Here is a 61,659-nt window from a genome sequence, read left to right as displayed (position 1 = left end):
CGAAATATATAAACCAACCAAAAGACATTTAACCTAAAGATTATGTGTACATGTATGCAATTTTATCAAATTATTCCTAACTGTTTCTTTATGATACATGTAATGTTATGTAACAAAAGATCCCAAGGTGTATACAATTTGTTTCGTTGGCAGCTAATATGTTCCTATGTGTTTTACCCAATCGCTTATTTCATGGGGCAAGACGTTTCTGACTGTCGTAAAGTGGCCGAGCTTGTTGGCATCAACACTTTCACCAACAAGTTTCTAGCCTACAAAGAATTGTCCATTCTCATCGCCAATAAAAAGAATTTCACGGACTACACCGCTCAGTGGAACTCGTCATCGGACTGGTACTATCAGGGAGACGATATAGTGCTGCAATATGTCAATCAAACGCTGAAGAAAGGAATCATTTCGGTAAAATAATCAGAGTTGCCTCCCTTTAGTAAATTTATTAATTTTGTAAACGCTCGTAATTGTTTTTCTTGACAATTTATAGCACTCTTATTGAGGTCTCTTAATTAAAGTGTGTGCTTGTGAATTTCTCTCATTTTTGATTTTTAATTTTTTTTTTATATTTCGTTTTGTTTAAAACTTTCCTAGCATACAGGATTTAAATATCATAATTATGCAATGGCAACTAAACTTTTAATATTTATGACTATTAATATATTCAAATTAAAATTAAGTCGTTCGGGATTGTTAATTGTATATCTGAAAGAAAGTCAATTAATTGTGATGATTTGTCAGGCATGACTGTAAAATCGTTATTTTATCGATAAATAGTGTATTTTACACTGTAGGACAAATCTGAGGTGATAGCCACCTACGCATTATGCGGTTTTTCAAACATCGGATCTATGGTGATATTTCTGGGTGGGATGTCGGCACTGGTCCCCTCACGGCGGGGGGATTTGGCGCAGATTGTCGTGAGAGCCATGGTGGCTGGAAACGTTGCGTGTTTCCTAACAGGGTGTATAGCAGGTCAGTACATTGTATATATGGGTCTGTAAAATGCTCCTTCCTTTATTTTTAGGTTTTTAAAGAACAAAACAGAAGTAATCAACTTTGTCATTTATTGTGAATTTGTTTTAAATAGTGTATTTAAAATACTGAAAAACTGAAAAAAAGTCGTTGTTGCATGATCTGAAAATAGAATTGTGTCATCTGTACATAGAATCTGGTTACCAAATTCAGAATATTGATAAGTTGACTCTTTTACAGGTCTACTTTATAAAGACTACAACACATAGAAAAATGTGGAAGAAAAAGAGTAAAGATAACATAATGCAGCGAGGGGATTATTCTGTAGTAAAAGTTAGAAAATATAAAACCATTTTTCACGTAACACTGAAGCAAAAAGAATGATCATTCAACAGTAGATCTACATGAATGTACATGAAGTTATCAATTTGTGTGTGTTCGAGAAAGTGCTAGCTACAGGTATATCTTTAAAGGTCATATGAAACGATTTTTAACACTATGATTTTCTTTCATGAATATAAAGCTTGGTATAAACAAATGTTAAAATACATGACGTAAGATTTTTTTGCCTTTGCATTACATAGAAATAACCGTGAAAACTGAGCACCTGAAAAAATTCTTGCCCGCTTATCGTTCTTGATTTTGTGGATTTATGACGTCACAAAGACCCACCGATGTAAACAATGCATTAAAACTAGTGTAATTTTACAGTAGTTTATCGATTAAATTTTAGTAATTTTTGCATATATGAACGTGTCTTTCTTTTCAAAAGATCATTTGATTTCGTAGTAGCCTACAGTTGACTTAGTTTTAATTGGTCGTTAATGAATAAATCTAATATCAGCTTCTCACAAAAGTAAAATCATGATGAAGATCCCGTACTGAAGTGAAAATTTAACGAAAGAAATGCTCCAACATTTACAGCTGATTAATGAATTATCCTTATCCTTTTGAAATAGAAACATCATTTTTTTCTTCGGTACGTATAATGATTGAGCTACATTTAAAGGGAATTAAAGCATTTAAATTGATTTGATTTATTTTGTCACATAAAAAAGTATATAAGGCAGGCCAATGAAAATGTTTGAGGCATTGTGTACATAGTTTGTATTTAAGAGCTGCTATAAAATACCGCAAAATTATTCTTAAATTTTATTTCGAAATAATATAAATTTCTGACTTATTGATATATACATGTAGCAATATCTTTAGAAAATACTTTGTGTACACGTGTATTAACGTTTTATTAAATTAGATCGCGGAAATATGGCATTTAAGGATTTAGAATTGTATCGGTAAAATAAATCGGTTGTTTGATAAAAATAGTTGTGAACGAATGCGAAGATAATCAACAGATTTTATTTAGAACAAGCATCAATAATGATAAAAAAAAACCGAAAGAAAACATTGCGGAAGAAAGTGAGATAAAAGGGATCTGTGAGTAAACACCGCACATACATGTTTTAAAATCAAAACACGGCACATTCAAGTACACGTTTCAAAAACAAAACATTTGAAGAAATTTTTCTTAGACTAAAAATAATTAAATGGTAACATATTTGTGAATTTGAAAGTGAAACAAACAATATAATCGTGAAGCGAATGAGGCACAATGAGGCCTACAAGTTGTTTAGAAAAAAAATCTTAATGAATTGCATGAACGTGCAAATGGGAAAAAACGATCAGACTTATTTTTGAGTTTGTCAATTTCATTAAAAAGATCGAAATAAAACATATAAAAATGCTTATATTTAAATTTAGCTGCAGGACTGTAGCTCCCGGTCTGAAAAAATTCGGATGGACGACCTGGGAGCTACAGTGCCTCCCATAGTAAAAAACTGCAATTTACGGCGCACAAAAAATTGCGCTAGTTTTGGACTTATTAACCTTATTTTCATACAAATTCTGTAAAAATAATAAGTACCATTAAATTCTTCAGCAAATTTACTACTGATATCGTCACTACACTTGCCTCATATCTTCTCTTAAACATGATAACCGACCTCGGAAAAAGAAGGATGCTAATTTACGTCGAGATCGAGAGTCGCCATTTTTAAATGTAAACAAACTTGCACCTCTTTAATTTACAGGGCTGGTGATGGTGTTTAAAAGACTATCAGAAGTAAGTGAAGTGACGATATCTGTAGTAAAATGTCCGAGGAATTTTTTGGGATCAAAGATTTGTACAGAATTTGTATGAAAATAAGGTTAATAAGTCCAAAACTAGCGCAATTTTTTGTGCGCCGTAAATTGCAGTTTTTTACTATGGGAGGCACTGTAGCTCCCAGGTCGTCCATCCGAATTTTTTCAGACCGGGAGCTACAGTCCTGCAGCTAATTAAAATTATATTATACTTGCATGTGGATCTATAAAGAGAATCATTTATTCTCCCTGCAGTCTTGAAACTGAATATCATTATGTACACGCTGTTACATGTAAATAAAAACGCACACGATTTCATTTCTTGAGAGAAAAAATACTGACGTGGTTGATTATTGTATAATTATACAAGTTTTTATATAAGATAGTATTTTTTTTCGTTTAAAATGCTGCAAAATGACATGGATATTTGTATTCACAACATAGCTTTATAAGGCGATTGGGTCTTACTGACGTCATAAGCAAGGGAGGTAAGCCGCGTAAGTCAATGTTCCTTTTCCCGATTAAGTAATTTTGATCGACTGTGGCGCTCACATTTTGCATAAAATATCCAAAAAACAATGTCAGTCTTATTAAATAGGCACTTATGAACTCATTCCCGTATATAACTCAATATGGTCAGGATATCGTTTCATATGACCTTTAAGAATTATTTGACAATGTGTTTGTTTGTCTTTTTTGATTAATTGGTATTAAAACTAAAAAATTCGAGTCTATTATTTTAATAAAGTAGTATAGATTTAAAGAATTCCAAAACATGTGTTTGACACTCTCTAACAAAATAATTCGCATTAACCACATTCGATATTTACCGGGACGGTGTCGGCGGTCGAATATGAAAATTAATATATTTGCATCACAAAGGAAGGATGCAAATCTTTTTAATATGTAAAGTTATTAAATAGACAGCTTATATTTTTCGATATGTAAAATTTGTATAATACATTTATTTAATTGCCACGCCCACCAAAGATAAATTGACCTATTTCTCGATGATTTTAATAAAGTTGTCACGTGTTTTGGTCATTCTATACATTTTATAGCTTTATTGGTTTAAGGTATATGTGATTTAAGGAGGCCGATGGGGGAGGGGGTTGTGTGGAAAAAATACAGTAGAAAAAACATTTTAACCATATGTAGTTTACAACGTTTTTAGGAAATCGACCGTATGGCTCTTTTTAGGTGCCATTTCGAAATACAGGTACTTTTACAATAGGAATGCATAGGAAATTATCATTTTTAATTCGAAGCAGATTTAAAAAAAAATACTCTCAAATTGTAATATGTGATAAGTAATATTATTTTCTACCTTATATATTAAAAGTACTAAATTCTACCGTCTGGTTTTTAGTGGGGGCCATCTCAAAATATTTTATTTCAAATAAAAACTTTCCGTAAATTTTTTTATGTGTATTTTGTTTATTGTATTCAATTTTTTAAATGGTCTCGAAAAAAAATTCATTAAAAGTATAAATACATTGTATTTTACTAGATTGCGCAAAAACATGCGCAATGAAAACTAAAGTCGGACTTCCTAAGGTGTCATTAAGGCAATGTTAGTACATGTACCAAGCGCCGATGAAGATTCTTAATTCTACTCAGGCACGAAGTATCAGAGGGCTGGGGTGGTGGATTGGGCTGGCCCCCCAATTTTTGTGACAGCAAACATTTTTCTTAAATTTACATATGAAAAATTGAAATATCATGAGTCCCCCCCCCCTACCACGTTTAGGGAGTATGTTAAAAAATGAAATGGAAATAGGGAAATACGAGTAAAATCGAAGTAAAAAATTGATATATTTACACTTTCAACTGTCTTTGTCTGTGATAACATTACAAATCAATTTTGAACCCTAAAAACGAATAACATCAAAAAATATGAGTGACACAAAATGGGCGTGTCTTATAGCAACACCGAAAAACGGTATTGGCTGCACGGCGCGCGTAATAATACATTGCATGTGCTAAATAAAAAAAGTAGTGGTTTTGAAATGTTTTCTTTTCGCACACAAAATAAATGAAAATTAAAATGAGCATGTAAAGGTTACCATTTAAAATAAAATTTATAGAAAAATATCTTAATATGCAATTTAAACATTTTATATAAACGAGCCGTCTGCTGATGAATAGATTTCTTATAATGATCGCCTGCTGATCACTTCATTTTTTATTTCGATCGAATGCAGCCACCTTGAACGACGATATATCAGATGCGGTAAAATATGGCGATTTTGAAGAATTTAGTGGGGATAATTATGAAGCCCTCCTGTCAGAATTAAAATTAGAAGGTTTTGATTCTGATTTTGACAATTTTCTATCCGAAATGGTCGTTTCGGACATCGATATAACTTTAACCCAACAGGCATTTGCCGATTTGAAAAAATCCGATCATCCCGGGTTGCCAGCCCCAGAAACGCCAACAAGTACTCGTTTTGCCAAGCTTTCCGACGACGAAATTAAAGGATTTCAGGAACTCACACAATCAAATGCTACAAAACATAGCACCAAATGGGGTATAAAGATTCTTACAGGTACGCTTCTTTTTTCTAAAAAAGTAAATATTAGTAAGCAGCAATTAAACGCAAACAAAAACAGCCCATATTATGCAGTTACAGTTTTTTCTCAAATAACTGTCAAAACATGGATATCATTGTGCGTTTTCTATTACAGATTGGCATATTGAAACGTTTGGGGTCCCTCTAGATCTGGCTGAGATTTGCGAGGAGGATCTGGCGAAAAAACTCAGTCGCTTTTACTGTGAAGCAAAACCCCGAAACCCGAAAAAGGAGCATACCTCCGAATATCATAAAAATACAATGAAAGCAATCAGAGCCGCCATAAACAGGCATTTATCCGACATCGGTCGAAATATAGACATTGTAAACGATAAGGCGTTCAAAACTGCAAATAAAAGTTTGACCGGTCTCATGAAGCATAGAATGGTCACTGGAACTTCTCACCCTACCACTCATAAGGAGATCATTCACAAATCAGATTTACAGAAAATTTCTGCTTACCTGGAGAGTGCATATTCTTCTCCAGTCAATTTGCGACTTGCAATGTGGTACATCATCGCAATACATTTTGTGTCTCGGGGTCTTGAATTCCATCATCAGCTTCGGGTAGATTCCTTCGATTTCAAAGTTGACGAAGAAGGCTCCATATATGCTTGTTTGAAGCATGAATACAAAACAAAAAAACTATCAAGGTGGCATTCACAAACTTGAAGCACTGAACGACAAAAGAATGTATGAAACTGGAAACGAAACTTGTCCTGTGAAGATGTTGAAGTTCTTCTTGTCTAAAACGGACCCAAATGCGTCTCATCTTTTCAATAAATGCGTTAAAGATGCCATTTCTTACCCAAAAGATTGCAACACATGGTACACAGCCGATCCAATGAAAAAGCGATCATATGTTAATTTCCTTCCGGATATTTGCAAGGCCGCCGGGTGCAAACGTTACACAGCTCACTGTCTAAGAGCGACAGCAATTCAGGCCATGAACGACGCTGGATTTGAAGCAAGACACATCATGTACTTCTCCGGGCATCGCAACGAAGCTTCCATACGTAGCTATAATCGTGAACTGTCTTCTACCCCACAAAAAAGTGCGAGTGCAACTTTATCTACAATAACCACAGCAAGTGTCAAAATAAATGATCCATCTGAAGATTCATGTGTAATTTCCGGCCAACAATCACAGAATCTTCAAATCGTTTACTATAATTCTGTAAATTCCAACTTACCTGTCAAAAATGAACTTAATTGTTCCACCATGTCCGACTCGAGCATTAAATCTGGAGTTTTGAATAACTCCCGCTTTGAGAACTGTTCCATTACCATCAAGTACAATCTCGACTGAGGTGTAGATCGACCGCCTTACCGCGCAGGAGGAAAGTACCTTCCGCTATCGCGAAATAAACACTCTAGTTATTTACTATTTTGCAATTACACACATTTTTTTAAAAATCAAATGATATTTGATTTGGTATTTTGTTGTATCGACTTAATAAATTTGCAAATTTGACTCTTCAATACATGTCTGTGAGTTTTCATGTACAACACACGTGTGATGCAAGTGTCAAATGACGTATTCCTGGGGCGCCAGTGGGGTTTGCATAATTATACGAATTAAAACAACGGTAAAAATGTTATAATTATTAGATCTTTAATCGTGCACATTAGAAATAATATAAATATAAGTAATAAGGAATCATTCTTTGAATATTATGAGGTGATAATTTCGGTCGGAGCGTGGTCAAATCTATCATAAAGCCCTTCGGGCTTTATTTGATTTGACCACGCCCCGACCGAAATTATCACCTCATAATAATTTCGGTCGGAGCGTGGTCAAATCTATCATAAAGCCCTTCGGGCTTTATTTGATTTGACCACGCCCCGACCGAAATTATCACCTCATAATACTCAAAGAATGATTCCTTATTCCTTATATACTACGCTTCCCCCCACCCCACCCCTACAAATTACGATTTGGGGAAGGAACCTTTTTTTAAGAGATCCAGGATTTTTTGGAGGAGTCTGCCCCCCCCCTTTCAAAAACAAAGCCACGTGCCTGCTAGTACAGTTATTGCTGAAATCAAAGAGATGCCGCAAACCTTATTCTCCAATATTCCACGAACGTCATCAATAAAATACCAGATCTTGAACATAGTTATACCAATCTCAGGCACGTAGCATCGTTTTTGAAAGTGGGGGGGGGGGGGGGGGAGCCAGACTCATCCAAAAAATCTTGACAAGCAAAAAAAAAAAAAAAAAAAGGAAATAAGACTTTCCCAAAATCTTAAAAATCCTAATCCGTGGGGGGGAGGGGGGGGGGAAGGGGGGGGGGGCTGGCATAGTAAGTGGCATAACTTCAATTTCAATCCTAATTTCCTGAATCCCGAGTTGATCATGAGTTATAAATTATAAACTTTGTATCAAAAATAAACAGAGATGACACGGATTAGTGTCATTTACAGCGCCGCGTTTGATTTTCAACAACTACACTTGGTATTCCAAGACACCCCCAACAAATTTTGTCTCCAGCCCCTCAATTATCAGTGAGAATGATGTAAGGGGTCAAGTTTAGTAGAGTACTATGTTTGGTTGTGGCTCCCTTTTTTCGGCTCAATATTTCATGTGACTGTCAATTAGACATTAATTGTATTGTAGGTAAATAAAAAAAACCAAAACGAGCCTTTCAGAAAATTGGTTATGTTCATTTCAGATTTTAATTGTTATTTGTTATAATTTCTATAGATTTATATACATGTATAACATTGTCTGAGAAGTAAAATGACTGTGTAAAGTGTTAGTCAATCCGTTTTGTTGCAATAATTGATTAGAGAGTTCACAAGACTATTCAAAAGTTATTTCACCTCATTTAATTAATTAAATCAGTGTTGTCATTATTCTTATACTTCATACACACGCGTCTTTGAAGTCGCAAAAGTGCACGTAACAACGGGCGTAAATAACCACAATATGTAAGTTCACACTGTCAGTCTGTGGTTCATTCTTTCTACATGAACATTGTTACTTTTGAATTTCTATAACACTATTTACCCGCTTTTCCAAAAAATTAAAAAAGAGGGTGGGGGATACTGTTTGACAGAATATCACATTCACTACACAATGTACAATGTACGGTATATGGTACATTTACATGTAGTTACCGGTATTACACATGATATGAATTCTGAGTCCAGTGGTACAATGTATCTTTAAAACACACTTTTAATTGGTTCAAAACAATCTAGGACATTGGCAAATTCCATCTAAAATAATACCAGTATACACTATTTACAACCACATTTTACTGATTAAAACATGAATGAACATATTAATTACATGTAAGTATGATGAAATTCATATTGTATCTTATTGAATTATTAAGTGAAAAGTTAAGGAAATGGCAGTCACGTTTGTTGGCATCAATCACAAATTACAGTATTTATTTTGAGTATTTGATTTTCTTTACGTTGCCTTTGTAGAATTCGCACAAAAACAGATTGCCATTATTGTCCGCACATAAACCATAAGGATCCTTCAGATCACAGTTATCGATGTAACGGAGAAACTGTCCATTTTGATCCAGGATGTGGATACAATGGTTGTCACTGTCTGCTGTCAGGATACGACTCTGACTGTCTGTTATGATACCAAAAGGTTTAAATGATATGTTCTTGGTAACTGAGGGATGACCGGTGTACCTCCATTTGAGTTTCCCATCCTGATTAACCACCACTACAGCACGATCCTCCCAGTCAGCTACACATATGTCATGGTTTCTGTTCTCAGTGATGTATTTAGTATTAAAATTCCCTGAGTACAGAGGTTTACCTTTATCATCAAATTGAATTGTTTGTTTCTCTGTGGATCCAGAGTAACGGACAACTCTGAATTGAGTTCCATCATCACTGTACATGGTAACCAGGAGATCACCAGTAGAGGTGACACACAGCTGACTAGGCAGCCTTCCCCGTAATCTGATCAACTCTTCTGTCTGTCCATTCCTTTCTTTATTCACTGTCCTTGTTGCCCCACAAGTAAACAGTAGATGCCCATCACTGTCTACAGCTATATCATTGGGGTATTTACCTGATTTGTTCTTGATTGTCTGAAGGAGTAAACCTTTAGTGTTGAAGCATTTAATATCATTGGTCTCTCCACTTGTCCATATGCTACCATCATTTAGACAGGTCACATTGCGTAGTTTTTCATGCCCAGTCTGTATTGTGGCAACAAGCTCGGGTTCATCCAGTAGTTCTCTGACTGAAGTGGTAGGTTGGTTCAATGACAAGTTTCTTCCTTCAGTAGCAGTAGATAACGGGGTGATCTGTCCAAACAAACTATACAGCTTCTCGTGGTCTATCGGTTTTGGAATGAATTTTGGCAGTGGTACCTCAATCTTGGGTGGAAGCTTGCTGAACTCTCTGATCTTAGAGTTGTATTTAATGGCAGGAGATACTTCGGTGGATTTCTCAATTTCTTTAATGGCCAGTAGTGTTTGCTTTATGAGAGACTGTATCTGTTTGATTTCATCCAAATGTTTCTGTAAAATGTCTCTGTGTTTCACTTTTATCTTGTTTATTTCAGTTTTCATTTTGTTGATGATGATGTCAACTTCTCTGTGCCATTGCTCTCCTTGTTTGGACATTGTTGTTGTAAGTTTTTCATATCCTCCATCCAGGTTGGCAAGCTGATTTTCCAGGTCGCGTGCAATTTCTTCATATGTAGGAGAAATAGTGTTTACTAACTCTTCTGTATCCTTTTCAATATTTTCTGTCTGTGCCTTGTAAACAGTTGATATATCTACGAAAATATGTCCCCTGTGTTGTTCAGATGCAGTACAATAAGAACAAACCAAAATGTTGTTGCAATCTTTGCACTGAAATTCACAATTTTTGTGTGGATGTATTTCACATTTTGGATAAATGAGAGTTGATCTACGTTTTTGAAAAGGGACTATTTTATGTTTGTCATATCCATCAGAGATGTGATCTACTACACAGGGCTTACAGAGGTTGACATGACAAAAGTCACAGTAGCTGTGGACTATGGCGGTCTCACAAAGGTCACATCGGTGCACATCCTGGGCAGTAGTACGGGGATCCATAGTTGATCTACAAATAAAAATATATGAAGGTTGTGACTAAGTTTGTATGTAGATGGTGTACATAAAGATGTGTACTTTGATGAAAAAAGTATATAGCCGGATAGTGATGTTTTTTTGTTTTTAAATTAAAAAAGTCCCGTCCTTGTATTTGTTGCAAAGAAAATCTTTGTGAGCGTATGCCAACACACTTTACTAGTAAATATTTAATAAAACACAATCAACCCGTATTTATTATTTGCGTCCAAAAAATATTTATTTCAAAATTAAAAATATATACAATACAGTTGCATCAGAAGTGAAAGTAGTTTTAGAGTAGAAGTAAGGTATAAGGCCTTTTCCAAATATTGCTAAACATATATTTGATAGCAATTTTATAAACAACTCTCGACGCATGGCGAGTTGATGGAGAAATTCAAAAGAGGAATACATACCTTGCTCAAATCTATCTACCCACTCCATAAAACATGGCTGTACGGAATGAGTCACCTGGCAACGTTAATTCACTCGAGTTACCTCCCGTACCTCATATATTGAGTATTCTAATTTTCGTAATTTCACTGTTAAAAGAAAACTCTGTTAATAACCTTCCACTACTAATAATAATGAGTTGAGATCTTAAACTTACTTATACTAATAAACTTATTTGATTCTGCCATTTTGTAAATCTATTTTCAATGGTTTAGATCCATTGCCAGTCTGTAAAAATATACGACGGTTTATAATATAATTATTTATATTCATATGTACCTCAACAGCTTCGGTCATGATCATCGATGTATGGAGAATCGAGATGCTATGTGGATAACATGGACACGTTTTGCTTAATAAGGAATAGGTACTATTTGAAAAACACAATTGTTGATTAAAACCTAAGAAATTCAATCTTTGATTTTTTTTATTCTACCGACTTTAAAGTATATTCTCTTAATTATGTACAACACAATAAAAAGCTATCTATTAAGTGAGTTTTGCATTTTCATATTTCAAAGTGCGCTCCTCTCATACCCACACCAAGGGAAAAATCAATTGATGAAATATATCTTATTGTGTATATGGGATATAACAAGTTAGTTAAATCCTACTCCGAGCCAAGAAGGCGTAAGTGGACGGTGGTTATCTCCGGTTTACGCAGTGCTTCAGGGGATGAGAGACAAGGAGACACCAGTATATCGCAGGTTAACCCACACCGTACGCCTGTACCCAGTGGCAGCTGGGTGGACTGAGACAGTGTAGATAAAGTGATTTGTCTGCAGATATTACGTACAAAAGCAAGTGACCAACGTGCGACTCGAACTAACGACTAACGCCGGTCACGTATTGTATGTATTTCTGCAGTTGTTACTTTCATACCCACATGAATCACCAAAGAAAGCATTTTATTGTTTAAATAATACGCGAAAAAAAGGAGTTTTCGGACGACTGCTATATATTTGAAAAAATGTGGTTCGGGATTAAAATTTATTCTTAAAAGTAGCAAAAAGCAACTAATAAATTGAAAAGTCGTTTCCGTCAATTTTATTTAAATTTTATGAAATATAGTACCATGAATATACAACTGCGTAACCTTAACATATAAATAATTAATATCATAAAACAATATCTGGCGCTGTATACATGTAGATTGTATGTCAGGGTAGGGCAGCAGAGTTGATCACGTTTCACAATACCATGTATATTAGAAAACATCAATGCTCAAAATCAAACTGGTAAATACAAGTATGTATAGATTTTATGACTGTGAACGTCTTTGATGATGATGTTTTCGAAATACCGTAACCGGTTACTACACTGTTTGACGTCGGATAAATGTACCAACTTAACTGAGCCGAATCAAAAAGTGAAGTTCTTTCACTTGTCTACAAAATATTGGATACATGCATATGGAAAAAACTCTCAGAACAGGGTGACCGGTCGATTTTCTAGATATTTCTTTATGTTTGGTGTGCTCGCCACCTTCTGCCTGTGCGTCTGAAGTTGTGGAAAGTTCTTGATGAGATCTGGATAATCTCGCGTATGAATCTCCATGACGTCATATACGGCGAGATCACCCAATGTTAACTAAAAATATGAAAATAGATTCTGGACTTTATTATATTACAAGTTTAGATTGTTTAAATTCAAAAAATCTACAAGATAAACATTGACATTTTAAGAAATTGATTGATTTTGATTAATTATTGTTTTCTCGAAAACCTTTCGCACAAAATTACAACTTCTTTTTTAATAATTGCAGCGTTTATAGAATATGGATTTGTAACTTTGTCATTATATAAGCATTTTTTTTAAATTTTTTTCTTTTTTTACTTAAACGCATTTAATAGCCGGGTAAAGTAAATTATCTAGATACATCTTTTCTGCACGTTTAATTGCATCCAAAAAATTTGCTAGAGTTATCTCTCTTTGTCAAGTTTTGGCTTACTTTGATAAAAATAGAATAACTTAAAGTCTTGACAACACCCCCCCCCCCCCTCCCACACGGTCAAAACTCGATAATATTTGATAAATTATCAATATTCTTTGATTGGATGCACAATCGTAAATATATTCAAAATGCATAACACAATAAGCCAGTATTAATGTGATTTGCATACATGTACAGTAATATTAACGTTCGAGGTTTTCAAGAATTGTTGGGTTTTTTCATGTCCATGGATATCTGTATTGTATCACACAATGAAGAAAATTAGCTACGTACAAATACCGCGGGTTTATGACACCAAAGCCATGCCCTAATACTGGGGCAAGCTTAAACAAATGTATTGTGAAAAATGAGACTAAGATCAAATTTGCATACATTTGTCAATGTGCATGTTATGAAAATAAATTTATGAAGCATATGTTTAAAAATCATACTCCGTCTCCAACCATATATCCTGAAGAATTGGAACCCACTGTGTCCTGGAAAATTTTCCAAAACTTTGGGACGATTTCTTCAACCAACTTCTTCTGTAGCTCAGCCTTTAAAAAGATAAACAGAGATCACACCTTCAGAATAAGCACCATTTTTTAGATAATCATTGGAAAACCTTTTGATGGTATGATATTGTGTACATGAAAACTTTAAATATCAAGAATTTTGGTATGGCTTAAGGCTTGAAATTCGCAAAATTAAACAACTAAATCTTCAAAGAAATTAATTTCAAACACACATCGTTTACATAATCAACATTTTGTGGGTGTGTGTGTGTGTGGAGGGGGGAGGGGGTTAAAATTACTTTTTTGGTCTCATCCGGTTCTCGGAAGACCTTCACCCATTCCGCTCGCAAGTCTTCTGTCGTCTGGACGATGACATCGCACTGCGCTTGCTCCAAATTAGTTTTCCCACTAAGACCTAAACGAGGATGTTATCCATATTGAATTACCGGTATGTTAATACACTAAAATGAAATAATATAGTTGTCGACATCGGGGAAAATGGGGGGAGGTGGGAGGGCGAAGCCCTCCTCAGTTAACGTGGTTAAAATTTCACTTAACTACGTCTTTAAATCCAGGAAAAATTAACCTGAGCAGTATCAATTCTAAAACGTGTTTAAATTTTACACTGCACCGCCGTGAACCTGTCACCCCTTTTTATGACCTTATACCCCCCCCCCCCCCCCCCCACAAAAAATTAGAATTTTGAGAACTGACGAAAATGGATTTTTTATTCGGAAAATTAAACTGAGCTGTACCATTCTAAAACTAGTTACAAAATTAATACAATGTACTGCGATTAACCTTACAACCCCCCAACCCCACCCCACCCCACCCCCACTCCCCCGCCCCCACCCTGCTGCACATTGAGTTTGTTTTCCACACTTACGAACAAGCATATTTACATGAATGTATGAACAGACGTAAAAAAAAAAAGAAAAAAAAGAACTCCACATCTACAAAACGCCTCTACCGTGTATATAACAAAACTTTGAAATACGTTCACTTCATAATTTTCAAAATTCTTTCTCACCAAATTCTCGAGCCAGAAACCTTGCTATCGCTAGACTTTGGGGTAAAGTGGCTGTGTCGTCTATCGTTAGAATGGGTAGCTGCCCCTGAGGCGTTTCTAAAAAATAAATGAAACAACACCATGCATTAGGTACATTTTATATATGCACATATACATGAATGTTTGGCTTTCATACATTCCTATAAATTGTGCTCTAATAAATAATACGATCTTCACGGAAATTTTAACGGGCCGCACGTTTGTTCCGTTTATCATTAATTGGTAAAAATGAATGTCAGTCGGTAAAAGTCATATTTTTTCTCTCGAATTTAAAATTTAAAAAAATAAAAAATGTTGTTCCTGTATATACATGTAAGTTGATGAATATAAATACTTATGATTCATAATTTTAGAATAAAAAGTGGTTTAGTGGGTTATTTTTTTTTTACAAAAAAAGGGGGGGGGGCAGTGCACCTGCACCAAGAGAATAGAATCTGAAAGGGTAATCGACACATTTATATCCTTCTTACATGTAGGTGGGTTCTTCAGACTTTAGAAGATTAAAAAAAAAATTGGCATGTCCATGTGTTTAAGTAGGAGTGAATCACAAAAATGTTATTTCAAATATTTCTTTTCCTTTTTTTGTCATCAATTAATTTTACATGTATATACATTTACGTCATCAGTGGTATGTGTAGCTGTGGGAGAAATGATAATTGTGCTTTAAATTTACTACTTCGTTTAGCATGCACACTACAGTCATTAATTTACGGTGCATGGTTTCGTACATATAGGTGCCTTGCTCGATCTTCTTTTTTAAGAAAAGAAAAATTTTTACCCAAAGACTATCAGTCATTCGAAATATCGATATTATCATTGATGATTCCCCCCCCCTTTCATTCTCTTTCATCTTGCACCAGGTGCTACTTGTAGCGTGCAATCAATCGAACCATGAAATTAAAACGTTTTGAAAAATTAATTTTCGTTTCTCATTCATCAATGGATTCGATGCATGGTTAAATCCAATTAGTCAACAATTCTGTTTGTAGAGGAATTCTTATCACATGAAGAAATTCGCGCTTTATCGTAATCAATCATATACGTTTTAATGTTAAATACAAAAATGATAATTAACATAATTCAATGTTAAAATTTCTACGTAATTACAAATAATGAATGTACATATATATTCTATGGATATAACAATGAGTATTCTACTTGTGTACAAATTTCAAGCTTTATATAAATTATATTCACAAATAGTATTCTCGTGATATGAACGATATTTTTTTCTCAGACTAAATGACAAAACGAACAATAATCATCATCTGAATAATTTAATATGCGGGCGTTTGAACTGCACAATATCTGTACGAATCCCTCCCCTCCACCCGCTTAAGAAATATGAAGAAATGTAACTGAAAAATGGTTGTATGCACAGAAATATGAGGTTAGGTATTTTACAACGTCGGGTGTCTTTAATTATGTGAGAACTTACTTGGTTTAAGCGCTGGCCAATCTTCGCGTTTAATTCTGTCGTCTGCGTACTGTACGCCAGCGGCGGCAAACAGCAGACGTGAAATCTCCGCTCTTCCTCGAATGTCAAAATACGTCAGTTTGTAATTCTTCATGTTGATTCCAAAACACAAAATAAGACACACAGCCGCATAAAAATGAATGATATTGAATATATGAGTTACCTGTCGATATTTATATGTTACAGGTGTAATTAGCCTTCAAATAACTTGATAATGGGACATAGGTTACGTGTTAGCGACATTCCTTGCAGAGATATTCGTTACCTGATGGCATGACCCTTACAGGTTTTTATTTACAAATTATGGAGGCTCTCCGCGGGTCCCTAAAAGATAACCACCCACCCAAGAGGATGATAAAATAAATTCGTGACTTCATTTTCGTAAATGACGTGCAAGATAATGCGCTTCCGGTTGTGATTTTTCTCTTAGTGAGTTTGTCTCTTAATACATCCGGCACAAAGTACAGTTGTTGAATTAAAGAAAATTCTCCCTTGAACATCTTATTAAATCCGATGTTAGAAAGTTTATCGGACGCAGATAGCACTATTGACACTGCAAGCTTTATCAAAGCCATTAAGAAAATCTTGTCCGCAACAACGGCAAACAAATCGACACACTTGAAACCTTTCACGGGATTCTTCAATTTGTCCGAGGCCATCTCTATATTATTATATTGTTGCCAGCCATTAATTGCACAGCGAATTAAAAATTCCATATGTAAATTTACATTTGATCTTACTTTTTCTTACATTGTAACGGGATTATCTACACGTTATTGTCAAAATCAACAGGAAAATATGCTAAAAATGGTCACGATTTTGGTCAAATTTGATTTTTCTATTTTTATCGTTCACAGTGCTTATTTAAGTAACTAAAGGCATTCCTAATAATCAACCAAAATTTGAGAGCTATGGGCAATATACAGAACTCAGAATTTTTATTATGTAAACAAAGCTTGTGCCACGTTTTTGTGAACATTGAATGAATAATAAAACACATGTACCGTTAAAAGTTCTTTTCCAAGCTGGTCTTTTTTTCTGCTGCATATTTAGTTTTTTTTATTTACATTAATGAATATTGTTATGCGGGATAAATATTTACCCCGTTTAATTTAGAATACGCCCCTTTCGCCATCCTTGTCAGTGGGCGAAATTTAGACTGACCGAATACTCATGTCTCAAATTATCTCTCTCTAATAAACAAAACTTTGTCTGGGCGAATTCAAGACGGGGCGAAACCGTTTGCAAGTGAAGAAGGCCGAAAATAACACGGGGCGAAAACCGTAGTTCCTTGCATTTGGCACATTCATTTTAAGTCTAAACCTGGAAAATTCAAAATGTAAACAAAAACTTGACGTCTGAGCTTTGTTTACATATATGTACATGTAACAAAGAATTGTGAGCTCTGCATGACGACTGACGCTCAAATTTTGAGTGAGCATTAGAAATGCCTTACTGAGGCATTTTAAACATCAAAAACGGAAAAATAAATTTTGACCAAAATCGTGACCATGCCTCTTTAAATGTTCGGCTTTATTTTTCCAAATCAAAATCCTTATAAGACGGTCAATATTTTTTTCATCAGAATTACATGTACATGTACATGTAGAAACATTATGCATATAAAACATCTTTTTTCGGTTCGTTTGGACTTGTTTTCTTAAGATTTGTAGACTTTCAAATACTTTCGTCTTTGTGGGCGTGAAACTGTCTTCTTAATTCTTTCTTTTTAGAGTATCATATTGTACTCTAACTTAATGCTTAGTGACCTAATAATTCAATCACACACCTAACCTCTTCTTTGCATGCGTGTTTAGGCGCCATTTATTTCTCTTGTTCTCTCAACATGTTGTATCAAATGTTTGTGTTGCAATACTATAATTATACGATACTAAATGTTTACAATGTACATAGCATTTTAGTTTTACGCCCGATTATCATATATTTTCATTTTGCTTTTCTAAAAAAGGTTTAAAGGGGTAGCAATGTGCGGCCAAGTTTGAAAATGTTTTCATAATAAAAATGGAAGTTGTTTCTATATAGCGACATGTATGTCTTCAGGTAATCCATAAATGCAGGTTTATCCTCCCCCTCCGCCCCCCGCCCCCACCACCCGTAATTTCCCAGACCCGTGTTGTATCTGTTATGGCTTTCAATTTGAGTTTTAGAATTTAAGTTTTACATGAACATGTAACTCCATGCACAAATATATCGGTGGTGGTCGGGAAAATTGAAATTTATTATTATTAGTAGTAAAATCAAATTAAAATGGGTATCATAAACTCCCTTCCCCTTGGAAAAAACATTATTTTGTCCCCCCCCCCCCCCCCCCCCGGGCTCGAGGAAAGCACCTAATTTAACTATCAAGCAAGTGTAGTAAATAAAGTTATTTCCCTTAGACCAATCTTTCTCTTTTTTCCAGCTTTCCTTGGATGAATCTTCCCAATCCATATTAATTTCATTACTGAGGGGGTAGTATTGCAAAAAAACCAGATGTGTAAAGATATATGTTTTATTAAATGATACTGCTGTCCTCGTTTTTAAAACGGCGTTGTGTTTTGTGCTTTTTTTTTTTTTCATCAAATGTTGTCCTATGCTTTCTGTTGAATCAGTAGTTTTTTTTTTTGTTTGTTTTTTTTTTTCACACAATTGGTAAAAATACTGAATTAAAATTGCCCAGCTATGTATTCAACAACAGTCCAATAAAAATTCATTGTTGCAAATTTGTCATACAGTTCCATTTTCGATCAAATGAATTTGATAATATTGTTACACTATGTACACTATGATATTTAGGGGAAATGAAACAAAACATACACAAAATTTTGATAAAAATGAAAATATTACAAAGTTGCTTAAGACACTGGGTAAATGTCATATGCGTAGAATCTTTATGACATCGATACAATGGAAGCCTGCATGTTACAATATATATATAGCCTACAGGGTAGTCTGAAAGTTGGACTTAAGGTATAGTCTGGCCAAGAAGGTTAACGTTGAAAGACTAGTCAATCGTGACCAGGTACTACACGCTTGGTAAGTGCATGGGATGTAATTCTTTATAAAAACACACCGCTCAAAATGTATGTACAAATGTATGAGTACTAGTATATGCTGCCTGCGAGCTGAGAAACAAAACTAGGAAGATCGGTCAAAAGTAATCAAACGGAAGAAGAAGAAGAATTAATAAACAATGTGTCGCGAAAGAATACAAAGCACTAGAAAAAATATGAGATTATCTTTTTTTTTAAAGTGTCAGATAATTCAATTTTTAAAAAAATTGATTTGCAAAAAAAAAAAAGTTCAAATTCAAATTTTCTGTCCTTTACACATTTAAACACTCAACATTGAGAATGCAGTAATTATGACATAAAAGTGTTTCAATTATTTTTAAATTCCGTTATCAAATATATAATTCAAGCTTGTTTTAAAGTATTGGTTGAATATGTAAGACTGTATACATGGTGATTGTCAGAAGCAACCTCTTTTTAAGTGGGCGTTTCATTTAAAATATTAACAGTTGTCAGTTTCTTTCTCACAGTTGTCTGTGATAACATTGCGAATCAAAGTTGTAACATTTTAAATGACGTATTGTCGGGTGCAAGCGTGGTTTGCATAATTATACGAAAATCAAGAACGTAAAAAAAAATTCAAAAAATCGAACAATTGGTTAATATTATAAGGATAAAAGTTATAAGAAATCATTCTTTGAATACTATGAGTATGTGGTGATGAAATTCAAATCTATCATTAAGGAATTCGGGCTTTATTGGATCTGAGCACCCCGACTGGTATTGATCACCTCATACATATTATACTCCGAGAATGATAGCTAATTTCTTAATAGAATGCAATGCATTAAATACTTTCAGATACAACGAACATGTACACATGTAATATCAAAACATAATTACTAGCATCTGCATTCCCTGTTGAGGAACACAACCAAAATTGTTTTCATTTGAATTTCAAAATGATCTATTTTTGTATGCCGTTGAACCAACGGACCGAAACTTTTTCTAATTTAGTTTAAGAAGTATTTTATTCAGAAATATACACAGAAGTATAAATGAAAAGTATCGAACAGCAGGCAAAAAATAGCCTATATTAGTTTTTTTCAATTACATTTTCTATTAACTAAAAAAAACACTTTATTGGATTTGATCACGCCCTGACAGAAATTATCACCTCCAAATACTCAAAGAATTATTTCTTATTTCTTAAACAACACCTATTTAATATGTAGTATACGAGTGAATGTGTGCATTAGTAATTTAAATGCATGACCCCCCCCCCCCCCCCACCTCTCCCCCGTTTTTATCAGTCCTTATGTGTTAAAGTGTTATTTAACATTACAATATGACTCAGGTATGATTTATTTTATTCCGTTCACCCCGACAAAAACCCCTCGTTAGTTAACACGGATTTCTAAAATGTTTCCTATCGGTCGTGTGATTTAAACGCATTAATCATTAAATATTGACTTATCCTTGAGGAAAAAAAATAAAGAACTATTCATGCATGAAAATCCAGTTTGACTCAAATTTTCTTTATCAAAATAGTTAAATGCCACTGTTTTATTTTGGAATTTGAAATCCTAATCTTGTTGATCTTTTTCTATTTTCAATTCAATGGCATGACCGCTTAATAGTTTTTGAGAATATAACAACAATTTGTCAATGGCAGATCTAATGTCTGATTTAACATTTTTATTACAGTATTACTTTAAAATTCTCTTTTTATTTTGTTATTAAGTGAAGCTCTAAAGAGAAAATTTCTCTGTCAATCCAAAATATTTCCGTATAGCTATAATACATGTAAAAGATACTATTTATCATGATGAATGTATCTTATAGTGGGTAATCACTGAACGATGTGTTCTTCTTTAATTAGATTACAAACCTTATGAACTTAAATTACACAAACACTGCCTGCATGCGCGGATCAAGTGAGAGGTGCCAGACCCCCTGCAAAATTCTCTCTTTGAATTACATTATGAAATTACCAAAATATGCCTCCCCCCCCCCCCCGGGCCAATTCAAATAAACGTCGGACCCCACTCCCCTGGAAAATAATCTGGATCGAGGAGGGGATGGGATCAGGGAGCCCAGACCCCCCCCCCCCCCCCAGCAAATTTCTTAAAATTAAATTATGAAATTCCCCAAAATATGCCTCGGACCCCCCCCCCCTCCGGCAAAGTCATAATCGTCTGACCCCCTCCCGTGGAAATTGTTTTCCAGATCCGCGCATGGGCTGTTATGCATTTATCATGTGCATAATAATGTAATTGCTTAATTAATTAAATAAAAAACTTGTTTTCATCATCGGAAAAAACTTAATACCCTTCCTCTTCAATTCTGACTATAATCAATTTTAAACCCCACATGAATTTAGCTGCAGAATTGTAGCTCCACGGGAAAGTCGACCGGTGCGTTGACGGACCATCAACCCGAATTTCCTGTAGAGCTACAGTTAGTGACCTGCATTAAGCTAGCATTTCAATTTACTGATATATTTGCCTTATTTTATCTTCTAATGCACCACCGATCAAACTTTCAACCGATATTTGTTAATTATTTCTTTTTCCTGAGGGGCAAGAAAATCCATGTTGTTTAAATATCTTTTCTATTGGCAATTAAATGAAGATTAACCTTTAGGGATCAGCTTGTAACCTTTTTATTTCTAAATACATTGATGCAATGAAAAGCCTCGTATCTTGATAGAAACCAATATGAGGAAATATATATTTGATCTCTGTCTTTTCAGTCTTTTCGTTAAATCATTTTGAGATTTGAGATTTAAGATTTAAGTCGATGACATATGGCACACGTTACCCAAAAGTCGGTCGACTTCAAATATCGATACAGGGTCAACTTCCCTTGCATGGAAAGTTTATTTTGTAGTTTCGAAATTTCAGCATTATGTACGTACATAATCTGTTGTTTACTAGTCGCTTTATCTTTGTAATCCCTATAAGTAAGTAAAATATATATGTAAAACTTAAAAAGTATACACTTCTGTTATTATGAATATGCATGTGTATGTACCTTGATCTTTAATGGAGAAAACTTATATAGGCTATCGTTTGCCTGCTGTTCAATGCATATTCATTTAATGTATACTTCTGTGTATATTTCTGAATAAAATACTTAAATATTAATCTAAACTACATAAATGAATATTGTATTTATTCTTCTCGAATTGATTTCAATAATACAAAATTCAATCTGATTGTAATTTATATCCACTTTACAAATAGAACTAACTAGTTTTATATTAAAAAAGGAATAATGTATGTATATCCATTTATATCGCGACTTCCAACAGGAAGAATTCATATCGTTTTCTCGTTGCATTAATTAAAAATATTGAAAACAAACAAGTGTATAATATCAAAATTTCAGTTTAGTTTGGGAATCCTTAGGTTTTTTTCTATTAGTGTTTAGTTCTGGGATTTTATACATGTATAATTGAATATTCCATCATGCAATCTTGTGTAAAATATATGTTTATTTTGTTGAACATGTTAACAAGATACTAAGTTTTGATCATCAAATATGTCTTCAAATGCTTGTTTGAATTCATATTTAAAGTTCGAGTTAAATCTTGAAAAAGGTATTTATATCATAAATGTCTATGTAAATAATAACAGGATTTTTTTTTTCTAGTTTCATTGCGTAGCTGAAAGGAAACTTATCTTGCTGGGATGTTCACCAACATCTATCTAATCAGCAATCGAGTTAAAACGTTCGTGACTTTTTTAATTAATATGAAAATATTTTTTTTAGCTGTAACATAAATGGGCTGTGCTCTGTATTATAGATTTTCTTTTTGCGATTATAAACAAAACATGATTTCACATTGGAGCATGGGAAATTATTTACTTAATTTTATAAATATTGAATGATGTTTCAAAAATACAACTATTTAATCTTTTTTTTTTTTGTCCGAAAAATCATTGAAAATTTAATATTCCAAAGGCAAAACACTGTTTGCGTTCTTCACATAATGATTAAAATATACTTAAAATAAATATTATGAAAAGTGAATTTAATGAATTATCTCTCTCTCTCTCTCTCTCTCTCTCTCTCTCTCTCTCTCTCTCTCTCTCTCTCTCTCTCTCTCTCTCTCTCTCTCTCTCTCTCTGTACATGTATGTTCGATTTTTCTTCAATGCTCGCTTTTCATGTTCCTGTTTTCTTGCGGGGGGTATAAAAAGTATCCAAACAAATCCACTTAGGGTACAATGAGGTTGTTTTGCAGTAGTTCGCACTCTCTGTAAAGACTATCCCAAGTCTTCTCGTCACGGATTTCGTACTAAGAGAGCTTTCGGCGTATTTATTCAAACCAAATTACACCGAACCCGGTACATCTTTGCACCCATGTAAATAAATATCCGATCTATTGATTTCTAAAGGGCTCTATCCCTAGCATGAGCAACAACAAATTACGAAGTTGTAAAAAAAAAATCAAATCTCAAAACTGATTCAGTCTATACGGCGGGCAATTAACTGGATCAAGTGTCAATGTTTCTTTTTGCCTTTAACGGTTTCCATTCAGGTGTCTGATTTCAAATAAAAGAGATATGACCGGACAACCTTTCATGTTGATGTATGGCAATTTAAACCTTCTGATAACCGCTCTGAAAACCAAAAAAGCGTAATATAAATATGTATATGTACAATCTCGTATGTTAAGTGTCATCTCTGCAGGGACTTGACTTTGATTTATTATTACCCGATTGTCAGCATACGACAGAGTATTGAGGAAAAATTTTTTATAAAAATATGATGTTCAGAAAATTGGACTTCATTTTGCGCTAACTTTGGTGATATGTGTAAGGATTTTGGATCATAGTGAAACTGGGTAAGAGTTTCAATTTTTTTCTCACCAAAATGCAACTTAAAATATTCGAGATTCAATCTCACAAAAAACCAATGCATCAAATACACTGCAAATGCATGCTTTGGGTTTGTTTCTTCTGAGAGCAATACTGGGTAAAATATGATAATTAATTATTACATATTAATGACGTTTTTTTTCATTAATTTTTTTTTCTTTTGTCAGCCACATTTACACAATAAAACATTAATTGAAACGCTCTGTATTTCACGTTAATGCCGTCGTAAAAAAAAATGGAAAATCGGAGCTAAATACTAGTAAGTGTTTATAAATAGAAATGATATCAGTTTCTATGCATAAAATACATGTACCTGTAAAATTACCAAGTGTTGCATGCGAAAAAAAGTATTTTAGAAAAAAAAACCCATTTAATTAAGACAAAAATTTCAAAAGTAATGCAAACAAGGAATCTTTTCTATACATGTACTAGTACATGAGCTGAGTATCCATTCACAAAGTGTAATGGTCAACCAATTTGGTATTATAATATAGTAATTAAGAGAGCTGAATGGTCGTGGCCATTTTTAGACTGTATTGATCTCCTTCTGAAGAAGAGCTCTGTATAACAATATATGGAAAATACCCAAATTTAAACCATTATGGTAAAATATATAAATCCTATTTTACTAAATAGCTATACAAATCATTTATGATTTTAATTATATCTAATAGTTAATCAGTTGACCATCAAGCCTCCTTAAACTCTATATCTCTGCGCTGTATACAACTGAAATACGAAATTCCGACAATAATTCAAATGTCAGCGGAGTGTAATAACTAGAATCAATACATATAGCTTTGTTTTATAGTTGTTCAACAACATATATTGATTATGACGAAAACATTATTAAAATATTTACGTAAATAAAAGTCAGATTTTCAACACAACGGTGTAATTTTTTGTATTGACAAATGTGTCAAAGACTGTTAAAGACTGTCAAGAGTCTTCATGAGGATATCCCTTTAATAAATACATCCAAATTAACAGCAATTTATCACAGTAGTTTTCGTCATTGAAGTAGATTAAAAATGGAAAAATGGAGTATTACTACATGTTACTTATTCTAAGGTGGCACAGAGAAGTCAATTCTACGTGCTCCTACCAACAAATTTATTTTATTCTATGAAAGAATGAAAATGTCAAGTTTATCATGATCCTTCAAATCTCGTACTTACTGTGTAAATGTACAATGTACAACGACCTTATAAAACTCATGGTCAGGCATTTAATATTTGAATTTCACTGATAAAAATAGGGATAACTGCTTTAGTTTTTAATAATACGAGTGGCATTTTTTTTTCTTATCAGAAAGGTCCAGTTTTCTAAAAAAAAAAAAAAAAAAAAAAAAAAAAAAAAAAAAAAAAAAAGGAAAAATGGGGTGCGTCTTTTTACCCCAATGAACCCCAATGATACCCCAATGAACCCCAATGAACCCCAATGATACCCCAATGAACCCCAATGATACCCCAATGAACCCCAATGATACCCCAATGAACTCTTAAATACTCAAATGATACTAAGTATGTTCATAATTAATACACTTAGTGAATTTTTTGTAACAACATGTTACACAAATGAAATTTCAACTATTTGCCGTTTTTTCACCGATTGGGTCATATCTTGTAATGAGTAATGATTAGAATTTTTTGAGCTAAAATTTGACTCAAAGATTAAATTGTTTGTGACCTGTAATTATGTCCTGATTTGAGTTTGTGCTAGTTCAACATAATTTAAAGAAAAAGAGACATATCGATTCTTTTCCATTAGAGAAAGACTTCAATTTCGATATTTTCATTTGTGAGCTTGCTCGCAATACCTATTGTTTCGTAAAAAAAAAAAACCCCAAACATTATCAAAGTACATTGTATACATGTATTAAAATATACAAAACATATCCCCAATATTAATAACACAAGGCACCTTTAACGTATCGGGTCTATGTATAGATACTAAACCAGTAAATTGAATATACAGAGCACTGAAAATGGCTAACAACGCGAATTTTCACAATTTCAATTTTTCGATCTTATACATAAATGATGTCTTGTTTCATTTAGAAAATCGTCTTCTCTACTCCCATATATATTTGTGCGCATAATGTTTTAATTGTGTCCACTTTCTGGCTAATCTTTGTGGATTTAATAAATTTATGAAAATATCTAAATATTGCAATCTTTATTCAAGTGTGTCATCAATTCCTGAAATTTCCGATCTACAAAATTCACATATTCTATTATTAAAAAGTTAAGTAATAAGATTTCGACAACCTTAAAGTCATTAACTTTCTATTGGCTGTTGATAAAAAAAAAATAAAAAAAAAATGAGACGCATGACCATCCAATGAAACAAATACACAAAGTTTGATTGACAGGTTTAGTCATACATGTATGCAAGTGTGACCCGATGTCCGAAGTTATGCGCGCTTATTGAACAAATTAAATTTAAAAACAATAGACATGACCTTTTTCACTAAAAGTTGATTTAGGTTTGTTTCTATCTAACCTTCCACATAAAAAAATATTTTTTATTGACTTTAAATGAACTTTATTCATTAATGTTGTGTAATAACGATATACTAATCATTCCGTGTTGATTAAATAAATATGATCATACTAATTTTATAAAAATATTCTTATCTCCCCAAAATAAAGACTTTCCCTAATTACATAATTATTTTCCATTATATATGATCTTTTTCTGTTTGAATGTATAGTGAGAATATATAGATCTATAATTCCATATAACTTTATTGATAACGGTCGGGTGGTTTCGCTCAGATCACATGTGTGCACCGAGAGGCTTCGCGTCCAATTTAGTAAGAATTAATCTTTCATGGAAAATACAGGTTCACCTAACATTTCTCCATAAATTGTAGGCATCAAACACCTGATATATACACTGACAAAATCTAATTTTTGCTGAAATAGAGTATCTTTTTGGTGCTAGAACCATTATGACTTCATAATTGATTTGATGAATCTTTTCCCGTATTTTACGGCTTTAAAGTAATTATGTAGAAAATAATAATCTGACATTCGATATTTAATCACGGGAAAAGTAGTCCCGGTACCTATATTCAATTTGACATCATTTTAAAGAGGTGGTCAAGAGCTTGTTTAATGCCGTTTTTGGAGAGACTGTAGGCATTCTTCCTACCATATTTCAATTGTAGAAAATGGACAAAACTCCGAAATATGTTGCTTTTATCCTTTATACTTCATAGAAAATGGTTGTTTAAAACAAGATTTTTTATTGCGCTTACCATAAATTTAAGCCCCGGTACACCCTATGAAACAAAAATATTGTTATGAAGCATCATTAAAAGAATTTATATCTTGAATTTCATAAACCTGTAGGCACCTTTCATTTACTAGATCTTGACCTTAAAATAACTTGACGACATATACAGTCAGAGATCGGAGTTGAACGTCGCATACCGAATTGTACGTCATAATAGCCAATGCTTAGTGGAAAGGGGTGCGTAATAACAATTGAAGATTGTCGGTGGGGTGTGTATAAATTTTCATGTACGCTGATGTTTAAGGCGAGTTAACAACTGGACTGATACTTTTGATCAAGCAAATCTGATGCAAATAAACGTGCATACGCTAGCGTTTTATAATTTCATTTTTATACCATGACAGACATCTTCCCAGTTCAAGAGTTTCTGATCCGCTCCGCTATATATAAACCGATTTTTGAGAAGGATCAGAAACCCTTGAATTGGGAAGATGCACAGCAGATTGGTAGTTAATACTTATACTTTATTTGTAAACAATGAACGGATTGTGTTATACGTCTTTACTAATAAATGATGAACGCAGAAAACGGGAAAGTTGAATGGGATAACCCCTCTCTCCCCAATTGCTTTTTAATTTTGCTCCCAAATTGCTTTATATTCTATTTGTGACAGTAATAAAAAATTATAGAGAAATTTGACCTTGGAACAAATTGTATATATCATCCATTTCAGTGTGGATTTTTTAAAACCCTGCCAGCTCCTCTAAATATTCAGCCATGGTTTGGATTTTTTATTTTAATTTTAAAGAATAGTTTTTAAAAAAAGAATTAAGAAAACTTTAGGTCAAAAATGAAGAAAAACAAAAAGGAAAAATAACCCTTTGATATTAATTATATACATGCACGGTGTTTATTAACACGCTTGCGCGGAAGATCTTTTAACTATGCACACATTTAGTTTCATTGGGGTATTAATATTTCAAAGTTCATTAGGGTATCATTGGGGTTGATTGGGATAACATTTGGTATCATAGGGGTACCATTAGGTGTATTTGGGCATCATTGGGGTAACATTGGGGTTCATTGGGGTATCATTGGGGTTCATTGGGGTATCATTGGGGTTCATTGGGGTATCATTGGGGTTCATTGGGGTATCATTGGGGTATCATTGGGGTTCATTGGGGTTCATTGGGGTATCATTGGAGTTCATTGGGGTAAAAAGACGCACCGGAAAAATGGGGGGGGGGGTCTGTTATAAAGGTATACGAAATTCTAAAGCGTGACTTTGTGGTGTACATCTAATTAGATATAAATTTGACCATTTCTTAGAACCTCTATGTTCTTCTTTTATCTCCTAAGAGTCTATTGTTAATCATTGTATTATAATATGTGGAGTATTGTAAACTGATGGGATGTATCGCTAAAAGTTCTATTACTGAATAAAAATAAAATAAAATTACAATGTACTCTTACTGTTTTTATGAGCATTTAAAACGTTTTATTAACCGTACCGTGTGCGGGTTTAGAAAAATTTCCTAGGGGGTTGTCAGAGGCATAATTCTGTTTGTCATTGGGCGAGGTGGGGGGGGGGGGGGGAGTGGGAGGGGGGCAATCCGACCCAGGCTATAAATTGACTGCGATTTTGACAAGTTTGATTTCTTTCATGGTATTTCATTTATTTCATGTTTTTAAAGGGTAGCTCTCATCCAAGAATTCGCGTCTTTAACGAAATAGTAAATTATTATTGCAAATACCATAAGATTAATGTTCATTGTTGTATAACCGGGATAAATGAAGGCTAATTGAGTGCGTGATGTTTGTAAACCCCATGAAAGACATCAGTCTGTACATCGTACATTAGTAATCTCACATGAATTAAAAAAAGAACAATGTACATATGAGACTAAAAAGAATAAAATTGTGTACATGTATCATTTGACAATATAATATGTGAGCTTTTTGGTTTATGTCCATTGGTTATAGTGCGAAATGGTGTCTAAATAACTAGTGTGTCAAAAAGCTGTGTGAATTTTTAACAGAATTTGATTTGCACTCGTTTGCGAATTAAGCAAATGGTCTTTATAACCGAGAAATTATTAATTTAAGTAGAGCAGATAAAACCCAAATTGAAATGTTACACAATTTTGCAGGTTTTGAATAGCAATCAGTGCTCAGTAGATACACTCTAAATTAAATGCATATATATACTCAGGATTAATATATATCTATAATTGTATCATCTCATATGAATAGTTTGTTAAATGTACGATATGAAGAACAGATAAGACAGGTATTTTCTTCTCTGTCCGAAATCGATCAAAAAAAGAGTAAATGATTGAATATTAACTTTATCTGTTTTGGAATAAAAGAATCAAAAATGCAAAGCATTGAGTGACCACTTACAGAATAATTAACACCCCCCCCCCCTCCGATTTTCTTTATATACCCTAGTTTAATTCAAACCTTGTCGGTTCAAGCGATCGATTAACTTATCAAAACGAGCCCTTTTCATCACACACATGCCAAAATGTTTGATTTATATGAACCTATGGATAAAATTATTTTTTCTTTCTTCATATAGTTCTATTGACGAAAATAACTAGTTCAATGGGATATTGGAAGAGATTTATATACACTGTACATTTAATGTGTGAAGTTAATACACTTTAAACAAGAGAGATTTATAATTCTCCATTTGTTCTGCTTATCAGGGATTACCCTTAATTCGCTTTCTGCTGGACGGGACCAAAAAAAAAAAAATTAAGTTCATGTGTATGATTCGGTTTTATCCAGAAATGTGTAACTAAAATTGAGATCAAAGAATGCATTTGTATACAAAGGATGTGAAACGTTTGTACTGTTCGAATAACCACAGTTTTAAATACTAAATTTACAAGTAAGTAAACTATGCTATATTTTTGTTAAATGTACGTAAACTAGACATAGATAATGAGTGATTTGAGGAATGACTCTATATCATACGGATTTTAGTCATTTATGCAATCGAAACCATTGTTGATTTTCAAGTTTTATTGAACAATTGCATAACGAATTAGGAAAAGACTATCATTTACTTAAACTTTGTAAACATTGTTTTTTTTTCTCGTTTCTTTCTTTTTCTTTTTTTCTTTTTTTTTTTTTTTTTTTTTGCTAGAATTAATTAAATCACATTTTACGATTAACCTTTACATCATGTAATAACAATTTTATTCTTATGTTTATTTCTTCATAGAAGAAAATCTTGTTTGTGAATTTTTATATACATTTACGATCATAAAGCAGTAATCATTTTTACATGCATTAAAAGTATAATGATTATCAATTTAATGTTAAGTAGTATATCGCATCAATCATATTACATGCACGTTCATAAGACGCCATAACGTTTTAATATCAGTAATGGCATTAGCGCAAGTATTGGTGTTAATTTTGGATTAACGGGATTATCTGTGTAACTAGGTTTAAATACACCTAACATGTAATTAGGACAAACAAACGAACGAGTGACCGGATAAGGTTAAATCGATAATCTAAAATATATATAGCACAAATATATAATTAACATAACAATTACACAGGCGGGGTTTATTTTCAATTATTTTTCAATCACTTCAACATGAAATTGCACGTTTTATAATTGAAAACGTATATTAATACAAAAATGTGTCTCAAAAAAAGAAGAAAATAAATACCTTTCTAAAATTACTTTTCTCTTAACCAGATTGTAAAGTTAAGCTAGGCATATTTGCACTCAAAGGCTTATCGTTTTCAAATTGTAGATATTTACCCGGTCATAAATTGTATATTACGTCACAGGGATCAAATATACCTGCTTGATCTGTCATTAGGACCACAAATCCCCAGTTATGTTAACTTTACATCAAACGTATATATTGCTGAATAATCGGCTACGAATGCGCCTCTGATAAGACAGTCTCAATAATAATCATAAAATGAGCTAATTCTTTTTTAGTGATGTCACACACTAGATCTTTTTTTTCCTAACTGTTTGCCGGGAAATTGGCCTTTGAACCCAATGTTTCATTTAATAAAATTAAAAACAGACTTCGTTGAAAAAATGATAAAATTGATGATATTAATGCTATTTGTTGTGTCCCATGCACACTGTATATACACCGTACATGCTAATTACATAAAAGCTAAATATTGATCACATTTTCATGTCATTTATGATTTTTTTATTTTCAGAGATGCCTCAAGTACATAACAGATCGTTGACCCTCAGCATGGATTCTAGCGCCTTCAACAAGAACTCTAGATTCATGTCCACAATCCGAATGACCGAGGGAGCCAAACGGAAGATACGAGCTTTCAACACGGTAGAAAACCGGTTAAAGAAAATTCAGATGAATTTTTACAATCGCCATGCAGACATAGAGAGATACCAAATGGAACGGAAAAGAGAAAAGGTGCTGGATGTTATGAAGAAAAGAAACGCATACAAAATGGTGATTGCAAATCACCCCATAGCCAACAGTCCCGATTATCAAAAGGCGTTGGAAGATACTTACACAGCGCATGCGCTGAGGCATGAGATCAAGAAAATGATCCATTACATCGAACCTGACAAGGTCCGAGAGAGGAATGCGAAAAATCTCGTGACCGAGAATAAAAAGCGATACGACGAGATCTTGAACCGTAATCGGAAATCCATTGTAGAGTTGTTTCCACCTCCGAGTCAAAAGAAAATGGATGACTATGAGTCAGACTTTGAAAGTGATTCAGAGGATGAAGAGCCACCGGAAGAGGTACCAAGAAAGTTCCAACAAGCACGACCCATGCTTCCGTTCCGCCGCCAAGGCGTCACACGTGCGTTTATCATGGAAAACAGCGGCAAGGGTGCGAGGCAGGAAAGCAGCACAAATCAAACGTCTGGGTCTGCGACTGCGTCACAGGAATCGGAACTTCCTCCAATCACAGTGAAGAAAGAAATTCCCCCTGATCTCAGAATTCCTGTTGCGTCGTAATCATAGAATCATTCTTTGGACGTTTTTATCATTACACATAAAAGAACTATTGATATTTTTTTAATCATAACATGTCTTCATTTTCATCTTTATACCATGCATATGATGACTGGCAGAATTCAGACTTATCAGTTCACTGACTTTGATGCACATTGTAAGGCTTTGTTTGAAATTTTTAACATTTCTTCATTGTTTTGATGATCTGGTTGATGATAATTTAGTCATTAATTAATCATTAATAATTGATTCATATTCATTTCCACGAAACATTGATGTACAGTTATTTTGAATGAAAATAAATGAATAAAGTCAATGTTGCTGTAATGTTTTCTTTTTACAGTGAATGCATATGAAAGAGAATTTCAAATAGTCAAGGAGGAGTTTACAGCAGGGCTATACCGTACATATCGGTATTTTCGTGTGTTTATTATCACACGAATCCATAATGCAACTTATATTTTTGTGTAGGCATTGCAGTATGCGCCCAGTCTGATTATAAACCAACCCCTTCTCCTTACACTTCTCAGGGTCTGATACATGTAGTTATTGAAAGGAGGTTATCTTCACTTAACTTTTACTTCGGGTCAATCAGGAAAGGGCTTTTATAGTTTTAGAAAGTATATTCGAACTCTTCGAAAGAAGATAGAAAAAATGATTCATGCTTGTTTTGTATTTATAATCTTCAATACTGAAGAGTTACAAGCCTCTCATAAAACAAATAAAAGCATGTTTGTGATTGGTTCACGACAGGTATATCCTATAGTCTGTCCCAAGTTATTTTTGCTGCATATTTGAACGATTTTTAATTAAAATACACATACCTGTGACTGAAGTGCAATTAAAATCGATGGAAGGGAAAATTCCCAAGATAATTTCATTCACACATTATCATTTTTCCATCGTAAAAATTCACAGGAACGAAAACAGATTTCCTTCGGAGATTTATAATGGGGAATGTTGACATCTTTTCTCCATTCGGAAATACTCGGGACCCCTCGCGCAATTTTTCAACGTTATCATCCGGGCGTCTTCATCTCCTTGGCAATGGTAAAACCTCGTAGACTTTTTTATTTTTAGCCGTGTACTGATACCCGACAAGCTAGAGGGGGCGTTTCAAAGGGGAAATCTTGGGATTTTTTCATACTATTGAATGAACATCGTCTGAACCAAGAGGTATTTATAGATATTGAATAATTTAAGAAAATATGCGGCAAAAATATCTTGGGACAGACTATAGACTAGATTGTATGCAAACGCCAAGGTCGTGTGAAGATGTCCACTAATCGGTGCCTGTCAGACTCTGGTTGTTGTAAGGAGAACAGAGATGGTTTAAATCACACTACAGTATGCCGTACAAAATATCATGCATATTTACCTGTAAAAATGAAAAGTATACAATAGTAAACAATTGAAACGAAAACTAATATTAGATTATTTGTGGAAGACAAAAATCTTAGTAGACAGGTCTACAAAAAAAACGTTATTAGTTGTTAAAAAACATGTGGAAACAACGGAACGAAATGACATGAATTCCAGTTACGTCCTTTAATAGGTTCTGGAATATATATTCACAAATGCTACTTTTTACATATTCATCCACAACCTTGTTTGAGAATACTACATCATTTGCTACTGAACAACAGTTTTCGTGGTCTGGCTGACAATGCACTAGAAACGCTGTGGAAGCGCGGTATAAACGCCAATGAATGAAGAAGAAACGCCAAGAGAACGCGTTGAACGCAGCAACAGCTCTATGGGATCGCTGTGTGAACGCAGCCAAATGAAAAAAGAACTCGGCCAAACGATGTGGATGCGCAGTGAGAGCGGAATAGAGAAGCAGTGACATCCCTTTCTAACTCCTTCTCTACTGCGCCGTGTTCCTTGGCGTTTTGCATCATTTATAAGGACGCAGCGGGGCAGCTCCTGTGTGACAGGGTTGAATCAAGAGATCCGATGTATTTTTGTAGTATACAGTCTACTGATATTTGAATATACATGTATGTGTGTTAATTTAACTTTGAAACAGTTTACGTGTTATAACGTTATATGCAGCTTCAAGATACAAAAAGTTTAGAAATAATCAAAAGATACAACCAAACGTCCATGTTTTAGTCGGAAGAAAGAGAAAGAAGGATGACCCCTCATCGGGTGACACAGGGATTGCAATTTTGTATGAGAGTTGTCGTTCTTTGCAAGGGACAGCTAAAGTGACAGGATCTATAAATTGAGCAATGAATCGAACGACCTATAGGGCGTTTTGGTTGGAGCAAACTTGTTTCACCCTTAATTAAGATAAATCTAGACAAATGAACTGCTCTAATAAAAACCCATTATCTTGATTTTCAAAAAGATTATTATGTGTGACAATGCATGTGTTAATGTGTGTAAATGTATTGGTATATACCAGATGTATGTATTTCGGCTAATCCCCATATTTTCATTCTATTATGCAATACTTTTCTATGGGTACAATCACTTCCGCTGAATGCGAAAATGATTTCAGTTAGATACCCTGTGTTATTATTATATTATCCGGTACACTTACTCGCAGAAACAAGTTCCTATGGTCAGGATAATGCATTCATTATAAGTATATTATAACGAATGCCTAAAATGCTATTTAGTACATTATTAATGTGAAGAGTAATTTTGATATTTTGAATGAAATTTACATACATGTACATATACAATGGAAGCTTTGTAAAGTATAGTATAAGTAGATGTAATTATGTAAACAGTGATAGAGAAAATTCATAAGTTCATCAGGGTGAAAAACACTAAAGAGAAGACGGATTCTGAATATGTATTGAAGAAATTCGCGTGGTTTTCTCTGATATATATCAATACTACAGATTCAAATGATGACCATAAATACGGCCAAATCAAACGGATCCATATAGCCAAAATCCATGTTTATGTATATACATACTGTACATGTATTACATGTACGTCATTTACATTGGTCAGTCTTGTACTTATCGACGTATGCATTACGTAGTCAGTGTACCGGATGTAGTTCACTAGCCATACCGGATGTACACGTCGTTACGCAGCAGGGACGTAGTAACACTCGTGGGGGTGGGGGGGGGGGGGGGTAGGACCTGCCAAAATAACATGGCCCGACTTTTCGAGACACTGATAAAAAATTATACAATTCAGGCATTTAACCACTTTTTCTTGCAGCAACTAATTTTGTTAAATTTACATATAAAATATAGAATTATCATGGAGTTGCCCCCCCCCCCCCCCCCCCCCACTTTTTTGGGAGAATGAAAAAAATTGATATGAAAATAAGGAAATTAGGAGTGAAATTGAAGTTATAGATATACTACGCTAGCGCCCCCCCCCCCCTTCTCCCCAACGAAATAGGATTTTGACGATTTTGGAAAGTACAAAATTTCCTCTTTTTTTTCTTTTTTGTTTTTTTGCTTGTCAAGATTTTTTGGATGAGTCTTCCCCCTTTTCAAAAACGATGCTACGTGCCTGCAATTATGTAGATGATAACTTAGGAAGCCCGCCCAACCCTCTAAACCACACCTGTTGTTTGCATCATGATAGTATAAAGTATTTCAGAAGCACATCTAGCTGCAATGGTATTTAAGGGAATGTTTCGGCGCTAAAATAACTGTTAAAGCCTCGTCAGGAGTCCAATCTAAAGATAAGGACTGTACTTATAATTTGCGTTTCTTGAAAGCAATAAAAGATTACGTGTTACGGATGCCATGCAATAAGATCAACCTTAGAATTCTACATATGATATTTTTAGCCTTAAGATACTTTTTCTTTTCAAATTTTGTTAACTTTTGTGTTGTTTTATTTTATTTTGGTGTTTTTTTTCTTTCCTTCTGTTTAACCAAATAAGAGATTTGTCACTGATTGGATTAATTTCCTTTTCGGAGTAACCTCCCTTTGATTAATGTACCTTAAAGTACTGTAAAATTGTTCAAGGGAAATATCCTTCTAGTTTATCAGTTACCTGATACAATCGTTCTCCTTTGATGAAACCTTTTACTACGTAAACAAGACGCACTTCTTGCGCCCCCTGTCATACACCTGTCAACACAATAAAAAAAGGATTGTTCATATACAATGTCATACAACTCGAAGCATGCTTACAAATGCAATAACTATAAAAAGGCCGACCTCCTAACCCCCCCTCCCCCCCCCCCCCCCCCCCCCGCGCTCTGCTCCCTTTTATACACATTTCACAATGTGCTGCGAATCAGTGAGATCGATTAATTAGGTTGAGTGTACTGTATGAGAATTAACTAATGATGTTTCAGTATGGGTCACCTTTTCGTAGCCATTACCCATGCCTTGGAAATGTTATTTTTTTTTAAGGAAAAAAAAACGACTCCGTGTGTGACATGCACACAGTCATGCTGTTATGTATTTATAGCACAGCACCATTATAGAAAATCCTTGACCGTTTTTATTTTATTGAGTATGCCTTGATCGGCATTGATAAAAACATTGTCTTCCACATGCATAGGTTCAATATGCCCCATGCACCGCGACTTCCTTCTATTACTGAACCTTAACCACTTTGGCTTTGTTCGAACTCATGGCGTGTATTGAGCAATATCCCACCACAGATTTCTGTGATGAAACATGAGATCTTACGATAGCAGTTAGGCTCATCAAACAAATGACCCTGAGCATTCACCGTTTCATATTTCAGCGAAAAATATATGAATTTTTTTTTTTAAATGTCACGACAAAACATGTCATGGAATGTAAAATTATTTTCTCATGTGAAGATAGTGCTTTTTATGTTATGCTGTAGACATTTCATATATGTATTAAGGTGATTTTTCATTTGAATATGGTGGGTTTTTGTATGTTATGATGCGGCTATTTCATGTGAAGGTGGTTTATGATTGAAGATAAGCTATGATTATTTTATTCAAAACGTTTTTATGTGAAGGTGGTTTTAATGTTATGCTTTGGTAATTTCTTGTGTAGGTGGGTTTTTTTTAATGGGAAGAAAGTTTTTTTTATGTTATACTGTGGGGTCTTTTTATTTGAAGGTTGTTTTTTTTTTGTTAAGCTGTGACAATTTCATTTAGAATTGTTTTTTTTTATATTATGCTGTTGTTATTTTATGTGAAGGTGATAGATGCATGAAAAGTTTATCTTTTAAAAAAGATTGGTTAGCTAGCGCTGTAGCAATCGTAAAACAAAGAAGCAGATTTCTAAATCATTGGTTTAAATTTCTGAATCGATTAATTAACAATAGGAAGGCACAGTGGTGTACTGGAATTGTGTTTCAGTGGGGTCTCAATTTAGAATTGTGAATCTAGAGTGGGCTTCACGGCAGCAATGGCATAGCTCATTGACTGTGCCTTAATCATTTTGTATCTACTGTAATTTCAATTTCAAGGTAAAAAAATTTCAAGAATCAATGGTACTGTTTTGTAGCAATTGTATCTTTTCAGGCCTTTCCAGCAAGCTCGGAAAACATATCCGAAGTTGTTTTCCGAGCTTGTAGGAATTTAAGATAAAGCTAGCTATTTATTATAATATTGAAAATAACTTAGCATTTTAAGACCTAAGCTACTGTTACTTTTTGACATGTACAATAAAACACAAAACTTCATGTGAAGATGATAAAACGGAATTCAATTGGTACAGTTTATCTACAGTAGTACAGTATTCCCAGAATCCCCTACTGTGGAGTCGAGCCTGCGTATTCCAGTGAAAAAGACTAACGTAGTCGCTAGCGCTCGAGAGCGCTAGCAATAATTATTTTCGGAACCCCTTTGACTTCATCTTTTATATTGGAAGAGCTACAATGGCTAATGTGTCAGCAAATTTGTGAAAATTTGCAACAAATACAGAATCCACCAGACATGTAAGAGATTTAATTCGACCCAATACATAGCATAAGTTTTTTTTTGCATAGAGCATATATATTGCATTTTAAAATTTGCAAGTACTAATACATGTTGTTATGAGCCTAGCTCATAAGGGGCCTGCAAGAGTAAATGATGCTTATCTTAGCTGAGGCCTGATTATATTGTGCCTATATTTTCGCAGCATTGTTAAGGCGTCCCGATGTTAAAATACGGCTGGAAAACGATATTATTTGATTCATGGCAAAAATAATTTTACCGGGAGTATTTCTTTAAATCTATGTTACATTTATTGACATCGATGTTAAACATTATATTTGATGCATTTTTGTGACGTCATATGTACTTCGTAATCACGTGACAGGCGAATCCTAATATTGCAAATGATCTAGTTAAAACGCATCGGCGCAGGTGATTAATGACATTAAATCATACATATTTTTAAGAAAAATCCTTTGTTAAGTCATAAACTTTGAAGTTCTTGCTTGGGAAAGAAATAGATATTTCGTTTATAGAAGATATTGTTGAAACATTCCACAAAATCATCAAAATAATGCACATTTTTACTAATCAAAAGCGATTTACAAAAAATTGGGGTAAATCCGTAGGTTTCCGCAGCACGATTCACATTGGTACTTATATTCTCTACCAATTTTACGTAAAATATTCTAAAATATATTGTGTTGATCTTTCACCTGCGCCGAGCTGGTTTTACATGCATTAAAATTTCTTCATTCAGTTGTTTACACGTAGGAGGGAGAGTCTCCAAACCACTAGTTTATAAATAGTCTTTTACTTAAAACGAAGCTTTAAAACTGCCGATTATTTGATACTGGTTTTTAATATGAATGAATTCTGTACGTCTAGCATTAACTGCATCATCTATATAAAGGAAACATGCGGTATTATACTGGTTTGATATAATTCACTTTTAACGTTAAGATACATTCCCTGAGAACTATCGACAGGAATGCAGATCGTGACGTCAAAGTTAATTATGACGTCATATCGTATGAAGTACAGACATATCGCATCGGGAAGCCTTAACATGCCCGCGTTGTGCTTGCTCGAAATAATAATGGGTCGAGAATCAAAATATGTTTTTCATTCAGAATGACTGAGTACAATATTCCACTACTTCAAAATTCGGGTTTTTTTAACCGGGTTTTCCAAAGAAAAAATTGTAAGGGTAAAAAATGGCGGGAGGGTGGGTGGGCGGCTGCCAAATGGGTACTCTTATTGTACATTTAACTCCTCCTACAGTTTTCAACATAGGAAGTTGTTGTTTGGCAGATCAATTATACATACATGTATATTCGAGATGTGCGCATTACCTGGATTTTGATTTTTGATAATTAATTTATAAGAAAAGATACCAGTTGTTTAAATTAGTCATCTTTTCGCATAATATTGCATATTCATTAGTGGGCATCCCTATTTTTGGTCAACTCCTCCTTCAGTTTTCAAGAGTGCAGGTATCAATTCTCTTTACTTGCCTCTGATATTCTTTTTAAACACCATCACCAGCCCAGTAATGATAAGTGGTGCAGTTTGTTTACATGTACAAATGGCGACTCTCGATCTGCACATGGATATAATACACTTAATTTTCCGACGACAGTTAACATGTTTAAAAGAAAGTCTGTGGGAAGTAAACTGAAATCAAGAGTTCATTGCCCGAAGAATTAAATGGTACTAATTTTTTCTACAAAATTTGTGTGGAAATAAGATTCATCAGTTAAAAACTAGCACACTTTTCTTTGGTGCGTCGTAATATATAAATTGCAACTTTTTAACACGCACGCACTGTAGCTAGCTCCAAGGTCGTTCATCTAAAAATTTTTCAGACCGCTAGCTTCAGCCCTGCAGATATTAATCTAGTAACCAATAATGTAGCGTTACGCAATTATTCCTTTTGGAGTCATTTAATTTAGAGGATAAGTTTTTGGTCAATTTGTGTTTATATGTTGTTTCATTGATGATTTAATTAGTTCTAAGTTGACCACCTTCAAAGAAAATATTTTTAAAATACCTTCACATGAAATAATCACAGCAGAAATAAAACCACCTTCACATAAAAAAAAATCGACAAGTAACTCCCCATGAAATAATCACAGCAAAATTAACATAAAACACTACCTTCAAATAAAAAATACATCTTGACATTAATTAACCAAGGCATAACATGAATAACCATCTTAACACAAAATAACCATTACATATCATAAAAAAGCACAGTATTCTCATAACATAAGAACTTAAGGCAGCTCTAGTGTTCCATAATTTTCTATTGGTTTGTTTTAAATACCCGATGGCATTTTTAAACAGTTACGAGGGGCAACCAACGGAAACTGTATCAAACACATTTTTTTTATCTCAGTGTTGAGATCGCGTCCACTATTGAACAACAATTGCTTTAATGACGTTAAGTCCAAGTTTATTATGCAGTTAATTAAAGTTAAAAAATTAACCCAATAGCGGTGGAATACAAGTTTATTTATTTTGTAATGCTATGTTGCTGGTTGACATGGAAGGGTTGCCGTCGGGGGATAGGGGGTAGGAATGGGCACATCATTTTGATAACATCATACGATTGTTCTATGTTTTAAAAACATTTGATACATATTTTAAAACCATGGTTTGCAAGCAAGTATACCGGGATATATGAATATAGAATATTAATTAGTTTGAGGTTCAATCGTTACTTTAATTAAATTCTCAACTTCGACCTCAAAGGACTATTTTTCTCTTGAGTACACCAGTGAGTATTAAAATAGAGTGTTAATTTTTGTATTTGATTTATCTCAGACTTGGGCACCACATATGATGAAAAATAGTCTATACAAAGATGTTTTATTTTAGGAATTATATATGTTCTAAAGTTTGAAAAGACCTTGCATGTGTCTTTTATTAATTTTCAATCTGAAGTTCAAAATCATTGAATGACTATTAAGACTGAAAAAAAGCAAAAGGACAACGAGTTCGGGTACATTGCAACTCGGTCTAAAATTTCGATGAATGCGGTGAAATTGTTTTCCTGAAACTGCCTGAATTGTAAGACCGTCACCAACGTTATTTCATTCTTTGTTTTAGAAAATAATAAAACATATCGATATTTTTTTTCCCAGTTTTAAATTTTAAAACAATTCCATTCTTCCGAACCCCGGTAAATGTTGTGCTTTAATACCGGTAAATGCGATAAGAACAGCCAATTGCTTTAGATAATTATTATAAACATCGTACCAGTAAGTAACTTTTTTTCCTAGTAGCTATAATTCATTTATACACGTGTGTCCTTTACCTACATTCAATTCAGAGTTAAAAATCATTAAATGACTGAAAATAGCAAAGGACATCGCATTCAGGTTCAATGCAGCTGAATTTTTTTTAAAAACAATTGCCGTTGCTATAACTAAAACTTTCCAAAAAGTAAGCATTTCTGTGTGATTTTCTATGATCCTATAATTTCCATAGCAACAACACTTTTATGTTGCAAAACAAAGCTTTTTGTGCATGGTATGTTATTAAAATTTTAATATTATTAAAATTAAGGTAGACTTTTACTCTTGCGAAATGAAAAAAAAAATGCAAAATGTTGTAAAATCAGGAATAACAGCCTTCAAATTTAAAAAAAAAAAAAAATATTTCTTATTTTTTGGCCTTGTTACTATAGCAATCAAATTTAAAACTAACTCAAATTGGCATGTAAAAAAACAACGTAAAAAAAAATGTCAATAATCTTTAACGGTTTCCATGGTAACTTTCTACTCGGTTTCTCCATCAATTTATTTTATAAAACGAGAATTGACAATATACTAAAAATTATTTTATATCTTTGATGGCTTATATTAGTTGGCAAAATCTTATTAAATGGATTCAAAGTAGGTAAGATTAGCTATTTTTTTAGCCTCGGTTACCATGGCAACGGATACCCCGAACAACCAATGTTTTAGTGTCTTTTTGCATTTTACTCTTATATAGGTGTATCCATGCATGAAATATTCAGAAAATCGGTTACTATGCGGGGCCAGATTTAATATATAAATTATTGATTTTTACATAGAATTGATAAAAGTCTTATGAAAAAATCGCTGGTAGAAACGGAATGGTTTAAGCAATATTTTTAAAATATCTCTTTTTTCATATTCTGTTCATCTAGCTCGGTCAACCGGTTAAATCTTATATTTAATTATTTACAACTTATAAATAACGTTTGGTCACCATTCTGTTACGACACAGCTACGTAATAAACCTTAAGTTTTACACTGAACATTAGTTCCTTGTTAAATTAAAATATCTATTAAATCACTTGATATATGACAGCAATAAAAACTGGCTGTGCAAATAAAGTACTTTTATTGTTTTACAGTAGGAAAAATGCTCGAGACAAGTGTAACCAACAGGAATTGTGGGATTGTTAATTGCTGAGTTAACGTTTTATCAGTTTTTTTTAAACGTTATGAAAGGGAAGATGGTTTAACGTTAAAATTGAATTCTCCGCTGGACTAAACCTTCTTTTCTTTTCTTTTTAATCTCCGATGTCCCGTTCTCAAACTAATTTGATCAGGTTTAAGTATGACCACAAAACTATCTGGAAGGCAATTTAAACCACTTATAAGTGATAAATTTTTTTTATCTGTTTCGGATGACCGATCTCATGTTATTCTTGAATTGTTTTCTGTTTTTGCTCATAAAAAGAGTTCTACATGTTAAAGCATACATGGATTAATATCTATATTAACATCACACAGGCGTTTGTAAAATAAATAAACAAAACCACATATACCATGTTATTTCGTTTCCGGTTTTTTTTTTCAGTTTAAGATCATAGCCATTAATAGTTGCTTCTTCTTTTCCATCGGTCAATTAACAAATGAAGCGGAACGGGCTCTTTAAAACTTAGTTTTGAAAAAAAAAATGTAGACGGTTCTATGACCGTATCAAATCAGACAGGAAGGCGCGAATAATGAAGATTTAAAGTACCCGAATCATGTCTTTGTATCAATGGACATACAGAATTATTTCCTTTTAAGTCTTTTCATTGTTAGCGGCGTTATCTATCAAGTAATGTGTGCACCAATTCCATCGGTTTGATCATGGCCTTAGATTGATTTACGAAATTCCAAGTTTAAAGTTTAAAAAAAAAACCAACAACGATACAAACGATGGTCAATCACTAGAAAACGGCACGGCTCCACTTCAAAAGTTGGTGTATATAGTCATGTACATGTACGTACGGGAGGTCTTGGATCTAACATGGCTTGCTGAATTGTTTATGGATGTGTTCTTGTAGGTTTTATGCCAAATGTTGCGGCGGGATAGTGCCAATTTCTAAATGTTCGCAAGGTAAGATTTGTATAAACATAGCTCATTTTTCATGGGCCCATATTATAATTTGAATTTTTTTTTTGGTACAGTCATTAAAAAAACACCACACAAATGCCAATCGTCTTTAAATTTATTTGTTTGTTTTTTTGTTTGTTTTTTTGTTTTTTGTTTTTTGTTTTTTGGGGGTTTTTTTGGATTTTTTGTTTTTGTTTTTGTTTTTGTTTTTTTTTTTTGTTACATTTTTGTTAAAACTACTACAGTTGTTATGAATAGAGTGTGTTGTTCAAGATTTAAACTTGGGCCACAAATGTGTACTGAATTGTTCGAGCAATACAGAGGCATTCATTATGGCATATTCAGTTCGTCTGAATTGATCTTCCTTCCCGATATACCTTATTGTTGCGTACGAAAGTTTTCCAATTTTAATGTCACACCTTCATCAAATATTGGAATAATTGAATCTGTAACTTGTTGATTTTTGTAAAACATGGAAAGATGGAATATTCGATGGTCTTGCTTGCTACAGCTTTTAATGTCAATTAAACCGAATCTCGCAGCCCCCCCCCCCCCCCCATTGCTCCCTTGATTATGTAATTGACATGGTTGTACTTTCGGTCTTTATATTGTCAAAAGTGTATATATGGAGGTTGAAGAAAAAGTGAAGATGTTTAATAATATCCCTATAAATTGCATGGATATATAACTTTGATTCGTATGTCTTATTTACCATCCATTGTGTTTAAGAAAGATGAAAATTCAAACATTATGAAGACTCTGTTTAAAGTTTTTCAAAGGCCTAGATTGAAGTAACACGGGGTTTATTATTTTTTTTCTAAAGCAAATACGACACAGAACGAACACTCAAAAGAGATTCATTAAACCATGCACTAATATTGACTCAGAATAACTTTTCACTGACTTGAGACCAGTTAAACCCTCGATCCCGTAATTTTTTTGAGTGTTAAAGACTCAGTCGGTATTCTATGCACAACGTTTTCATGCAGATTTATGTGCGATACGAGAATATTAAAAGGCGTACATGGCATGCGCGGATATAGTTCGAAATATCTGACGTTTTCTGGGCTTTTTAACGAAAACAGTTTTCCTGGCAAGTAAAATATCAAAATCGGTAAATAAGCATGAAAAACGTCAGATATTTTGGACTAGCGTGGATCCAGAAAAATTTTCAGTGGGTCCGAAGGATAATTTTGTTTTCCAGAAAGGGGAGGGGGTGGGGTGGGGTGAGGGCAATACCTCTTTTCGGGAATATTACTATGTATAATATATTTGAACTTTCCAGGGAGTGGGGGGGGGGGGGGGGCAACGTCTACCCCTCTAGATCCATGCATGCGTGTAGATCTGTCCATTTTTAAAATTTTTAGCGTGCAAATTTTATATGTTCTTAGACAATCTTAGCCCCTGAATACTTAAGAAAGGGTATATATATGCACATGAATTGTCCCTCGTACAAAAATTAACAGCTTCAAGACTATGAGTAATAAACAGTTTCACTGGTTTTCATTTGCTAACGAATGTTGCCAGCAGTGCAAAAAAAAATGCGTGTAAGCAGATGGTATACATATATTTTAAAGCAATGATCGCTATTTCGAATTCCCGTATAAAACACCTAGAAAAAAAAACTTTTGAATAATGGTTTATATTTAATGCATCTAAATTTCTGTATCAATTATATGAAAATGATCAAGGCTGTCTAACAAATAATAAGTGGATGGAAGCAAATTCATTTTGTATACAAATTCTATCATGATCATCTAATGGTGAGGTTCTATTTAAAACGCGGATTAATTCTAAACCTGAATTTGATTTATCCGGAAATTTTACCTACACTTTTTGATCAGGCTTTCTCTAGTTATAAATAACATTGATGTAATCAAATAAAAATATTTACATTATGAAGTAATGCTAATGTGGATTTTTCACACAAGTATGGGATTAAATGGGAATTAAAGCTAATAAGATGACATCTGACATTATGTTTTATTAGGCATGGTATTGCCGCAATAAATCTTTTAAAAAATAACTCCACAATAGATTACGAGATTCTGTGTAATATACAGTTACATACATGTATACCGTGTATAATATACAGGCAAGTATGTTTATTCTCTACCATAGCATATATACATCAAGAATTTTTTTTCCACTATGCATTGTGTCTTACATCTTCAGACGAGTACGACATGAAATGGAAACCTCTGATCTGTCTACACAACCGTGACACAGTTATATATTAATATATAGATGTGCAAAATATGATAAAAGTAGCTTAGAATCTTAAGATTTCAATCTTTTACACCCCATTAAAACCGACCTCCCCCCCCCCCCCCCAACACCCCCCCCCCCCCAAAAAAAAAAGAAAAACAAACAACCAAAAAAACAAACAAACAAACCAGCGAGCAAACACAATGTGTTTTAACTGTCTACTTGTTGCATGTTAAAATGGCGTTTGTCTCAAGCGAAACATGCAAAAATTCGGTAAAGGCACATTTTATAATGTATACGTATTATAATTTCAACGAACCGCGTGATGATGGCCGCCAACTTCGTCAAATTGCTGTTTGACACAGATACCCGATTGCAAAATCCTTGATCTTCTTAAAATGGCTTTATCATTCCACCTTATCTCATACAATTACCACGCAATACCAAACATACGTCAATTCCAAAATAAATGTTTTTTCCAGAGCGTTCTATAGATCTATAGAGTCGTATATCTCCCCCCAAGTCATGCGTTCTAAGTACAAACACCATACTGGCCTTGTACCATCCACAAGAGGGGGGGGGGGGGGGGATGTCAGACTGCATGAAGCTGTTTGGTATTTTTTGTTTATGTTGTTGTTAAGAAATGAGCTATCAAATTAACAGATAGAATCATCCTTTTTTTTTGGTGATAAGAGATTTAAAAAAAAAGCCAACCGACACATTCAAGATTGAACAATGTGGGATTGGTCTGTCATTCATTAAAACGCACGGTAATTAATTATGGTTTAAATCTGATGTTGTCTTAAACGAAAAATCGGTTAGATAACGGTCTAAGAATGTGTGTAAGCCTAGTGATCTATCGTCATAGGCGTCGGAACCGCGCGGCCTTGGCACACCCATGTTGTAGTAGAAGCAAATGGCACTACGTGTTTTGCAGCATAAGACACTATAGAACCATTTTAACAAGGCCTTGGACTGACTTTCAGTTGGACGTTACTATCTATTTCTTGCGTTAAAACAAGTTAAGAGTGATGTTGGTTTCGAGTGAATTATACACCGATTGCATAGTCTTAGCTCAAAAGCCAGACAAATCTTGTTGATTTCAAAGAGCAAAGGCTGTGTGGCCTACAATGAAATAGACAGGCTTACGTCACATTGTAGTTTGACACTAACTACCCAAAGTCCAAGCTCTAGTTAAAATGGTTCTAATTATCGTTTTTAAGAAGGTAGATGTGAGAGTCGGAGGGATCAACATGGACCAAGACCGAACATTTTGTTGAGAATCTTCCAGATATTATACAGATTTTCTGTAATTCTATTTTTTCTTAACTGTAAATATGGGGAGTTCAGGTCCCGGGGTCTTAAAATTTAGATGAGCTCACTTTTGATCTCTCTTAGTCACACTTTTATATACATGCACAAACAGAATGGTCCTCTTAACTCTGACATAATGAAAATTGTTGAAGAATCGATCATTACTTCAAATGTGAGGCCATTGCCTCATTTGCTTCCATTGCACTACGGTCGTGATTTTACCGCAGGGGTGCGGGTTTATATACTAGTATATAGCCCTCAAACTTAAAATTTGCTTCCGACACCACTGGATGCTATAGTGGAGGAATAACTAGAACCATTTTAACAAGAGCATAACTGTCTGTTTCATGCGTCAATACACGTGAAAAAAAGAGACTGGTTTCGAGTGAAATACGCATAGGTTTTAGCTCAAAAGCCACACAAAACTCGTTGATTTCAAAGAGTTAGAATAATGGCTAAGTAATCTACAATGAAATAGACAGGCCTACGTCACATTGCTGATGGACAGAACTACCCAATGTCCAAGCTCTTGTGAAAATGGTTCTAATCACTCTAACATTGTTTGCAAACACCTAGGCCTATTACAATGTCACAAGATAAAGTCATTCGGATTACTTCGCCCTTACCGTCGATTACATATATTAGAAAAAGTTATTTTATAAAAAATGGCCGAGAGTTGTCCGAATGGCATACAGAGTGTGTCGCCACCGTCCAATCAAAAACCAACTTCCGCATGACAAGCGTCTGCTTGACTGACTCTTACTTCACACAATTTTATCAGGTAATTTCACGTTGCATTCAGTTACACTAGGCTGCTGCATTTATCAATAAGAAATAGTTTTGGGGTTTTTTTTCTTTTAAATTCCATCAATGACTTGTGTTCCAAAAGCTCGCTATTCAAACATCGTAATTAGTCTTTAGTTAATTTATTTAATTATCCGTCGCTTTGGTCGACTGTCGTTGGTTTTTACATTTTTTTTTTTTTGGATTGAATTTGAGCTCGAACAACATTTTGTTATGTAATTCGTCCTCTTAAAAAAAAATATTTTACCTTGTGGGAACTCTGTTTTGAAAAAGATTAGGTTATTTCGATAGAATAGGGGTGAACTAATTTTAGATGAATAAGTGTTAAAAGATCATGATTTGGGCAATATGAAATAATCTGAATATTATATATATCTATTCAGGCATAAATTACCTCGGTATTGATAATGTTGTTATTGACATTGAGCTACTCAGGTGCGGCGAAAATTCATGATTTATCATATTGATAAAGATGGAAATTCAATTGGTCTTCGAATGTCGATATTTCATTTCAACTAATTTGTGAAAGGCAAAATGTAAATAACTTTGTCACTGTAAGACCTTTAGATAATAATATCACATGTTCATGCAAATACATGTAAATGAACATTTTTAGCACAATAATTATTACATGTACTTGAAGCACAGTTGCATACCTTAGATGTTGTTTGGAGGTGTATGCATATGCGTGGATCCAGAGGTCTGGAAAATTTAATTTGATTAAATTCACACAATAAAATTCCCCAAAATAGGCCTCTGACAGACCCAACCCTTCCCCACGAAAAAAAAATGACCCTCGTACCCCGATTTTTTTTTTTTTGATCCGCGCGCATTGAATGTGTGTGTAGATATACATAATGCACTGATAACAATTTAAAAAAGAGTACATCAATATAGACGAAGATAGGTTAGTAGTATTTACTTTCTTATTAAACTTCACATGCTTAAAACCTTGACCATATACCGGTACAAGAGAAAAATTTAATCAAATCACCCTATATTTATCTTGGCCACATGGGAGGCACAGATGTGTGTATACTGATGATTTACAACATGTTACCTGTAAAGTAAGGTGAAATTGCCTCTATTTCTTAATGTACTGTTTGGTACATCTTAAAGTTTGTATTGAGGCCAATGATTTGGGGAGTGAATCAACTACCTATCATGGCTATTTTAGGAAAATGCTTTAATGTCTTATTCATGTACATTTTTTTGCGGTATGTTGCGCTAGGGTGCAGGGACATGGTTCTAAAAGAAAATTTTATCAGATATTTCAAATAGTTTTCTTGGCTGAGGATGTGTACCAACTCGCTATGCAAAGGACTCTGTTATATATTTGGATTGAATTACTTTCGTATAAGGTATTGTACATGCATATAATATATGTACCATACGTATATGTGTATGCTCTGCAAAAAAAAAAATATATTGCATGAATCCTTTTTTAAGATACTGGCTTTTAACAAAATGCTCAAATTGACTAATTTGTTTTTGACCTTACCAAAAATAATGGAAAAAACTGGGGTTAAATTACAAGTAACACTTTTAAACTTTTAAAGTTTAAACGATAAATTAAACTATGAGATCTCATTTGTTCAAGTTGTTTAGTTTATACAAAGTTATAAATTTAAAAAAGCGTATAAAGCAAGGATCTCTCTCTCTCTCTCTCTCTCTCTCTCTCTCTCTCTCTCTCTCTCTTTGCGTCAAACCTTTCTAACAAGTCTCGAGTTTAAATGGTACCAATCAGTCTGTGGCAAAACATAACTATACCATAGTTACGAGGATTGATCCAAAAGTGATGTCACTGATGCGATAAAATTATGAAAAGGTGAGGTAAAGCAACAAAAATTCTAATTTGATATATATCTACCTTTTTTAATGCAGATCGAAAATTTTCAAATCTAAATGATAATTAATTCTGAAGATGAACCATAATTATAAATAGCCCGAATTAAGGATAGTCTCAACGCGCTGTAACGCGACGATATTTCTGAATTGTCTTCGTTTACTAAAGTAAATCTAAAAATTTAGTTCTTTACAAGGAATTGTGCCTGATGGTCTATTCACAGTTTTTTTTCATCAATATTTCATTTAATTCATTGAATGAGTGATTACATTATATTCCTTTCGTGTTTGATAGAGTATCAATTTATTGATTTTCTTTTGTACTGTGCGATCAGTTAAATCGAAAAGTCTACGGACGTAGCCTCAGATTTTTGTTGATGACGTAAGATTCTTGCCTTATCCTGTCTTCCGATTATCTACTTTACTTATTAGTGAGATAAAGACTTAGAAAAACATATCAGAACCACTGTTACGGTATGCTGGGGTCCGTTAAAGCGGTAGCTGCGGGTCCTCTCTAATTCATTATGGGGTCCGTCCGAGGTCTGTCCTAGCCGACCAGAGGCGGACCCCGAGCTAGTGAACACAGGGGTTCGGTTGTTGCTTTCTGTTTGCCAGGTTTTATCTGGTTGATACTCTGTATATATGTTTCCAAGACTGATTTTTTTTTTATAATTACCTGTAAATTTGGTGAGATTAGGGCTCCTCTACCATGACATAAAATTAACATTGTTAAAAAGAATTGGTCGTCGTTTCAAAATCGATGCATTTGCTGCATTCGCCGCCGTGAACAGAAATTTAATATGAGTATATTTCACTCAGAATCATTTGAAGTGAAATTCACACGAACATTTTTAAAGGGACTTGGACACGATTTGAGATCAAAAATCTTATTTTTATTTTTTATTTATAAAATGGTTTACTGGGGCATTTTAAATGATTGACCAAAATATTTAATGTTAAAGTCAAGTTAAGAGCGAGACACAGAGGTAAGAATTGGTTGTTATGTAAACAAAGCTCGAGTCTTATAGTTGTTTACAAAAAATGTTATGTAGAGAATTACTATTTCTTAGACAAAATGACATGTAAAAACAATTTAAACTTACTCAGTATCTTCATAAATACTATTATCAACAAAAGAAAGATACATTTGATTGAAACTTACACCAATACAACACATGATTATGTAAAAATGACAATATTCGAGCTTTGTTTACAAAACAAAGAATTACGAACTCTGTAAGTTGCTTATAACTTGATATTTGACTTTCAAATTTTGACATAGCATTATAAACTTCTATTTTTATCAGTATAAAAATTGAAAATGGAAAAATAAAATTTGAAAATTTTAAGTCAAATCGTGTCCAAGTTCTTTTAAGTGTGGTGAGTTCACCCATACATAAATCCACTATGCCTTCTTCGTACCTTTTTTCAGCAAACTATTGAAAAATAAGCGTTATCTGAGGTCTGCGTAGATACTTAATTATATTAAAATTCTTGTATGTTCGTTGGTTCTTGTAGTTTTGATATTTGCCCACTACAATGTAATTGAGATCCCTGTATGAACATTTGTCGGGAAATTATATAAAAATTTGAGGTATACAAGCATAGGATGGCGACTGGATGTTATTTGTGTGTGCTTCCATGATTACAATCATGCAAACAGGCCATAAAATAATAAACATGAACGTGAATGGTACATGTATGTACATGTACTTGGTACTGACAAAACTGCGATAGAAACGTTTAATTAACTTTAAATGTAAGCACTGTTATGAAAATTGGGTTTAAAAGCTTTTACCAATTTATGTTTTAGAAAGCTAAGTATCTTGATAAATTATATACCGTGAGTAAGTTCTTTTTATGAGAGTAATTTAAATGGAAGTGCAAACAAACACATGTCGAAAAACAGTTTTATACTTTTTTTTATTGACAGTAATCATCGTGCTAACTAATATTCATATTTATGATGGTCGATAAACTTCAAACTCACATTTTAGGAGACGTCATTTCCATCGTGATAAAATTGTGCTGGCTGGCACATTCAGCTTCGACTCAATAGATCTAAATTTATCTGTCGTTGTAAACTTTTCACATTTTTATCTTCATCTCCAAAACCACTCCAGGCTTATTTCAAAACTTGGCACAAAGCATAACTGGTTGCAGGGGAATAGGGCAACTCCTTTTTTAAAGGTGAAATAATTTTGAATTATTGAAAATTTTGGGCTTTTTTTCTTCATAATCTTCCTCTCTAAAATCATCAAGAAATTTTGGCCAGAGAAGCAGAAACTTGCAATTGTGTAGATTCACCATCAATTAGTTTAGATTCAGGTATGTTCAAATAAAAAACCCCGATCCCAGTGGTTTAATTGGGGCCACTGTGAAGGTTAATTTTTACATAAGAATAAAAAGAGGAAACTCTTTAAAAAGATAAGAACAAAATTGAGCAAAAAAATGACTAAGATTTTTTAGAAATACAGAAATATGAGTTATTCTTGGATATATAACTCAAAATATTGAGTAAAAACTCAGACGAAAGTCTAACTTACGTTTTGGAGCTAATGAGCGATGTGGCCCCTGGGCCTCTTATGTATTATGCTGTAGTTGGTATGTTCATGTTCATATGATGGTTTTCTTTATGCTGTGATTAATTCATAATGAAATTAAAATTGTTTAGTTGGAGGAATCCATAAAAAAGTATTATTCTGTTCAAAAGTGTAAATGGAAATAAACATATAAAATCTCTCTCTCTCTCTCTCTCTCTCTCTCTCTCTCTCTCTCTCTCTCTCTCTCTCTCTCTCTCTGACGACACTGCTACATCCTTAAGACTATCCTTAAGAAACAGGAAGTAATATATACGTATCCTCCATTTATTTCCGCAAACGGCGAGCACTACAGCGTATAGGACTCACTGGTCTCGTAAAAACTTCCGGCTGTTACCGCATATCGGTAAACATTCCTCTGCGCATCGAGGGTGTTAGCTCGCTCACCTGTGATCTCATTTTTTTAAAATTTCTCTCCATCAAGTTACAATTTCTTTTTGCGCTTGTTTTTCTGTTTTTGGATTGATTGGGTGTCAGATCTGAATGAGGATTATATTTCCGGTTCAATTTAACGATAGCCCCACAGGCTGTGATATTTGATTCTTCTCCTCCTAACGTACATGTACATGCGTGTGTATTAGAAAATGACACTTTGTTGGACGTCTGTTCAAGCCGTATCCTATTGATCGAGCTGTGCATTTTTCTTTTCCCCAGCGTACAGGACATGCGTTTCTATCATATGACAATGAAACTCTTTAGAAAGAGGTTGGGAGAATATGTCTTGCCTCGAAACTGGCCCTGATTTTCTTTTTAGCTGGATATTACAGTCGATTTATAAATGAGACAAAACGAGCCAGGGGAGAGCGATGAGGTATATATATCAGCTCTCTCTCTCTCTCTCTCTCTCTCTCTCTCTAGCTCTCTCTCTCTCTCTCTCTCTCTCTCTCTCTCTCTCTCTCTCTCTCTCAGTATTTCACATGATGTTGTCGTTTGGAAATTGAATCTCATTCCATTGCAATAAAATAACTTTCTTCATGTGTTGAACTCATTTAATTTAGACACGATAATCAATACGTAGTACAATTCAAAAAGAAACACAATTAATCTTCAAGCTCATTTTTTTAAGCATTTTGAATTGGGGAAAATATTAAAAAGAAAATAATATGTTAAATACTATATACATGCAGTTTATATGAATATATACAATGTCATGTAGATTTGTTTTATAGACATGTATGTGAGCAAATAAGGTAACAGCTGCTTGTTGTTTGAGCTTCCTGTTGAGTTTGATTGGATGACAAATGACCAAAGGTTGTTTGGTTTTTTGTTTTTTAAATGCTATCTAATCATACCATACTTATCCTGAGTATTTTAAGTTTCTTCCACAACAACTACGCGTGTCGTGCATACATTGTCAAGTGCACTGCGTATATAATCCTGATAAAGCCGTTTAAGGATGTTTATGCAATTATTTTATCGTTGTTGATTCCTGAGTAGGTCCTAGAACACCCTTTTTTAAAAAATATTTCCGCTGATGTTTAAGAAATCTGGTTAATTTTTTTTAACTCGTTCTTGCAACATTCAAGATTTTACCATTGTTTACTGTGGAATCATTAGATTTCGTGGTGGCTCAATTTTCGTGGAATTCGTGGATACCTTTCATCCAGGAATTAACATCCTCCACGAATTAATAAGTTAGGGTAATAAAGTCATATTTCCTCTGTAGGTTTAAGAGAATGTACGAAACTACGTCCCCACGAACCTGTAAAACTGTAGCAATCCACGAAAATTGCACCCCCCCCCCCCCTCACGAAAATTAATGATTCCACGGTATTTTTAAAATGCCCGCTAATGTCTAGGGCAACGATGCTAATATTCTGAACAAAAAAAAATCCTTAGCTGATATCAATTCAACTTAAATTTAGCTTGTGTTAATTTTAAAAATCAAGGATACCAATTCTTGAACCTATCGGAATTAAATTTTATTTAAGGCTAAAGTAGATATTTGGGCTATTTCAAGCGTTTACTCGTTCAATAGTAGTAAAAAGAGTCAAATGATAGTCACCTGAAGTTGATCTACCATCAATAAACGTGACATCGCAAGTGAAGTTCATAGTATTTATACAATGTTGCAATCAAATTCAAAATTTACAACATGACATTTTGGTATTTACTGTCACCCGATGTATTCAAAATTTACCACGTGACATTTCCGGCAACGTTTTTGCTGAAGTTTCGAAATTTAGTATTTATTTCATTCATTCACATTCACTACCCGGATGATAATGTTGGAGAACTATGCAAGATGTTACATGGACTATCAAATAGATAAAAAAAATGTCAGATTTTCTCATCCCCCCCCCCAAAAAAAACAAAAAATATTGTTTTTTCATTCCTGTCAATCTGCAAGAGGGAACATGTACAAAGATAAAATTTTGGAATTTTTGCCTTTAGTCGAATTCAACTATTCCTATTATAATATGATAATAAAAATTGATGGAAACGGGAGCTTGGGGACAGATTGTATAATAAATTGTTTCCCACCTCCCTCATATTGTATCAATGTAAGATGAATAGTCTCATGCGGGTGTGAGATGAGAAATTCCACCGAGGGGACAAGATTCAGGGTATTGGACGAGGCCTTGTTGAGCCTTATTGGCTAAGACTGTGAATTTCGGCTCCCTGGTGGAATTTCACAACCCCACACGTGCATTCACTGTATAACTTATGAATTGTGATTTTTTTTTTCTTCAATTACATGTTTTTCGTAATTTTCAAAAAAAAAAAACTGACACCGCATTTCAAATTTCTTTTCCTTATTCTTATTCCGATATAAAAATAAAATATATCATATAAAAGTTTCTTGAAATGGTGAAAACAATGTGTGGAAAATGAGCGGCACCTCCAGATGATTAACAAAAAATGTGTTAACTCGTAAACTAAATATCAATTCATTTAAACCATTCCATTATACGTCGTAAAGACGATTTTATATACTAAATACTTTCCATTCAGACATTCGAATCTTCAACTATGGGCTTATCCCTCCACTTGAACGAATTACATGTTTTCTTACATGTTACATTTGTACATTGTGGCTTGTCAGGAAGAGATTACATTGTAAAATTACTCAGAACATTGAAAATAAATTTATTTCAATCATCATGGATTGGGCACATTCCATGGTTTTTTTTTTTAATTTTTAAATGCAGACACTGTTTGTTTATCTTTTACAAAGCTTGAATTTCCTTTAGCATTACGCAGTAAGCAAGCATGTAGAAGGCTTACATAAGCATTGAGAAGGCTTACATAAGCATGGAGAAGGCTTACATAAGCCTTGCCTGCTGCATAATCCAATAATGTAGTTTGTTTGACCTTGGACTTTCGGTAGGATGTAATGATAGTCAATCCGACATGTTTGGATGTTGTGAAGTACTTAGCTGTGTAAAGACGAAGGAAGAGAATATTTTTATCCTCCGTGATATCGAAGATCAAATTTTTATACATTGTAGGCTTTCCTTCCTTGCCTATTGATTTTTATTTGAAAAAAAAAATATACGAAGCGGTTTTGATTTCGTTAACAGGCACAAGTCATTGTTTTTAACGAGCGTTTTCTCTTATTTTCGGTCTTGTTATAATTGGCTGCGCGCAACAATACAGGTAAATGGTTGCATGTGTTGCGTCGATAGATGAACGTCTGACACGTAAATTGCTCATGAAGCATTGCTTGCCAGAACATGCCTCTTTTTCCAGTTTCAGGTTGTGAAAATAACGCCGACCTTGAAATCGTTATTTTGCAACTGCGCAAATTGGGCTGTAATTACTGTTCTCAAAGCATAGCATGAATAAATACCAATTTTGACTCTTGAAATTTTTAAAATCAAAGAATTCTATGGAGCTTACGAACTTGTCCTGTGTTTACCGTAAGACACTCAGTTTAAGAATAAACAAAACCTATGTCTTGTCTCTTCGGATACGTATTGATAAAAGAGAAAATAAATAAAGGCCAAGGTGTCTATAAATATCTATTTTATGGATGTAAGTTTTGTTCATATTTGACATATTTCAATAGACAAAATGATGCGCAAATATTTGTTTTCTTAGTAAGTTGTATAGGGATAGACTATATCTTTTTAAAAACATGCTGATGAAATTGGCATCTGATGTATTTTTATATTATATCATGACTCTTAATTGTCAGTATTGTCATGGTGATGAATTGCAGTTATAAAGTTATATCAAAAAGGGTGTAGTACAAAGCATATTGCAAATTCAGAAGTCTAAAACGTGTGAAAATGCCACAATCTCTTGTCAAATGCAAACCGATAGAATATATGTGTCACATAAGTCATAAAGATCACATAAATTTTATTTATATTGAACTATATAAATGTCCCATCAAATAAAACATAATGTTACAGTAGGATATGAAATAATCGATGATTTATATCGCTTTATACAAAAATTGAAAAAAAAATTAAATTTTTAAACAAAAAAATTCTAAGAATGGTCTACTGATGTCGGATTATTCGAGATCCGGTTTAAGAAGATAAGTGTAATCGATTATCGATATATCGAATACACCACGTCGTGTATTATATTAACACGTCTAGGGGTACGTAATAAAAGTTTGATTGCCTGAGAATAAGAAATCGACGGACTCAATAATGTAATTCAAAAAAGAAGTTATGTAATTAAAAGATGATTATCATATTGAACAGAAGAGTTGCTGTCAGAGAATTTTAGGCCATGCATTCAGCGAAATTCAATATTAATTGATTTAACTGCTCGATATAAAGCAGGTAACAGTATAAGGGGGTACTTGTAGATATGACTCTTCTATCCCCTTACCCCCCCCCTCCCCCCCCCCCCACCCTCATCCAATGGCTGATCATCATCCCTGTTGAAAAGTACCATCAAAGTACTAAATTGCATCTAGTATCTTTACATAATTGGTTACCTGCAACTTATTTATGAAGTTTAGATTATTGACTGTTGATTTTTTTTGTACAATTAAGTCTGGACTGCGAATTTTTGAATATTAAAAGTAGTTGTAGTATTAATGGTATTTTGTACCTGCGATCAAACATTTAGATGTCTGGTTCTGAAGTAGAAAAATATGATTTTTGTGTATGACAATAAATGACTTCGAAAAGATTTTCGATGTTTTTTCGAACCGGTGACAATATACATGTACATGTCACAGGGGCCAAGCCCGTTTTAACATTAATTTCATTGTAACCATAAATGGTATACATGTATACATTTGACCAACAGTGAGAGGTTAAATATCATCTTTCCGATAACGAAAACCGATTATTTTTGTACATGGCTCGTGTTAAGCACAACAGCTGTAGATATTTGCAAGGAGTAGGCTAAGTTGTGATTACTTTTATTCATTGTTGTCGGACGTTAGGTTTACCCTATCCAGCTAAAATATGTTTATTGATCCTCGCATATACATGTACAGTTAGGAAAAGGTACTAAGACTGAAACTGACTTTTAAATGCATAAATAATTGATGTTAGTGCCACATTTTTAAAAGCGGGGGGCACAGATTATGTGTGGACACGCATAAAGAGCGTAGGTTATTCAGGATCATTTGATAACTAAAAAATACTCGACCAAAGTACTTTTCTGCATCGCTTTCTGGCAATTTGACAAAATATAAAGTGTTACGCATTCCAATGAAACTGATACAAGTTTATCGTTTGCCATTGCCGTTTATAAAATTCTTTTCATACACGTAGAAATTGACCGAAACAATTTACAAAATTAATACTTAATTCCTTACTATGTGTTGTATTCTTAATTTGTATTCATTCAAAAGTTTGCAATATACAACTTTTTATCTGGGTTCTTCCGGCCATTTCGTCTGCAAAGCAAAATCTCAATAATTGGCATCTAAGTTCATGGCGACTCATTTAACCAGACGAAATGTTGTTCCCAAGATTCTGTTATATATTCCGGCAAATGAATATAACTTGTGTAATCTTTGACTTTAATTTGCATAGAAGTACTGTAGTACTTTATAAAATCTAATTCAACCTTTGCATCAAGTGACCCTAGATCTGGCCCCGGGGCCGTACAACTTAAATGAGCTTACTTTTGATCTCAGTCTCACGTTTCCACCATATATTCCTTTTGTAAAAGTGAGACTGAGATCAAAAGTGAGCTTGTCTGAGCATCGGGGCCACGACTCGAACTAGCAACTTTTGAGTTACTGGGCTTACACCTGGGCCTAGATAAGGTGAAGGTTAAGACTTTCAGCACATGCATGGTACCAGTAACCATGCTCTGTGACTTACTGAGTATGGTTCAATAAACTTTTTTAAAAAGTCATAATCTAAAGGTGCACTGATTTCAATGATGCAGAAAGAAAACATCATCAGTGTATGTCTATATTCTAATTAATGTTTGAAAATTTGTATTTCAGGACGTGTTTTGAAGCTCTGTTAGCTTCGGAGTAAAATAATGAAGCTACATGTAAATAGCGACGCACTAGTACAATGTATACTGATTACAATGTACAAATACTGATTACAATATACATAAATTTATTGATCAAGAGAGCTGAATGGTCGTGGTCATTTTCAGACTGTTTTGATCTCCTTCAGAAGAAGAGCTCTTACTATTAGTATATAGAGACATAGGGAAAAATCCTCAATTAAAGCAATAATATGGGGATTTTATTATTTTTTTTTCTTGATAAAAGTTCAAACCTTAACAAGTCATATTTGAAAATTTAAGGCAGATCTGATAGGTAAAGTATTACACCCCCCCCCCCCCGGCTCCCTAAGAAATCATCACCCGTGTTTTAGAGTATATTTATTATAATTACTGTTCATTCTAAAGAGTTTTTTTTTAAATCTGTATTTTTCAGGACGTGTTTCGTAGGGCTTCGGACAAGTCGGCGATTCTGGAAATGTGGCATGATGTTATCGTCTGTGATTATAGTGATAGAGGTGATTCGGATATTTGCAATTAAGCATGTGCAGATGTGTGCAGTTCCTCAAGCCCCTGTGGACATGGAGACGACCACCAGGGCAACCCCGAATAATTATTCTTTCCCTCTGGAGATAGACTTCCATGAGCTGTTGGCAGACATTGAGGCCGATCGTCCAGTTTCGGTGCAACCCATAAATGTTCATCAATTTAGTTATATATCTAATCCGAAAAACATGTGCAGAGTGAATGATCTACGACATAGATGGAGCTTAGATGGAAAGGGAAAACCATTTTTTCTTTTAATTCTCGTAAAGAGTTCCAGGAAAAACTTTCATTTGCGTCAAACTATCCGGTGGAAAACGAAAGAAAGGAGATTCAAAAAATGGAGAAGACGTGTTCGAATAGTTTTTCTTTTAGGGTTTTCATTTAACGAAAGCAACAGCGAAATAGCAAGAGAAAGTGATATTTTTAACGACATTGTACAAGAGGATTTTCTTGATACGTATAGGAACCTAACATATAAGACTGTCATGGGCTATAGATGGGCGACCAAATATTGCTCAGTTGCTACGCACATTCTTTTCCAAGATGACGATTTTCATTTCAACGTAGCGAACGTCTTTTACTTTCTTCGTTTGCAACAGGACACGGATTCTGTGTACATAGGGCATTATATTGAGGACTCGCCCCCAGACAGACACAATGATAGTAAATATTACATGACGTATGACGACTACCCCCACCCTTATTTCCCGCCCTATTTCCCTGGGGGTGCGTATTTTATCAGCATGACCATTGCCCAGAAGTTTGTGAAAGTGTTCCCTTATGTCAAGCACATAGCAATTGATGACACATTCTTGGGAATTGTGGCTTATAAACTGAACGTCACTTTGCATGATTCAGGTCTGATTGCGTTTGGTGGGTGTGAAAATTTCACGGAGATTATTTCGTGTCGCGGGTATATCAATGTACAAGAGGTATTCAGCGGATGGAAGGAGTTCTTGCAAAATCTGGGCATTTTCAAAACGAAATCAGAGTTTTTCTCCGTCGAAGACGCTACGTTTGAACCTATTCATTTACAAACTCAGTCAAAAGGTCTACCTACAAGTTAATGACAGCTTATTTAGGAACACTGACAATCGAATGCTATAGAATGAGGTTAATAATATACTCGTAACATTTAAATGTCCACCAAGGACAAGTGTCGTATATCACTTGTTACACTCGGCGACAAAATTAGTAAGCCCTCGTATCATATATCAGACTCTTATTGGGATTCTAGTGTGATCGATTGAAATCAGGGAAATGTGACCCCCAAATATGATGACCTTAATTGATTCACCCTTTATCACAGATGGTGCTAGATATTTTTGGTGTATTTATTATTTTTGTGGGGCTGGCGAGGTGTTGTACACAATACCCATGACCCAAAAGCTCTACGTTAAGTATTACATTTGCATGGTCTCTCTCTCTCTCTCTCTCTCTCTCTCTCTCTCTCTCTCTCTCTCTCTCTCTCTCTCTCTCTCTCTCTCTCTCTCTCTCTCTCTCCTTTTGGTTTATCATTCATAAACTCGGTCCTTTGACATATACGGATATATAAATGGACCTTATAGAATATGTAGCCCTTGGCATTGTGAATGTAGGGACTAAAGTATACATAGAGCCACTAGTATAGATGTTGAATTATGCGTTTACCTGGTGTTTGTGAGAGGAAAGGCAAAGAGGTGAATCGGTTGAAAGGGATCACTCCTCGATTATTTACGCTATATCTAATAATTAAAAAAAATATAACTTGCTAGTATTTTCTCTTAATACTTGAATAAAAAGAGAGTCGGTGTAATATATTGTCCAAATAAGTTTTATGTACAACAAAGGGATTTACTACAGTGTTTATTGGTGTCCAAATACAACTTTAACTATTGTAATTTCAAGTTTAAAAAGGTGACTGCCCCGGCATTTTTTCTCAACGACATAGATTACCCATGCCTGTGATATACTTTTACTTGGTCCTGCTACATGTATGCGTAGTCGCAGAAATCTAACCCGGATATTGGAAAGGGGTGTGTCCAGGGATTATATTGCTTACTTAACATTGGTAACTTTACTACTATTATGTGAATTAAAAAAAAAAGGAATTTCTAAGGGACTATACCCACCCACTCCTTCTACATATGCGCATGGTTTTTTTTTGGGGGGGGGGGGGGGGGTGGGGGGGGTAGATTTTTTTTGGTCGTCACTCCAGACAATGCACAAACCATGTCAATGATATTTATTTAAAACTAATGTTTTTTTTTAATGTGTCATGTGATGATGTGCAGATAAGGATACAGCTAACTTTTTGGCATTATTAGTGGGAAAACTTTTATAAAGTTCCGCCTTTACGCATATTTTCTTGGTCATCTATAAAAACATTATGAACAAAATGTTCTGTTAGAGAAAATTGGTC

The 61,659-nt window shown here is 34.0% G+C and overlaps 4 protein-coding genes across 6 annotated transcripts; 2 read left to right on the top strand and 2 right to left on the bottom strand.

The window, feature by feature from the left end:
* Positions 1–8,760: 8,760 nt before the first annotated feature.
* Positions 8,761–11,250, bottom strand: LOC128158762 (uncharacterized). The gene is made up of 2 exons (XM_052821719.1): positions 11,196–11,250; positions 8,761–10,771 (listed from the first exon to the last, which is right to left on the bottom strand). Exon 2 carries the CDS (start codon positions 10,762–10,764, stop codon positions 9,100–9,102), a length of 1,665 nt encoding a protein of 554 aa, XP_052677679.1. The 5' UTR covers positions 10,765–10,771; positions 11,196–11,250; the 3' UTR covers positions 8,761–9,099.
* A 998-nt stretch (positions 11,251–12,248) lies between these two features.
* Positions 12,249–16,559, bottom strand: LOC128158784 (glutathione S-transferase 1-like). The gene is made up of 5 exons (XM_052821742.1): positions 16,188–16,559; positions 14,711–14,806; positions 13,980–14,095; positions 13,618–13,722; positions 12,249–12,822 (listed from the first exon to the last, which is right to left on the bottom strand). Exons 1-5 carry the CDS (start codon positions 16,318–16,320, stop codon positions 12,658–12,660), a joined length of 615 nt encoding a protein of 204 aa, XP_052677702.1. The 5' UTR covers positions 16,321–16,559; the 3' UTR covers positions 12,249–12,657.
* A 7,402-nt stretch (positions 16,560–23,961) lies between these two features.
* Positions 23,962–32,669, top strand: LOC128158781 (uncharacterized). 2 transcript variants are annotated; one of them, XM_052821741.1, is made up of 2 exons: positions 23,962–24,091; positions 31,578–32,669. In XM_052821741.1, exon 2 carries the CDS (start codon positions 31,580–31,582, stop codon positions 32,354–32,356), a length of 777 nt encoding a protein of 258 aa, XP_052677701.1. In that variant the 5' UTR covers positions 23,962–24,091; positions 31,578–31,579; the 3' UTR covers positions 32,357–32,669. The 2 variants fall into 2 exon arrangements, with proteins under 2 accessions (XP_052677701.1, XP_052677700.1); XM_052821740.1 differs by lacking the exon at positions 23,962–24,091 and adding an exon at positions 30,106–30,264.
* A 10,511-nt stretch (positions 32,670–43,180) lies between these two features.
* On the top strand, positions 43,181–61,402 carry LOC128158776 (beta-1,3-galactosyltransferase 1-like). 2 transcript variants are annotated; one of them, XM_052821734.1, is made up of 2 exons: positions 43,181–43,557; positions 59,149–61,402. In XM_052821734.1, exons 1-2 carry the CDS (start codon positions 43,547–43,549, stop codon positions 60,323–60,325), a joined length of 1,188 nt encoding a protein of 395 aa, XP_052677694.1. In that variant the 5' UTR covers positions 43,181–43,546; the 3' UTR covers positions 60,326–61,402. The 2 variants fall into 2 exon arrangements, with proteins under 2 accessions (XP_052677694.1, XP_052677695.1); XM_052821735.1 differs by lacking the exon at positions 43,181–43,557 and adding an exon at positions 52,640–53,136.
* The last annotated feature ends 257 nt before the right edge of the window (positions 61,403–61,659 follow it).

This window comes from Crassostrea angulata, chromosome 8, assembly GCF_025612915.1.
Source record: "Crassostrea angulata isolate pt1a10 chromosome 8, ASM2561291v2, whole genome shotgun sequence".
Taxonomy (NCBI): Eukaryota; Metazoa; Mollusca; class Bivalvia; order Ostreida; family Ostreidae; genus Magallana; species Magallana angulata.
The sequence above is the reverse complement of the archived record's forward strand: the minus strand, read 5'-3'. Positions and strand labels throughout refer to the sequence as shown.

Coding starts and splice junctions, on each gene's coding strand:
- LOC128158781 (XM_052821741.1), top strand. CDS start 31,580: ATGCCTCAAGTACATAACAGATCGTTGACCCTCAGCATGGATTCTAGC.
- LOC128158784 (XM_052821742.1), bottom strand. CDS start 16,320: ATGAAGAATTACAAACTGACGTATTTTGACATTCGAGGAAGAGCGGAG. Junction 13,723..13,979: donor AACCGGATGAGACCAAAAAA/GTAATTTTAACC, acceptor ATCTTTTTAAAG/GCTGAGCTACAGAAGAAGTT. Junction 12,823..13,617: donor GATATATGGTTGGAGACGGA/GTATGATTTTTA, acceptor TCATATTTTTAG/TTAACATTGGGTGATCTCGC.
- LOC128158762 (XM_052821719.1), bottom strand. CDS start 10,764: ATGGATCCCCGTACTACTGCCCAGGATGTGCACCGATGTGACCTTTGT.